The 72,089-nt window shown below is 34.4% G+C and overlaps 1 pseudogene; it reads right to left on the bottom strand.

Annotated features, from left to right (window-relative positions):
- Nucleotides 1-39,989: 39,989 nt before the first annotated feature.
- LOC131041441 (probable protein phosphatase 2C 43) lies at nucleotides 39,990-59,756 on the bottom strand (annotated as a pseudogene).
- Between the last annotated feature and the right edge of the window lie 12,333 nt (nucleotides 59,757-72,089).

The raw sequence follows: 72,089 nt of genomic DNA on the forward strand, positions 1-72,089 counted from the left end.
TTGTCTAAGTTCATTATTGATATTGATAAGTAGATAGGTATTTTCCAGAGAAAGCTTTTTGGCATCTCTTTATCCTTGATCTTAATGCAACACTAACTAGAAGTATTGAAGGACAAATTATAGCCTTAAATGATCAGATCTCAAGCCTTCAAGTGGATAAGGAGAAAATTTTGTGGAAAGTAGGTGAACTTTGGAACCTGATTGCCATTTGATTAGACACTATGTTAAGTAATAAGTTGGATTGTATGAAGGAGATGTCCTAGCCTATATCATAAGATTTAAGAGAGCTAGAAATTCATGCTCCTATATTTAATGCATTTATCATAATTTTGGACAACTTGAAGAGTGGGTGGGATACTCACCTAGGATTTTTGAAGACTGTTTATGCTGACCTTTCCAAGTATTTGTAAAGTGCTTGTCATCTATATATAAATTTTGGACAACACCCCATCTTTGGCATTGTTGTCAAAGGGGGAGAGGAATGGTGAAAAATGTATTGTTTTGGAGAGTGGAATTCTTTCTCTAAGGGGGATCCTTAGATATTCTTATAATTCTTTTGAACTAGTGTTTAGTGATTGTTGGCAATTGACACTTATTCAGTGATTTATGTGATCCAAAGGGAGAGATTGTTGGCAATTGACACTCATTCAGTGATTTTTGGTTGTTTCCAGTGACTGATTTTTGGTTTAGGGTTGTCAATGATGGTAACTCTTCATAAAGATTCATTCGGGTGGTCATGATTATTCCTATCTGGATGTAGGTGTTAACCACTAGCATGCTAACCGATATTCCCGGAAGAATAGGGTATTTTTGGCTCTAGATGCATTTCGGTGATGGCGGTACATTGAATCGTGTTCCCGTCAATTGGGCCAACTTAGATACATTAGGTTGGTGATTTGCATTTATCTTTTTGGATTTGGTAAAGCCAACATGTAACTACACATTACACCTTCAAGCCGACATGATGTATAATCTATTTTTTGTGTGTCGGTATATAAGATTGATGTGGGTAATTTTTTTGTGTAATATTGCAAATTAATGCGAGCAAAAGGTGACCGAGAATAATTTTTGGCACAGTTTCATGTGCACATTCTTGATCTGGTAGCTGATTGAGACAATGTACAAGGCAGAATAGAGAAGAATATACAAGGTGATCTAGTCTATGTTTTTGCACTTAACCAAAACTTATCGAAGCATAGTAGAGGCTATTTCAAAGTTCATACATTGTAATTCATCACTATAATAGTTTTGTAAGTCAATGAGAGTTCTTAGAGGATTGTAGCCTTCTGGGTTATGATAATTCAGCAGTGAGCTCTAGGCAGTGTTCTTGAATGCTTGTGCATTACCCATTTGTAATATTGTTTTGATACTAGCCATAGTAGAATAATATTGTGGGTTCAAATCCCATCGTGGTTTTTCCCATTTGGGTTTCCACGTAAAACTACTAATGTTATGATCTTGTGGTTGTTTGTTATTTATTTGTGCATTTCCGGTTTAAATGTATTGTTCTAGTAGTTAAAAGTTAAGTTTGAAAATCTAAAAACTGGTAGATCATTGATTCACCCCCGTCCCTCCTCTCAATGATCCCTGATTTTAACATTGGGTTTTTTTTTTGAAGTATAAATTTGAATCTTTTGCATGATTCAAGAATTTTAAATAAATGGTTGAAAAGAAATGTTTGTATCCTACAAAGATACTTAGAATAGATGGAGGGGGAGTGTTTACATCTAATGAGAAAGTTGATTTTTGTCTTAAGAATATCATATAGAGATAGCGTACTACTACATATACACATCAACAAAATGGTAATGTTGAAAGAAAGAACCATACCATTATTAAAATAACACAAAGCATAGTGTAGACAAAAAAAATTCCAAATCATTTTTGGGGAGAAGCAGTTGCAACTATAGTATATATACTCAACCAAAGTCCCACAAAATCAATTCAAAACCTCACTCCAAAGGAAGCCTGGAGTGGTCACAAGCCTTTAATGGCTCATCTTCAAGTCTTTGGATACTTGGGATATGTTCATATTCTAGTTTAAAAGTGGAAGAAGTTGGATGCCAAATCCCAACTTTGTATCTTTGTGGGCTACTATACTGCAACTAAAGGCAACAAATTCTATAATCCTCAAACAAAGAAATGGATGGTTATCCAGGATTTGATTTATAATGAAAGGGGAGTATGGTAGTGGAAAGATGATGTTAAAAAAAATCCATCAATAATCATAAACATGGAAGATAATAGTGTTCCTCCTCCTCTAGCACACAAGCTCAAGTAGAAGTTCAAGCTCCAGTTCCAATCCTCGAATCTCACCTAATTCTTCAAGTGGCACAAAATCAGGTGAAGATTCATCTCCACTATCACCTCCAACATCCTTTGCAAGAAAGGTACAAAGTTTAATTGATATTTATCAAAGGAGTGCCAATATAAATCTAGTTGTTAATTTTGTTTTGTTTAGTACTGTAGACGTATAAATTTGACCACTTTCCTAAACAAATATGAAATATTTATTTTAACCCCATTCCTCTTATTAACTAAATTTTATTTAATTAATTTCTTCATTTTCATTAAATGAATTACTCAATTTATTTAATTAAATTCACCTAAATCTTTTCTAGCCTTTAATTAAATAAATCACTTTATTTAACTAAATCCCCTTTCTCTCTTTTTAATTAAATTTATATTTAATTAAATTAATCCTTGCAAATAAATAAATCTAATTTATTTATTAAATCCCCCACTTGTATTTATGCAAGTTTCATCTATTTTGTTAAAATAAAGTAATTTTATTTTAATTTAAATCCTCCTCCATCCACTTGCATTTTCCTACATCTCCCACTTGTTTCCCAAACCCCTTCTAGATTCTTCTAATCACTTACAATTTGGCCTATTTGATCTCCTAATTATTGTCGCATTCCTAAGCAAAGAGAATTCAACTATAAAAGCCTCCAAAGTCTTTGAAATGCATTAAAGGCTTTATGTCTTCAACAAGTTAACCCTCAAAATCTTCCTAACCATTAATGGCTAACTCAACTTTCTTGCATGATTAAAGAATTTCTCTCTAACTTAACCCTCATCTAACTGAAGGGTCTCATCAAGCATTCATGGCTTTCACCTTAGTTATCCTGTTAACCCTTGCACAAGATTTTACCCCTTGGGTAAAAGCTTTATCCATTGGCTAACCCTAACCTAACCTTAACCCTTACCTCCTAGGGTAACCTTCATGTTTTCTCAAGCATTTAATGCTTCTTACATCTCCTCTCAAGAAACCTCTTGTTGACAATTGTAACCATTTCATTGGTTAGAATTGTAAACATGGATTGATTAACTTTCAATCCTGGCCCTTGTTAAGATTATCCAATCTTGACCATCCATTTCCCTATTTTCCCTATAAATAGAGTTCTTATTCCTCATTTTCATAATCTCCAAGTTTTTATGCATCTAAATTATAGCCTAAATTATTAAACATTTACCCTCATTTTTAAATCATCATAATAGCATTTAGAAGCATTTTAAATATATCATAGAATATTTATGTTAGGATAGTATATCATTTTCTTGGATAATTTGCTAATATTTTATCATATCATCATCTTTATGCTAGCTTAATCATCATGGTATCACTATCATACATCTTAGAATGCATTCATGCATATAAATCAAACATCACTCATTCTTGGAGTTGTCATTCCTAAGTCACTTTCCTTAGTGACCTTAGAGAAAAACATTGAATTTAGGGATCCTATGAGATAGAGAACAATGGGACACCCCTTGGGAAGTTGAATTGATTGAATCAGTTCATATGATTGCACCAAAAGTCTCATTGGTGTGTGGTTATTCTAGATTTGAGTTATTCGTTTTCATCACCACATTTCCCTGCATACATTTCTGGCACCCACTGTGGGGCTCATCCCCTTAAATAAAATCATTTTTTGTGTAGCACAAGGATTAGAAACATGCTGGAATATCCTTTTAGGGCATCCGAACTATAATTTAGGGCAAATGTGGAAAATTGTAGCACCTTCATCACATTGTTTAGCACATAGGAGCCTCCCTGTAGCACTTTTGAGCTTATTAGCGCATAACACTTTTCATTTATGTCTTGCACATCAAGGTATCAACAAATCACATTAGGAAATCACTGGAGTGCGTAGGAGTCATACTTTAGCATTTTTGTACCTTTCTATAGTGCATCTGTGTAGAAGTTCAGTGTGTGGCTCTGGCTGAAAGAAGGGATTATTTGTAATAGAGTTAGAAAATTAGGGTTGTATAAGCTCACCTAAGGTCTTAATTTTTTACTAACTTTCTTTTATTGCAGCTTACTACTCATTTCTTGCAAATTGGAGGAGTTATATTTAGGCATTTAATTGTTTTTATTCCTAGCTTTTTCAAGTTGGTTTAAGAGGATTCATTTCCCGTTGGTTAAAAAGAACCTCATCATTTCTATAGTGCTTAAAACAATACCTCATTTTTATTTTTGCAAAAGGTTAAAAATAACTACAAACAAACTTTTATTTTGGAAAGTTAAAAAGGATCTCAATTTCTTTTGGTGCAAAGTTAAAAGGAATCTCATCATTTCTTTAGTGCTTAAAACAAGACCTTACTTTCTATTTTGCAAAAGATTAAAAATAAAAAAATAAAAACTTTTATTTTTGCAAAGTTAAAAGGGATGTCCCTTTAATTTTGGTACAAAATAAAAAGAATGTCAATGATGATTGGTTGCACGATTTTCAATTTGTTGACCAAATACATGATATTATTTTGTTGACCAGATTTATTTTCCAAAATTTTTGAAACGCTTATTTTTTATATGAAAGGCTAAAAAGAACACCATACTTGTTGGGGCAACATCTACAAATAAATCTTAGCAAATCATTGCCTTGAAGGTAAAAAAAATTATGTTTGCCTTGTCTCGAAAGTGGAAGGTATATGCTCTCCCCTTAATTGGATGACCAAAAATCCAAACCACTCTTATGCTTTCTTTTACTTCAAGCAATTAAATCCTTTAGAAGGCCTATCCTCTCAAGTTTCCCTTAGGGAACCATTAATGGTCGGTGAGAGGGGAATGACTTAAGTGGGAAACGAATTTATCACCAAGTATTTCAACCCACTATAATCAAATGTGGAGGCTGACGAAAGTCCCCTTCAATGGTTTTGATCGGTGATTAATCTTCCTCCAGTATCTTTAAGATACGTAAAGCCTTTGTTCTAAACATTAGAGAGCCTCTTAGGGGAGTTTATCACTGAAGACCAAATGAAAGCCTAATTAAAAACCTTAGCATTAGAAACTTTGAATCGAGTCAGTCACCAAACATTGGCAATATCACACTGCAAGGGTGGGGAGAACTCCGCCCCCAAGATCACTCACCATATATCTCCCAAGATAACTACTCAGTTGGGAAGCAATTCACTTTGAGTTAATTTCTGGCAAAAGGAAAAAAAATGGGCGCTCCCTAGGGGGCGATAGGGCTGCTTGAGATGACGGAGTATTGAGACTAGTAGGCTAAGATATTGTTGATGACCTTTTAATAAAGAGTTTTCTTGATCTATCTTTTTGTAATCCAAACCAGTAAAAACATCAAGGATTTGAAAACATCCTCAAAAGAACATATACTACTTGTTTAGCATAAACAAAATTATTATATCTTCTATGTGTCATGTTTTCAAGTTATTTTTAGAAATTTATCCATCAAATCATAAGTATTATTTTTTAACATCACAGAAAAAGCATCAAAAAAAAAAATCAAGACAATTAGCACATAGGAGCAACATCCTAGCACATCACAAACATTCAATAGCACATTTGCACCAAAAATTAGTGCTTTCATCACTCAAACTAGCCCATAATTAGTATCATACTGGTAAAATTTCAAGCAAGATTTATCAACATCATTATAGTGCATTCAAGCACCAACCTAATGCATTCAAGACATATTATAGCACTTTTATATAAAATATTAGCACGTAACCAGGACATATTAGTGCATAACCCATCTAGCCAATTCATTATCAAATAGTCTGAAATAGCATGTAGGGAAGATAGCATAGTGCATAGTGAAAATTTTGTAGCACTTTGAGGACTATCTTTAGCACATCGGGTCTTTGTCTTTGCACATGATGAATATTAGGAAAAAACAAAGAGCAAATTAGTCCCTTTGGGAAATTTTTATCAACAGTTTCAAATACCCTTTTGGGTCCTCTAGCTAATCTAGCAACAAAAATTCAAATCCAATCATCGGTGAGAAAATTTCCAAATTAAACAATGCACTCTTAGAATGATTTTTTGAAAATATTAACTAGCTCAAGATCATACTTCATCCAAAAAAATTAAGGAGTACCAGAACAGTGATCAAAGTTTCACCGTCTAGTTGATCCTATAGAAAAAAATACCTAGTTTGGTCCTTGAGTTGTCAAATCAAGTTTCCATACTGGGAGACTTTATCCATATGATTTGACACACTTTGTCATGGAGGCAAATCAAATTAAACCTCTACTTGATAAAGTAAAATTGAGTTTTCAAATGAAGTATCCAACATGAAAAATCAACATCAACGTCAACCTCTAATCATTCGTGTATGACCACTCCTCATATTTTGAGAAGAAAAAGTCTTCATCAAAAGACTAAGTTGAAGAAGAGACAACCTAGTTCAAAGACACTTGTTACAAGGAATAAATTTCTCTATATCAATCCTCAAGTATTTGCATCACATCGCACATTCTTGCGTCATATGCGATTGTATATCGAAGGAAAAACAAACAAGTTTGACAAAGAGCCTTTGAGAAGAAGAGCTTACATTCAGAAAGTGGCATTCAACCAACACCTAAATCATGGAGGAAGGATTAACCTCGCTTTGTTCCCAAAGTTCCTTATCACTTATAATGAAGCTCGACCTCAGCCACCGATTGCACTAAGAACCCCAATAGAAGAAGAAGAATCTATCATGGTAGAAATATATTAATGGCCATTGTCACTCAATCTTAGAGAAATGAAAAAAAGGAATCACAACCCAAATCTAGTGTGGACCGAAGAACTTCTCCAAGAATGTCAAGAAAATGTAGCTTTCCAAAAACTCATGTAAAGACTTATAGAAGTAGACAAGGAAAAATATCTACTCATGCTAACTAGAAAATAAATCAACATTCCTAAAGATTTTGATACAGAAAATTTAAGGGATATAGATGAGATAATTTCAAGAACAAGGTCAAGAAATTATGCTTATCAAGAACAATGAAGAGAAGAAGAGACACATGATCCAGAAACCATATGCAACCAATATCGCACCATTGAACAACGAAACACCCATGAACAAGACCATGCCCGCAATCAAGACAATCTTAATGAACGAGGAGAAGCTCTCCCTTGGAGGACAAATGCGGCCATGGCTGCTTTAGCAAAATAAATCTAAACACTGCAAAGACAAATGTAGGACATGCAACAAGGAACTACAGTATGATATTCCTTGGATGAAATCTGTCCTTATCTTTTTGATAGGAGATTGAACATGGTACCTTTTCCCCCAAATTTATGTATACTAAAGTATGAGAAATACGATGATAAAAGTAATCTTCATGATCACGTTCAGGAATTTTCTCATGATGATACTTACTTAATGATATTATTCCCAAGAAGTTTACGAGGGAGAACAATGCAATGGTTGTCTAAACTTATACCTCCCATTAGATCATTTGATGAGTTGGTAAACAAATTCATAATAAAATACTCCTATAACATTCAACACATGATCACCATGTTGGATGTATGTAACATAAAACAAAAGAACAATGAAAAATTCATGGTGTTTTTACAATGATGGAGACACATGCTTTCAAGATATCCTCGAGATGTTCCTGAAATGGAAAAGATATAAATCTTCATGGATAATCTAAATAGTGAGATGAGTTATCAACTCAAACTCCAATGTATACCAACTTTTGCCAAATTAATAGAAAACAAAATCCAAGTGAAGCTTGTATCAAGAAAAGAACATTGAATTTCTGTAAGGAAGGTGTTAATTCGTCAAATATTAACACCTTTAACAATCAAAACAATAAGAATACTTTGGATAAATTCAGATTTTGCACAAGGAACAAAAAAAGTTTTAATGATGGGGTAGTTGATGCCAACAATGTGAAGTCTAAACAACCAGTGTTAACTTTATCAGGCAACCCACCATCCCGTAATGACCAAAAAAGTGCTAATCAAGGCACGAACACTTACTCACAAAATCCCAATCCAAGAGCTTCAACATCAAACACCAAAAAAAATCTTTAAGGCAACACCACTAACCAAGGCAACAACATTAACGAAGGGAGCAACACAAACTAGAGAGGCAACACCAATACTTTCCCATATCGACGCATCTACACACCATTAGGACAAACCTTAGAATCAGCGTTTTAAACTCTTGGCAAATAAGATCATCACGTTGCTAGGCACAAACAAATTTGAACCCCTGGTCAAACCACCTTGGTGGAATGACTTACATTATTATGATTTTTATCAAACAAAGGACATAACACAAATGATTGCATGAGGCTAAATAACATCATTTAGGACATGATAGACAGGGGTGATTTAATAGTAGATGGTCACAAAATGAATGGTGACCATGAAGCCTTCAAAAATCCTCTTCCAAACTATGACAAGGGAGGAGCTTCAACATCAGAAAATACCAAAGGAGCTCATATAAATCAGCTATAGGAGAACACCATCAATCACATATCGACATGTTACAATCAAGTAAATGTCATAAAAATAAAGGACAAACAAGAAGATACGTTGATAAATGTGACAACCAGAGCGAAAAAATACATCTTGAAAGAGAATACATATAATTTAGTTGATCAACTATGAAGAACTCCCTCTTAGATATCCATAATTGAGTTACTAAGATTTTGCCAAAACACAAGGATATATTAGAACAAGCACTTATCGAAACAAACGTTCCAAAGGATTTGGACATTGATCGATTCCAAGCCATGGTGGCTCATATGACAAGACCAAATAACATATCCTTTTCTGAACATGATGATGTCTCCTTGAATCATCCACATAACACCCCACTCCATATCGAAGTCTTATTCTATAAAAAATGAGTAAAGAGAGTTTTTAATAGATGGAGGAGTTGGTCTCAATATTTGTACTTTAAAGCTTATCCGTGCATTGGGCTTCTCTGAGCAGTCTATTGATCTGAAAAAGAAGATCACCATTAAATCCTATGATGATGAAGAGAGGTCATCCAAAGGAACACTAATACTACCTATTTAGGTAGGTCTTATACAAAAAGACACCATGTGCCAAGTCTTGGACATGGACTTGACATACAATATACTATTGGGTCGTTCATGGATCCATGAAATGCAAGTAGTGCATTCCACATACCATCAATGTATCAAGTTCCCTTACAATGGATAGGAAATTTCCATATCTGCAGATAATAACGCTTTTCAGCATTGCAATGCTATAGGGGCATCTCAAGATAGTCTAGTTTTGCACAACTTGGAGGCCCAAGCTTCCTTGGCATCCAATCCTGATCAAGAAGAACTCAAGTCTCTATCCATAGACTAAGAAAAAAATGAAAATCAAGGACCATGGCATGGGGAAACACTCTTTTGAACCCCTATGTCTATCAAAATTGCCAACACCACCAAAATCTTATGGACAACCTTCTACATCAAGACATCATGCAACACATCCCATCACCAAGTTTGATGGTAAATTTGTCCAGCTGGGCACACTGGCCCATGAATTAGAGGAGAAAGACATACTTAGTTGAGTATACAAGGATATAGAAGAAGTCAGAGTTGCTACCATAGGAGTAGTCATACCAACAAAACAGTATGGAAACGGGTTTCAGATTATGCAACGGATGGGATGCAATGGAAAAGGACCTATTGGCAAGCACCAAGAAGGAATTATAGAAACCTTACAACCTCCTTCACAATTTGCAGGAGACAAAATAGGACTTGGGTATGGGCAACATGTACTGCCTATGTAGAAACAAAATAACCATCAAAAACCTCAGTGGAGAGCAAAGAAAAAATACAATGAATAGTCATGGAGAGAAGAACTACATCAAGCTGTTGAAACAACAAGCAAAGAGAAAAACCATCAAGAAAATGAGAAACAACAACAAGAACTCCGTTATTCAAAGGGAGGAAGTTTCTTATAAGAAAGTTCATCATGTGCAAGAACTTGGTCAAACCATGGTGAATTCGACACCTGAAGAAATTACTACTCACTAGAAGGAAACCATGTATGAACAAATGAAAAGAGTACAAGCAAGCTCTGGTTCCGAATCAGAAAAAGAGACAAAGCTAGTGTCAATTGTCAGAGATCTTTTCTCACCATACAACATACTTGTTAGAAGCAGCGAGATAATCAAGGACAGTAATTCTGAAACCGATTCTAATGAATATGAGTGGGGTAGTTGTTTGGATGTTACTAAGGACATTGAGGTAGATACCATCCACTCATACACATCCCTTTCTTAGGAGGGACAAGGCTCAGAATCTTGACCACTTGAATTTGGACCATGACATATCTACAAGGCTAGTGAGAATGAGCAACGACAATACGAACAAGGAAACATTGAAGATAATACCATCGAAGACCTTGACAATATCATAGATCTTACTAGTATCTGAAACAACTATAACAATGACTCTATCATGACACTTACCACAACTAATCTCAACCCACCAAATGACTCCTTACCGCTCATATATCTTGATCTCATAGAGTAGGAAGAACTTGAAAATCATGATATACCAATATTCCAAGATGATGAGTCCATTGTCCAATACCTATGTTCAGTCAACCTACAAACGTGCTCTACCACTGAACAAAATAACAATATCTGCAATCAAGGGAGTGTCAAGTCTCTCAATTGCAATAATGAAGTAAACAAAGGATCTAATGGTGAAAACCAGTCAATGGTAGTATTAGATCATAAAAAATTAAAAATAAAGGATGCATCTGCAGGTGAAAACCTTTTTGAGGCACCTAAAGATGGGAGACTTGACACTCTTCCTGAATATTATCAAGAAAGGTCACCAATATTGATTGATCCAACTCAATCAATAAACATCGGTACTGAAGTAGCAGTCAAAACCATGCATCTAGCATAATCACTCAGAGAAGAGGAACAACAAAATTTTATCAAATTCTTCAATGAAAAGAAAATCAATTTTGCTTGGTCTTATGCTGACATGCCCAAAATCGATCCAAATCTAATCATGCATCACTTATTCATCATTCTAGGAGCTAAGTCAGTCAAGCAGAAATTAAGAAAGATGAATGCGCATGTGAAATTATTGGTCAAAGCATAACTAAAGAAGTTATTAGACGTCGGATTTATCTGACTCATAGACTATGCTGAATGGATCTCAAGCATTGTATCGGTTTCAAAACTTGACAGAAGCATCAAAATATGCATAGATTTTAGAGATGTCGATAGGAATGTCTGAAGGATGACATTCCTTTGCCTAGAATTGACATAATTATGGATCTAACAGTAGGCCATGCAATGTTTTCATGAATGGACGACTTCTCTAGCTTTAATCAAATCAGGATAGCCCCAAAGGATCAAGATAAAATTGCATTCACTTGTCAATGGGGAACATATTATTGGAATGTCATTCCTTCTGGCATGAAAGATGCTAGGGTAACTTATCAAATAGCCATGACAACAATCTTCCATGATATGATGCATACCTTCATGGAGGACTATGTGGATGATTTTCTAGCTAAATCATTCACCCAAGCAGAACATCTGGGCATACTAGATAAAATATTTCAAAGATTGGAGCAATTCAAGGTCAGACTAAACCCTAAGAAGTGTGTCTTTAGGGTCACATCAGGCAAACTGTTAGGATACATTATGTCAAAAAAAGGTATTGAAGTAGATCCAGCAAAGGTACAGGCTATCATGGAAATGCCACCTCCCAAGAATATTAGCCAACTCAGATCTCTACAAGGATGAATGCAATCCATCAGGTGATTTATAGCTCAGCTAGCAAATAAATGTCTCACATTCAAACATATCCTTTATAAAAATATACCTTTCAGATGGGAAGACAAGTGTGCGGAATCATTTCACCAACTCAAACAATATATGATGAATATGCCATTTTTGGTACCACTGATAGTAGACAAGTTGCTCATTCTCTATATATCAACAATAGAAGTATCATTGGGGGCACTGCTAGCACAAGAAGATCCAGAAGGAAAAGAATGGGCTATTTATTACATTATTAGAACTTTGAACTGATATGAGGTAAATTATACATTCATTGAGAAGGCTTTCTTAGCAGTGGTGTTTGCTTCTCAAAAGTTCCACCACTATATGCTAGCCCATACAATCAAGCTAGTAGCAAAAATCGATCCTCTCAAGTATTTACTTAGCAAGGTAGATCTTAGAGGACAATTAGCTAAGTGGGTCATGATTGTGAGTGATTTTTATATCCAGTACACAAAATACCAAGCTATAAAAGGACAGGTAATTGCAAATCAACTGGAAAAAGCACCACTACCAGACCAACAACCACTATAGGTGGAATTTCTAGACATCGATGTACTCACTATCACACCCAAACAATGGACCCTATACTTTTATGGATCCTATACACAACATGGATCGAGTGTCGGCATCATTTTTGTCATTCCTGGAGGACACACAATTCTAAGATCTTATCAACTGATGTTTCATGCACCAACATCGTTGAATATGAAGCCCTAGTAACAAGAATCAAAATGGTTGTGGAATGGAGAGCCTATGGGGATTCTCAATCAGTTATCAATCAGATCAATGATGAATATTAGACAAAGGATGATAAGTTAATGCCTTACAAGAGAATGGTGGATGATCTCAAATAGTACTTTGTACACATCACCTTTGAGAAAATCCCAAGATTGGATAATAGAGTTGCTGATGCAATGGCCACGATTGCTTCACTGCCGCAAATTCAAGATAAATAGAGTCATTACAAGTTTCTAGTAGAGCAATTGTTTTCCCCAGCCTATGACAATTCCACATCTCAATTCATCTATGCCATAACTGGTTCAGACTCACCTCTATATAGGACAATCTATGATTATCTCAAAAACAATACTCTCCCACTCAACCTATCTCACAACCAAAATTCAACTTCATCCACCAAGCCACCCACTATACCTTAACAACTAACACACTTTACTGCCAAGATCTAGATGGTACTCTTCTTTGATGTCTTGATCGTAACAAATCTGACTCTGCCTTACACGAGCTTCATGGGGGTATTTGTGGTATGCACTCAAGTGGTCCTACTCTCACCAAGAAAATTTTGAGAATGGGATATTACTAGCCAATAATAGAGAGAAAGTCCTATCAATTTGCTAAGAAATGTCCTAAATGTCAAATTCATGGTAATCTTATCCATGCACCAGCACTAGATTTGTAGCCGTTCACTATGTCTTGGCCTTTCTGTCAATGGGGACATGATTTGGTAGGGAAAATTCATCCTTTCTCTTTGAATGGGCATAAGTTCATTATCACTGCAATAAAGTATTTGACCAAGTGGATTGAAGCAGTTTCAATGACCACTGTAACTAGAAAACAATTCTCAACATTCATTCTTAATAATCTCATTTGCAAATATGCCATTCCCAGTTCCATCATCACAGACAATGGGTGTCCTTTCAAGAATCAATATGTGCGAGAGCTATGTGAACGATTCAAAATCCAACATTGCTTCTACACACCATACTACCCATAGGGAGATGGTCAAGCAAAGGCATCAAACAAAACAATCCTGAAAAATCCTCAAGAAAATAGTAAATGATAGAGACAAGGATTGGAATGTATAGCTCAATCCCACACTTTGGGCATACAGGACTAGTATCTGGACACCTATAGGGGCTACACCATATTCATTGGTGTATAGTACAGAATATATGCTACCTCTTGAGGTATAAATCCCATCTCTCTAAGTATCTTTGAAGGGCCTCATACCAAATGAGGAATATCCAGTAAATAGGTTGCATCAACTAGAGATTCTTGATGAAAGACGACAGCATGCCTATGACCATCTCAAGGCATATCAGCAATGAATGTGAAAAAGCTATAATCATAGAGTAATCCCAAGGGATTTCAAAGTCGGAGATCTTGTACTAAAGGAAAATCTAAGAAATCAACAAGATCAAGAAAAGAAAGGGAAGTTTGAGCCTAACTGGTTGGGTCCCATTATCATCATATCAGCCTACAGATCAAGAGCATATCAGTTGTCAACTTTAGAAGGGGAGGTGCTCAACAAACCAACCAATAGTATCTATTTGAAGAAGTTTTGCACTTAATTCGTGCAATGCACGGATCAAGCAAAAAAGAAAAACAATAAAAAACAAACCAAAAAGTGCAATAAGACCAAATGATGAAAACCTAGAAATAGACACTTTTTTTAAGAGAACGTCTCCTATATCTATTAGTACTTATTTCTTTGATCCATATAGTCTCAACTAATAACCATCTCTAGAACACTTGTACATGCAGCATTATCCCTGACAGACTTAGTGTAGTCACTATCCTTGATTATCAAAAAATAGTTATCCATATCATATCCCACCATGGCTTGGTGATCAATGTGTATATCCACATCGATAAATATCTATGACTAGGGGAAACATTCCTCTCACTTTAACTTTCCAACAACAACAAATAAGGAACGCAGCATACTAGAGAACCAATGTCAAAAACTGCTCATTAGGCTAGAAAACAAGACCATTATCCAACTGCAACTTTAAACACACACATGATGGATGATTTTCTCAATTATGATTTTTTAAAATTTAGCATGAAGTTTTGACTATTTTTATCTTGATTTTTGAATCATTAGATCTCCTGAGCTACTCAAGGATGCACTAAGCTATAGAAGTGACGAAGGAATCTGATATTTTTCTTTGGTTTTCTGTCTATGAGACAATCATTCAAATGGTGCAAATTTGTCTCGAGACATGATTGGAAACATATCACTGAAGACATTTTCCACTTTACACAAACAAATGGTTAACTCTTGTCTATTTTACGCAAGCAACACTCTGTTCGTCTTGGTTCAATTATACCTCAACACTTGTGTTGTCTTGCAATATCAAAATCCATGTAAGTTATACTTAGGTCATTATGGTTCAATTGTACCATGTTGTTTACATTAACTTTCAACATATCAAAAGCTCAATGATGATAAAAAAGAGAACAAACAAGTGACTGAATGGGAATGATAATGACAAAATTAGAGTGATCATTTAGTTGCATACAATTGCATTAAGTTGCATGTCATCTTAAGCTTACAACAAGTTGCATATCATTTTAATCTTGCATTAATCTCATATAATTATCATTATCACTTGCATCTCATTTTCAAGATATATCTCATCATCATCATCATCTAGTCACATTCATCATTGCATCCCTCACATGCATATCTATTGCATCATCATAGAATCTTTCTTCACTTTCATATCTTCATCATTCATACAAATCTCATTTATCATGTCTTATAGAAGATGTATCTTTCCTGAAACCAGACATTTTGATCAAGTCTTATACAGGATATATCGTTCCTGAAACCAGACGCTTTGATAAACTTTATCTTATATAGGAGGTGTCATTCCTGAAACTAGACTTGATCTCAATCTTATCTATTCTATCAAATCCATTGCATTTGATCCATTCTATCATGTCTTATACAGGATGTTTTTTTCCTGAAACCAAACGTTTTGATCATGTTTTATATAGGATATATCTTTCCTGAAACTAGATGTTTTGATCATCTTTGTCTTATATAGGAGGTGTCATTCCTAAAACCAGACTTAAATCTCAATCTTATCAATCTTATAAAACCCATGCATGTCATCAACTATCCAGTCTTCTATCTTTCAAATAACTTTCTTCTTCTTTCGAGAGATCATTCATGCCTTTAGTGCACAAACGATCTCTTGAGGGGGTATCATCAATATCATTCATCAAATCTACATCTGGGGCATCATATCAACATTTTGACACACAATATCATATCGATCAAACTTTGACAACATATCCAGCAAATTTTCTTTGAATCAACATGTGCACACACTTCACTTTAAAGAGGGGCAAAATGTAGACGTATAAACCTGACCACTTTCCTAAATAAATATTTAATATTTATTTTAATCTCGTTCCTCTTATTAATTATTTAATTAATTTATTTATTTTTCATTTATTTGATTAAATGAAGTACTAAATTTATTTAATTAAATTCACATAAACCTTTTCTAGCCTTTAATTAAATAAATCACTTTATTTAATTAAATCCCCTTTCTCTCTTTTTCATTAAATTTAAATTTAATTAAATGAATCCTTACAAATAAATAAACCTAATTTATTTATTGAATGCCCCACTTGTCTTTATGAAAGTTGCATCTATTTTGTTAAAATAAAGAAAAAATATTTTAATTAAAATCCTCCTCCATCCACTTGCATTTTCTTACATCTCCCACTTGTCTCCTAAACCCCTTCTAGACTCTTCTAATTACTTCCAATTTAGCCTAATTCATCCCCTAATTATTGTCACATTCCTAAGCAAAGAGAAGTCACTTCTCAAAGCCTCCAAAGTCTTTGAAATGCATTAAAGGCTTTATGTCTTCAACAAGTTAACCCTCTAAGGCTTCCTAGCCATTAATGGTTAACTCAAACTACTTGCATGGTTAGAGACTTTCTCTCTAACTTAACCCTCATCTAACCCAAGGTTCTCATCAAGCATTCATGGCTTTAACCTTGTTTATCCTATTTACCCTTGCACAAGAGTTTACCCCTTGGGTAAAAGCTTTAAACATTGGATATCCCTAACATAACCATAAGCCTTACCTCCTACGGTAACCTTCATGTCTTCTCAAGAATTTAATGATTCTTACATCTCCTCTCAAGCAACCTCGTGTTGACAATTGTCACCATTTCATTGGTGAGAATTGCAAACATGAATTTATTAACTTTAAATCCTCGCCCTTGTTAAGATTATCCAATCTTGACCATCCATTGCCCTATTTTCTCTATAAATAGAGCTCTCATTCCTCATTTTCATAATCTCCAAGTTTTCATGCATCTACATTATAGCCTAAATTACTAAACATTTAGCCTCTCTTTGTTAAATCGTAATAATAACATTTAGAAGCATTTTAAATATATCATAGAATATTCATGTTAGGAGAGTATATCATTCACTAGGATAATTTGCTAATCTTTTATTATATCATCATCTTTATGCTAGCTTAATCATCATAGTCTCAATATCATACATCTTAGAATCCTTTGATGCATATAAATTACACATCACTCATTCTTGGAGTTCTCATTCCCAAGTCACTTTTCTCAGTGATATGAGAGCAAAATATTGACTTTAGCGATCCTGTGAGATAGAGAACAATGGGACACCCCTTGGGAGGTTGAATTGATTGAATTAGCTCATATACTTTCACCAAGAGTCTCATTGGTGTGCGGGTATTTCAGATTTGAGTTATTCGCTTTCGTCCCCACATTTCCCCGCATACAAGTACAATTAAAGTTGAACCCTCTGTGTATGAAGAAGTGGTGAAAGAACCCGTATGAATTAATGCTATGAACGATGAGATGAATTACATTCATAAGAATAATACTTGGGAATTAGTTGCATTTCCCAAAGATAAGCTGATTCATTGGATGATAGGAAATCTACATCTAGTGATGTTTTTTCATTTGGCTCTGAAGCTGTATATTTTAGTGCTAAGAAACAAGCAACAATGGCTCTTTCTTCTACAGAAGTGAAATACATGATAACTTCATTAGCAAGTTCTCAAGAAGTATGGATAAAAAGGATATTGATAGATCTACATTTGATTCTGAAGCATCCCACCACTATTTATTGTGATAACAATAGTACTATTGTCATTACAAATAATCTTGTGTTTCATGACAAAATGAAACACATAGAGATCCAACATCATTACATTCACAACCTGATTCAAGATGGACAAATGGAGTTGCAATTCTATCCTTCATATGAACAAGTTGTTGATATGTTCACCAAAGCTCTTCTAGCAATAACTTTTGTTAGTTTTAGAAATCACTTAGGTCTCATGACTTCCATTCATCATTCAGGAGACATGATCGCTGGAGCTGAGAAGCAGCTTTCGGCTTTTTGTTTTTTCTCATTTTTTTGCTTTAAGAGAATTAGCAGTTTGTAAAACTGTTATGGTAGCTTTCAGTTTTAAAACAGTCTGTACTATTTTTTCAGTTTTTTTTTAAGCTTTGTTTTATTCTGATCAGTGTTAATGATCAACCTCTATAAATCAAGACTATTTAATTATAATTATTTTTTAAAGTCTTCAATATCAATATTAGTTCCATGAAATAACAACAGTCTTCTTTTTAGTTCCATTTTTTTGTGTGTTAAATTCATAATATTTCATTTTTTATCCTCTTCATCAAGTTTCAATCCACATTTCTTCTTCATTAGTAATTTGTAGAGGTAAGCATCGCCACGCAGAGTTGCAAAATGCAGAGCAGTTCTTCCATATCTGTCAGCAGCTTTTACCAACTCTTTCCCACATAAACAAGTATCTAGAACCAATTCTACAATGAACTCTGAATGTGCACTACCAGGTTGATCCACTGAGTAATTTAATATCATTCTACGATGACTAAAATTCTTCTGCTCGATTTTCATCACAATATCTAACTCTGCTTGACACGTGACTAGTGTCCCAAAACTTTCAACAACATTGTTTAAAACGAAGCATATGACATTTGTAAGTTTATCCTCAAAAGAGAACAATAGAGTGGCTATTCTTCCTTGGTCGTTAAATACCACTCTAGAGACATTCTTCTGCGAATGGGCCACCTATAGAACGCAAATTTTGACAATGAGTCTTCTTCAATTCTATAAGCCAAAATCTAATAGACATGTCATTGCATGTATAGAGTAAACAACTTACCTGGGTGTCTCTCCATCGGTGTTTAACTAGTAGCATATTCTCTATTCCACCCCTGGACTCAATCCTAGTGTTATATCGATAGATGGGGCCATCCATCCATCCATCAAAAAGGTGTGCAATATCCCAAGATTGGAGAATTCCCTCTTTTCTAATCTGTTCCATATTATTTCTCACTGATAGAATGAAAGAGAGATAAAATAAAATGCTATGGCACTGAAAACTAAATTTTATTGATTGATAATGAAAAAAATTACATTGCATTCCTTTTCTAGAGGACTTAATGTCATGAAGGCTAAAATAAAACAAATACAAAACTAACAATTTGAAAAACAGGTTTGTCCACCTCTTTATTAGTAGATACTTAACTACATACAAAACCTTAGGGATTGTGAAATATTAACAATAGTTTAAATTTCTAACAATAATTTGCCTATCACTGACTGTGCATATGGTAGAGCTGAATGTGAATAAATTGCTTCTTCCAACACTCCCCTTTAATTTCTACCATTAACACTTCACACTATGTCACATTACTTCTTCGAACACTCCCCTTTAACTTCTATCATTAACACTTCACACTAAGTTACACAACTAGTGCATTCAAGATCTTGGCTTTAGTGGGCTATGCTACCCTGTTTCCAAACCATGATCAAATTTTATGCAAACTTTTCCTTGACTACCACAAACCATAATCCTTCACCTTCAGGTTCATAATCTTCCTACTATGTCTTTGGCTATCATCTTTCATCTCTTTATGGTGATTACAATTTTCCAACTACTTTTGTTTTGATGGGATGATACATCTATCCTTTCTTCATGTTTGTTCTTCTTACAAATATTTACTCTCTCTTAACTTTCAACTGCTATGCAAGTTTTCTTTAAACACTTTTAACTAGTGGTCTTAAAAAATTGACTATGATTTGTAGGGCAACACCATTACTATGCTTCCCTTGATTTCTTGAATCATTTGCTAACAATATCTCCTTATTCAAACTATTGCATCTATAGCTTTGACTACCTAATACAGTACCTTCAATGACAAAACTTTGGACCTCTATGATCTACTTCTTCAATGACTTCTCTAATGTAAATCTCCTTGTATAGTGACCCCTTTCTTATGAGACATCCAACACTCGAACTTAGAAGCTCAATGGCTTCTCCTTACACTTTTTGTTTTGACAAAATTGGTAACTTTTGGCTTCTATAAAAAATTTACCCTTGACAACCCCTTCAGCAATGGCTTAAATCAAATTTCCTATGCAATAGATTTCCAACACAAATTAGCGACCTTCTTTTGAGGCCTCTTATAGTCTATACCTTTAAACACAAACCCACATATCTTTGGGGGCCAAGCATTTCCTTCTAGTGGCTCTGATTGCCTCCATTTTTTTATTTTTTATTTTAAATGGGGAGCTTCTCCTTCAACAACAACTAAAAATTCTCTTTCTAGTAGCTATTACTTCAACAATTTCCTCACATTACCCACAACCTGATTCGGGTCTTCTACTTCAGCATCAAATTTCTCTTAATGTCTAAGCTCTTCAACCTCTTTCTCAATCTTTAATTTACTCTTTGGTCTCTTATGACCTCATGCAATGACTAACAATACAAACTCTCCCTCCTTAATCTATATCTTCACCATGACCAATCACTAAACAAAGGGAATAAAAGATAAAACACAATTTAGGGGGAATTTTAAGGTTGTCAAGGCCATAGCCTCGATCCCATTGAGTGCACCAAACTTAAAACACTCTTTAAAAACTAGCTTTGATATCAATATGAAAGAATAAAATAAAGTTAAAATAAATCTTCACCATGACCAATCACTAAACAAAGAGAATAAAATATAAAACACAATTTAGGGGGAATTTTAAGGTTGTCAAGGCCATAGCCTCGATCCCATTGAGTGCACCAAACTTAAAACACTCTTTAAAAACTAGCTTTGATATCAATATGAAAGAATAAAATAAAGTTAAAATAAAATGCTACAACACTAAAAACTATTTTTTATTGATTGATAATGAAACAAATTACATTGCATTCCTTTTATAGAGGATTTAACACTACAAAGGTTAAAATAAAGCAAATTAAAAACTAATAGTTTGATATATGTTGACAACAAATCTATCCATCGCTTTATAAGTAGATACTTAACTAGCTGCAAAACTTTAGGAAACATGAGATAAAGGTTCCTCCCATAATGGAGTGAAATTGAAAAGAAGAAATAAAAACTCAATGCACTGCTTTGTATTATGGTGCAGGGGAATGAATGTAAAGTATACAATTAAGAAATAGTAGTATATCATCAAATAGTGGTAGAACCTACACAGGGAAACAATATGTTGCACAATACGTACAAAGAACTATGTTAACATTATCCCCTTACTATATTGTTCCTACAAATGTAAACTTGAAACAACTTAAATTTCACATTGTCATGTGGCTTGGTGAGTAAATCTACAATCTAAGAAGTGGTGAGACAATAGTGGATCTGAATATGGTGGTGCATGACCTTCTCTTCAATTTGATGACATTCAATTATAATTTTCTTCATTCTCGTGGAAAAATAGATTATTTACAAGCTTCAAGACCCATTGATTTTCACAATAGAGAATTGGTGGTTGTTGTTCATAAATCTCCATATTAGATAGAATGTGAGGTAAAACAATAAACTCATACATAGCTCTTTGAACAACATGATATTCAACCTCAGTGGATGAGGAAGCAACAATAGTTTTCTTCTTAGTTAGAAATGAAATAGGACTAGATCCAAGATGAAAATATAGCCAAAAGTTGATTTCCTATCATAAATAGATCTAGCATAATCTGAGTCAATATATCCCTACAAGAAGAACTCATTGTTTCTATTCTAAACAATACTCGACTGTAGCTTGGAGATATTGTAAAACATGCTTATGTACAATCCAATGACTCTTCTTCAACTTTTGAATGAACCTAAGTAGATAGGTAATAGCAAAGTATCAATTTGGTTTGGTATACATGATTTATATGAGACTCCAAACAAGTTACCTATAAAGAGTAGAATCAACTTGAAGCGAATCCTAAAAGAAAGAGAGTAGTAAATATTTCTCCATTGGAGTGGACAAAAGTTTACAATTATACATGCCAAATTTTTCTTGGAGTATATTGGCATATAAAAAAAACGATGCTCCTTCTACCATATCTCCAAGCCAAGATGATAATAAAGTAGTTGTAAATCTATCATGTCAAAGGATTTATTCAAAACATTCTTGTAAGTATAGTGAAATTGTCTAAACTCCATGTTATCACAAGATTATCCACATACTAGATAAAAATGACAATGTTTGCCTCTACCTTCTTAATATGCATATTAGGATCATAGGCTCTATGATTGAAACTGTGATGCAAGGGGTGACCATGGACTTTTATGTACCATAACCAAGGGGATTCTTTAAGCCCACAAAGTGACTTAGTCAAATGATATACCTTGTGATGATTATCTTCAAGTAGACTTCTTCAAGATCACCATTTAATAATGCACTCTTGATATCCATCTAGTGAATTACCCATCCTTTTTGCATGTCTAATTCACAAAAACCTCTTATGGTTTTGAGATTCGTAGTGGGTGGAAAGCTCTCCACATAATCAATTTCCTCCTTCTGAACATATTTTTTTGCAACAAGTTTTACTTCATATTTGTCAATGGATCCATCAGCATTGTATTTTTTTTTAAAACCTATTTGTAGCCTATGCATTTCTTTCCTATGGGTAGATTAAAATCTCCCATGTTTGATTTTTTATCAAAAAGTCATACTAAACATTTCTGGCTTTCTCCTAGTGTAGTTAACTAAATGATTCTCAATTTGTATTAGGTTCAATACTATTCACAAATAAACTCATCAATACATAATATTTACCTCATTTCTTTTCTGGCTTTTTTTCTTTACTCTTGAGGAGAGATTTAGAAGAAAACTTAGGTCTAAGTAGTTCATGGTGGGTTGAGCCCATTTTGAATTCAAATGTTGCTATTTCTCTAAATAATGATTCTCCAAATTTCCAATATCAACAAATAATTCTCCTTGTAGCTCATCTTCTTTTTGACAATAATCCCCTATCACATCATTTGACTATGAGATCAATCTATGCGAATTGGATGGATCTTCCTTATGCACTAAAGAGTCAAAAGATGACTCATCATGATCCATACCTTGAATCCCGTAAGTAGTAGGTGTCTCAGGGTCCATGAGATGATAAGCTTTTGAGGTAATGTGTACACTAAAAGGATACACTAGAGTGTCCTGCAATAAAGCTTCTTCCTTCTATTAGCTAGGACATGTATATATGAAATACAACCAAACACTCTGAGATGACAAATTTATGGTTTATAATCCTCCATACTTTTTTTTGTTATCTTATCTTCTAAAGTATTAGTGGCAGATCTATTGAGTAGTTATAAAACTATGTGGATTGCTTCAACCCAAAACTGATCCTCCAACTTGGTTGTGGCTATCTTACAAAAAGCCATTCCATGATAGTTCAATTGTGATGCTCTACAATACCATTTTCTTGAGGTGTATAAGGGGAAGTTAAATATTATTCGATACCATCACACGTCAAGAACTCTATAAACTCCTTAGAGCTGAATTTATCCCCTTGATCTGAGTGGAGAAGAAGAAGAGGCTTGCCTATGTTGCATACAACTTGATGGTAGAAGTCTTAAAAGTAGAAAAATGCTTCACTCTTCCATATTATAAAATATACCCATATCTTGCAAGAGAAGTCGTTGATGAACAACTTGAAGTACCTGTGTCCTTGAAAGGAAGTAGGAAGTGGTCTACAAAAATTAGTATGCACAAGATCAAGATGCTCCTTAGTATGCAAGGTTCTAGACTTGAATGGATCCTGATGTTGCTTGTTTGTAATAAAATCATAACATATAGGAAAGGAATGTGAAACATGAGGAAGGCCTTCTTTCCCCATCTCTTTTAATCTTTAACCCTTTAATATTAGTTTAATTTTAAGTTTGAATGTTTGATTTAGTTATGTAGGTCGTATAAGCACTAATTTTTCTACATAGAAACAACAAAATTTTGTAAATTTTAAATCATTTAATTTTTGTTTTTAACAAACTAAAATTTAATAGAAAACAAATTTGGAAAATAATTATAAGATTTTACACAAATTTTAATATGTTTGTTTGTTGTCTTAAAAATTTAATAATTCAATGATTATTGTAAAATTGATAAATTTGATGCATAAAGAATTCAAAATATTGCACTTAAATTATAAATTTATAGTAATTCATTACTCTTACAAACCCACCACCCGATTTTTGGTAGCTCAAGGGTATCCCAGTGACTGACCCCAATGCCTAACCTACCTTGCCTTGGTCTTACTTATTGCCAAGTTGGGGCTAGGAAGGGGTGAGATAAGGTGAGAAACAACCCCCTTTTATGATAAATTAATCAATTTTAGGATTAGCATATCATTAACATGAAGAAATATTGATGATACATTTGTTTTTTTATATATATGTGAATCATTATTTTAGTTATGATTAGATGAATTCATTCAAACATATATAGTTGCTTTAAACTTTCAAGTTTTGATTAATAAAAGATGGATAGGTCCATACCATTACATAACTGCAGAGCAACACCTAGGGTACATGAGGGATGCGCAGCCAAAAAAAAAATTCCCCACTAGCATAGTAGAAAAACCTAGCAAGACAACTTGAGAACCAACAAAACAATGAGAAATTTTTTTTTTTAAAAAAAACTAGAAAACACTAAAAAACTAGAACAACCGCCCATTAAAAGCACAAAAATAAGGCCAACTACATTGGGGAATTTTTATCTTGCCAATCCTAGAATAAGATTAATACTTTATCAAAGAACAACAATTTTTCACAAGAACCAATCCTAGAGCTAGAGGACACGAAGCCAGAATCAGGGGTGGCTTTAACTAGGGACTTTATGGGGCCTGAATTTATGATCAGTTCCTCTTTTAATTTCCATTTCTTCTCCATTTTCCTATTCAATTTAACTTGCATGGTCTAGATAGCTTGCAAGGAGGTATTATGGATGTTTTCCACATTCCTACATGCTAGATTAGCCTCCTCAATTTTCATTTTGAGGGCCTCGTGGGATCGCTTTATTTATTCCACCTGTCCTAGTCATCTTAAGCATAGCGTCCAAATATTTAATCCTCTCATTCACCTTATCTCACTTCTCTATGAGGCCAAGAAATTCATTAGTAGATCTCCAAACTCCGTCATCATCAATGTCCTCTAGCCAGGTATTAGCCCTATCTTTTACCTCAACTCCTATCTCCAACTTGTTAATTTTCTTTATCACCACATTCATCTACTCAAAAATACATTTCAACAAATTGTCATGCCTTTACAAATCATCACGTAGGTCCTTCACAATTTTTGTGAGCATAGTAATTGAGCTCGGGAGCTTGGTATTTGTAGATAGGGGAGGATTTATGGAAGGTTAGGGTTAACATAATCATTAATATTAGTGGCAAGTGACCAATCTAAGCCCATAGTTTTGGAGGAATTTGATTCATTAGAGGAAATAAAATCACAACCTAAGACCTCAATGATCTCCACTCCTTGTGCACCTCAATTTGGGGTTCCACATCAAGGTATTTTTTAGAGGCAATAATGGCTTTAAATTTGCCCATTCAGGGAGGGTTATTTCTTGTGGGTATTTTACAACTTCAATGAGACACTTCACCGGAGTTGGATGGGGTGACAATGGGATCAACATATAAGTTGGGATCATAAGTGGACCAGATTTCAATAGTGGGGATCCCACCCAAGTGGGGTTAGGTCCAAATAGAAATTATAAAGCCTATGTATAAGAGACTAATTAAGGGGAGGTTTACCCTTAAAACAAGCCTTAGAAATAGATTGAGACAGAGCTACCAAAACCCAGTAAGTAAATTTTATTCTTACCCTGTGGCATAGGTGGTTCAACATAGAGAACAACTAAAGGTGGAATCTCCTCTTTTTTCCATCTAAAAAGAGAAATATTTCATGAGAAGGAGGATAGCCTCCTTCTAGATACCAAGAAGCTCTTCTCTATTGTGGCCACTTTGGCGTTTGGAAACCCCTTCCCCAATTTCAAAGAAATGGTCAAAATATTTCATGTAACTCCCCTTGAGCTTGTTGGGGAAGTTGATGCCATCTAGGGACAAACTAGTCACTTTCACAATGGTCTCCTCAGAAACCATAAAGGTAACACTCCCAATCTCAACAATGCCATTATCCTAGGCTTGAACAACAGCTGTAGAAATTTTGGGATTATGGTCAATCATCCCCTCCACATAGGAATCCAAATTTCTCTAAATCACCTTGCTCTAGTGCTCACCATTTGTTTTGAATTCAAAACATTCATCAAGTTCAACCTAGTTCAAATCACCCCCCATCTCCGAAAACCTATAATCCAAAATAAGAAAGTGACAAGTTTTATAGTCACAGTGATGGGTACAAACAAAATTAAATTATTCTCATCTTATCTAGCAAGGAAAGGAGAAGGCAAGAATAGAAAGTACGATAAAGGAAATCTAGGGATTATACATTATTAATGGGTAATTCATTAAAAATCATGGTACAAGCCATAATTATGACTTCGTACATGTGGGACCACAGTTTCAAATTTAACAATCACACCAAGCCCAACCAACTTGTTTGCCAGGTTGTTTCCCTCACGTTGCGCATGGAAAAATCTAACATTGTCGAGGATACGAAGGAGGGCACGACACTCACAAATGAGAGAAGTAATATTCCAATCAATCTTGGCCACCCCGTTAAGTATCATATTTGTGATGTGAGAGTTTCCTTAAAAAATATTTTTCTAATGCCCTTCTCCCTAGTTGCAACAAGCTCGTGAAACACAATAGCCACTTTGGCCACATTAGATATTTCTACACCAAGGTTTTCTATGTAAGCAATAATTAGACCACAATGTCAATCTTCAATCACACCACCTCCTCTCTCCCAACCTAGGCTACCATAGGAAGACCCATCAAAATTTAGTTTTAGCTAGTAGTTGTTGGGGGGTCCATTTAATAGAATCACATAAACTAATAGGAGAGGAACAAAAGATAGAAAGACTTGATTTCAAACCCCAGGACCTATTGATTTCCCAATCCAGGGCAAGTGGAGGGTGAGAATGTAATCACTTCAGAAAATAGATCATAATCTCCCCAATATTAGATATGATTGTATTTTATGTTTCCTCCCATCCACGCTTTCTTCCCCTAAATATTTTATTTTTCCTCTTGTTGGCATTATGAATGAATTGATTTTGTGTTGCATTGATGTTTTGTCATTGATGTTAGCGCTAGCTAATATGGTTGGTTATCAATACCGGCAGACAGGTTTTGGTTACCAGTAAGAGATCTAGTGTTACTGGTAGATGAGACTATCTGTTGGACACTTCCGACATGTTCTGATATGTGGGATATGTTTGAATTCATGTGGCACATGCTCATGCAACATGTCTTGGTCAATTTGTATGGACTTGGTAATCGGATGTTGTCACACACTCTGGTAAACCCTTACTGGCATTGGTTCAAAGCTTTACCGACATAGCTTTCATTGAGGAATCTTGATAGTATACATAAGTGGTGTTGGTGTGGCTTTCAGATGGATTTCTGGATGCTGAAGATGTTCTTTGATCGTGCTTCAACTACTTGAAGACATTTCTTTGGCTTGGTGGACTTAGAATAGGTCTGGTACCTATATAGGTTATGGATTGGTATCATGCTAATGTGTACTCTACACGTTACCAGGATGTTTTGGGATGTTCTATGGATTTGTTATTATTGTTTTGGTATTAAGCCGACATGGCATGTCATTGTAAAATGGATTCATATTGTGATATCTTTTAGGTGGCTGACCTAATTGGTTTTGGCCTTAGGGTTTGTATAAATATCATGGTTGTGGAAAAAGTCATGGTCAAGGATTGTAATGTGTAAATATTGTAATATCATTCACACATAGGAGTGTTTTGATCATTGGTGATTGAATTGGATTCATAAGAGGATTTAGTCCTTTAGCATTGAGCTTAACTGGGACTGTAATTAGGCATGGTAGATGTTATCTCTTGCAGTTCACTTTATTGGATTGTTGTCCATTCTTCTTGAGGTTTTTTTAACCTCTATAGTCGGTGAGACTCTTTTGTAATGAACAATACGCTCTAGTTAGTGTGCCTTCCTGCAAATGCAGGCACCTCATTGTAACACATACTTTCTGCAGAAGTATCATTTGACTGTAGGTAGGCTTCCCATCGTGGTTTTTCCCTTTCTGGGTTTTCCACATACAAATCATGGTGTTATGTGGTATGGTTTCTTTGCATTAATTATCTGGTTAAGTGTTAAGTTGTATTGTTTACCATTATCTACTCCTATCAGCATATGTATGTGCTTTACTGGTACTTGTTTTGTTTTAGGTTATATTGTGGATTAAATGTTATAATCTATTAACAACTGATTCACCTCCCCCTCTCATTTGTTCACCGGTTATCCTAACAATTGGTATCAAAGCTTTGGTCCTCTTTTGCAGAAGCTTAACTGTTTGAGGTAGATCCTATGGCTGCTAACACTTCTAATCCACGGACAACTATTTTCAGAAGAGAAATTCCTAAGCTTGATGAAACAAACTATGGAATATGGAAGATCAGGATGGAGACTCATCTTAGATGTCTTGGCAAGGATATTTGGGAGATCACTGAGAAAGGATATACACCTTATGATCTAGCATCTAGAAATATTGCTCCTACAAACTTGGATAAGAACATTAACAATGATTGCAGAGCTAGAGAAGCCCTCTTGTGTGCACTTACTGATCAAAAAATTACGGGATTGACTGAAAATGATTAGCAAACCTTATGTGGGATAAATTGTAGACTTTGAATGAAGGTGATCCTACTATGAAAATTGCTAAACTTGATGGTTACCAGGTAAGGTATGAAAACTTCAAGATGGAAGATAATGAAATAACTTCTATGTTTATGGAAAGAGTAAATGAGATTGTTATGGGAATTCAATGTTGTGGAGGATCTTTGAGTGAAGATGAAATAGTTTCCAAAGTCTTGAGAGCCCTTCCACTGGCTTACAAGATGAAGGCGAATGCAATTAATGAGTTGAGAACAATGGAAAACTCTTCAGTTAACAGAGACATTCTGATTGGGAAATTATATGCTTTTGAACTTGAAGAATTTGGATCTTCTAGAACTGTAAAGTCTAAACCTGCTTTCCATGCATCATCATCATCATCTACTAGCAAAAGTGATTGGAAAGTCCTATATGCAAAAGAACCAGAAGAAATGAGGAAAGAAGATGAATAACTTGAGCAACTTGAAGCCTTATTTGCTAGAACAGTACCTAAAGGTCCAACAGGAAGTAAGTATGAAGGAAAAGCACCTTTTAAATGTTTTTCATGTAATAAGATTGGTCATTTTGCTTCTAGATGTCTTGAAAAGAATGCAAGATTTGAGGAAAGAGTTAAGAAATCATTAAAGCCTAACCAGAACAGATATAGATTCAAGAAGTATAAACAGTGCTACATAGCGGATGAGGAAGGAGTGAGTGATGAATTTGGAGATGAACTGGCAGAAGATTCTACTAGTGCATCTGACAATGGAAAGGAATGGGTGTTCTATGCTTTAAAGGAAGATGAACCGACACCAGCTATAAAAAAATAAGGAGAAATCCTTGGTAGAAAAAGTTTAAGATAAGGATGAATGGTAATTGACAGTGGATGCTCACACCATATGACTGGAGATAAAAGTAAATTTTTGTCCTTACAAGAATACAATGGAGGTCAAGTTAGATTTGGAGATGACAAGGCATGTATGATCAGAGGTAGACGTATTATTTCTTTGGATGACAACCATAATACTGATAATGTCTATTATGTAGAATGTTTAAAACATAATCTTTTGAGTGTTGGTCAATTGGTTGATAAGGGTTTCCAACTTCAATTTAAAGATAGAAAATGCAAAATCATTAACAAGGATGGTTTTGAGATTGCAACTGGTATTCAGACTGAAGGTAATATATTTTATTTGAACACTAGTAACAAAACATGTTTGATTGCTCATATTGATGAGAGTTGGTTATGGCATAAGAGGTTGTTTCATGTTAATTTTGATTATATTGTTAAGATCAGTTCAACTAAGGTTTTTAGAGATACACCTAGGATTATGAAGCCTCATAATCCAGTATGTAAGGAATGTCTATTGGGAAAGCAAGTTAGAAGTTTTTTTAAGAGCATACATGATAAATCTAATGATGTACTTGATTTGATTTACATTGACTTATGTGGTCCAACAAGGACTGGAATTTTTCAAGGTGATACGTATTTCATGTTGATTATTGATGACTATTTTAGAAGGATGTGGGTGACTTTTCTTAGGGAGAAGTCTGAAGCCTTTAAGAAATTCAAGATCTTTAAGGCGAAGGTTGAAACAGAAACTGGATTAAAAATCAAAGGTCTGAGATCATATCATGGCGGTGAATTTACTTCTCATGAGTTTAACAGTTATTGTGAGACAAATGGCATAAGGAGATAGTTATCTTCACCTAGGACTCCTCGGTAGAATGGAGTAGTGGAAAGAAAGAAGAAAACTATTTTGGGTGCAGCTAGATCTACGATGATGGAAGCTAAATTGTGTGATATCTACTAGAGATAAGCAATGAGTACATACATCTACATGTTCAACATAGTTCATATCAAAGGTGAAACCGATAAGAGCTCTTATGAATTATGGTTTGGACATACACCTACTGTAAAATATTTCAGAATGTTTGGAAGTAAATGCTATATCAAAACAGATGATTCTATTGGAAAGTTTGATCCTAGATGTGATGAAGGGATATTTCTTGGTTATTCAATTCAAATCAAAGCATATAGATGTTACATTAAAAAATTGTAGAAAATTGTGGAGAGTGCTAATGTGAAAGGGGATGAGTAGTATAGAAATCAATCAATATCATATGACAGGGAATCGACAGTGGAAATGATTATAAAAGAACTGACAATGACTCAATGGGTACAGGAATTTGAGACAGTTACACTGGCAATATCAGAAAATTCAACTTTGACTGATGGTTAGAGAAGTGAACCTGAAATTCAAAAGACGCCAAGGTATGTAAGATTAAATCAATCTAAAGATCAAATTATTGGAGATAGGAAAAAGGGAGTAATGACACAAAGGAGAGTGGCAAATGATGAGGTATGTCTTATTTCTCAAATTGATTCGGCAACTGTTATTAAAGCTTGTAAGGATAAACACTGGTTAAAGGCTAGGAAGATGAATTAGATCAGATAGAGAAAAATGAAACTTGGACTTTAGTTCCCCGGCCTAAAAATAAGAATGTTATTGGAACTAAATGGGTTTTTAGAAATAAACTGAATGAGGATGGTAAAGTTGTAAGAAACAAGGCTAGATTGGTTTGTAAAGGATATTCTCAAATGGAAGGAATTGATTATGGTGAAACTTTTGCACCTTTAGCTAGAATTGAAGCTGTTAGACTATTTCTTGCCTATGCAGCTTATAAGAACTATAAGGTTTATCAAATGGATGTCAAATGTGCATTTTTGAATGGTGAGCTTGAGGAAGAATTTTACATTGAGCAACCTAATGAATTTTCACTGACAGATGATAAAGATATGGTTTGCAGATTGAAGAAAGCTTTATATGGATTGAAATAGGCTCCTAGAGCTTAGTATGCAAGGTTGGATAAATATATTTTGAAGCTTGGTTTTACTAAGGGTAGTGCTGATAGTAATTTATATTATAAGATTGTTCACAATGATATTTCGATTATTGAAGTATTTGTTGATGATATCATTTTTGGAGGAGAAGATAAATTGTGCATGGAATGTTCTAACAATATGAAGAATGAATTTGAAATATCCATGATTGGTGAAATGGGATTTTTCTTAGGTTTGCAGATTACTCAAACTGATAAAGGCATTTTTATCTGTCAAACTAAGTATCTAAGGGAATTGTTAAAGAAGTTTGGTATGGATAATTCCAAACTGGTAAGTACTCCTATGGTGACAAGTGCGAAATTATCTATCAAGGATACTTCTTCATCGATAAATCCGACAAGGTATAAATCTATGATTGGTGGTCTGTTATATTTGACATAGACTAGGCTGGATATTATGAATGCAATAAGTATTGATTCAAGATATAAAAGTAATCCTAAAGAAAATCATGAATGTGTAGTAAAGAGGATATTTCGGTATTTGCAAGGTACAACAAAATATGGTTTATGGTATTCTAGGAATGATGACTTCACTTTATGTGCATGTATTGACTCTAATTGGGCAAGAGATACTGATGACAGGAAGATCACTTCTAGTGGAGCTTTCTTTCTTGGAAAGAAATTGGTTTCATGGATCAGAAAAAAATAGTCATGCATTTCTTTATCTATTGCAGAAGTTGAGTATGTTGAGTCAACAACTAATTGCTCTCAAGTCTTGTGCAAATGTTGAACGATATCAGGGTAAATTATAGTGAACCAGTAGTTATCTACTATGATAACTCTGCAACTATTGACATGTCTAAGAATATAGTATTTCACTCTAAGACTAAGCATATATCAATAAAGTATAACTTCTTGAAGAACAAGGTTGAAGAAAAGGAAGTCAAATTGGTTTATGTGAACACTAAAGAACAGATTGCAGACATATTCACTAAACTGTTGTCTAAAGAATCATTTGAGTATTTGAGAGACAGGTTAGGGGTTTCTGCCCCTCCGAAAAAGACTTGATTGATGTGGTTTGTCATTAATCCGACATGGGTTATCAGATACATTGTTCATTTTGGTACTGATGAGTGGTGCTATTACTCAGGGGGAATAGTCAGCTTTGAGATTTAGAGGTTTATATCATTCCTTTTATATTTTTGTCATATTTCTGGCATTGATGTAAAAGGGGGGGTGATAGTAAAGTGAAAAATCATTCTGAACCTTACAAAGATATCATTCACAAGAGGAGGGCTATTGATTGTTGGTTGTCTTCCACAGGGGGAGACTTGTTGGCATTATGGATGAATTTATTATGTGTTGCATTGATTTTTTGTCATTGATGTCAACACTAGCTAATATGGCTGGTTACCAGCACTAGCAGACAGGTTTTGGTTACCGGTAAGAGATCTAGTGTTGCCGACAGATGAGACTATCTGTTGGACACTTTTGGCATGTTTTGATCTATGGGATATGTTTGATTTCATGTGGTACATGCTCCTGGAGCATGTCTTGGTCAGTTGGTATGGACCTGCTAATCGGATGTTGTCACACACTCTCGTAAACCCTTACCGGCATTGGTTCAAGGGTTTACCGAAAGAGATTTCATTGAGGAATCTTGATAGTATACATAAGTGGTTTTGGTGCGTCTTTTAGATGGCTTTCAGAATGTTGAAGATGTTCTTTGATCGTGCTTCAACTTCTTGAAGATATTTCTTTGGCATGGTGGACTCAGAATAGGTCTGGTACCTATCTAGGTTATGGACCGGTATCATGCTAACGTGCACTCTACACGTTATCGGGATGTTTTGGGATATTCTATGGATGAGTTATTATTGTTTTGGTTTTAAGCCGACATGTCATATCATTGTAAAATGGATTCATATTTTAATATCTTTTAGGTGGCCGACCTAATTGGTTTTGGCCTTAGGGTTTGTATAAATAAAAGGTAGAAACTCTTTGTAGAGTATCATGGTTGTGGAAAAGGTCATGGTCAAGATTGTAATATGTGAATATTGTAATATCATTTAGGCAGAGGACTTGGTCGATCATTGGTGATCGAATTGGATTCAGAAGAGGATTTAGTCCTCTGACATTGAGCTTAATCGAGACTGTAATCATCCATGGTAGATGCTATCTCTTGCAGTTCACTTTATTTTATTGTTGTCCATTCTTCTTGAGGTGGTTTTTACCTTTGTAGTCCATGAGACTATTTTGTAATGAGCAGTATGCTCTAGGTAGTGTGTCTTGCTGCAAGTGCAGACCCCTCATTGTAACACATACTTTCTGTAGAATTATCATCTGACTGTGGGTAGGCTTCCCACCATGGTTTTTCCCTTTCTAGGTTTTCCACATACAAATCATGGTGCTATGTGGTATGGTTTCTTTGCATTGATTATCTAGTTAAGTGTTAAGTTGTATTGTTTACCGATATCTGTTCCTACCGACATCTGTATGTGCTTTGCTGGTACTTGATTTTTTTTAGTGTATATTGTGGATTAAATATTATAATCTTTTAACAACTAATTTGCCCCCCCCCTCCCCCCCTCTTAGTTGTTCAGCGGTTATCCTAACACCTCTCCACAAGCTCCAACTAGTCTGAAGGAAAGATTGCCTCCAAAGATTAAGATATAAGGAGTGCCTAGGGGGAAAACCACCCAAGAGTTTATCCTTAGAAACGACATTCCAAGCCTAGTCCATTGAAAACATGCCAATAATATTCAATGTAACATTCTTAGAAAAATGACAATGAAACAAAAGATGTTCAATATTTTCATCCTATTTTTCACAGAGCACACATCTATTGGCTAGTTGTAATCCATGCATCTTGTTGTTATCTAGAGTTAATATTCTACCATGAAAAATAGTCCACTAGAAGAAATAGACTTTGGGCATAGTGTTTGTCTTCCAAATAAATTCTCACTTGAAGGTGGGCACTAAAGAGGGAGAGGTGAACTTGAAGCTATATTTAACCATGAAGTTTCTGTCATTTGAGGGATCCCAAACCAAAACATCATCTTCATCTCAGAACTATAAAATCTAACATTTTTGAGGATTTTGAGAAGCTCTTCCATATTACACTTCAATGGTTGATGAAATTCCTTAGAATTCATTGGTATGGGAAAGTCAGGGGATTTTAATTTCCACTCCATAGGATACGAAAGGGGAGCCTAGTAATCACAGAGGTGGGTCCTAAGCGTAGTAGACAAATCAACTTCAATCATCACACAAATAGGATGGAACTCGAGAGGGGCGGAGGAGATCCAAGGGTCTTTCTAAAAATGATTTTTGTGTCCATTACTAGGTTGCCAAATGGAGCCTTTAGAGAGAAAGTCACAGGTCTTGAGAGGATTGTTCCAAATATGAGACCCTCTAGTCACAACATTGGAATCCAAGAAAATCAGGACTCTCCCATTCAAATACTTATTATCCATAACTAAAGTCCACTTGGCAAATTTAGATAAGATTCTCTAGCCAACCTTAAGCAACAATTCTTCATTGATGGGCTTGGAGCCTCTAATACTTAGACCCCCAGCATGTTTCTTATAGAAAACATTTTCCCAATCAATAAGGGACGTTCGGTTATGTTGGTCCATACCAACCAAGAGAAATACTATTTGAATATTATCTAATTACTTAGCCCAGGAGGTTGGGATGCAAAAATGAGGCAGGAGGTAAATCGAACTACTCTGTAGTGAAGCTTTTAGAAGTTGAATCTTTCTAGCACTACTAAGGATCCCACCTTTCCATCTAGTCAACTTCCTTTGAATTTTTGCTAGCAAGCCCATCCAGACTGAATTGTCCACCTTGCTAGCCATAAGAGGGAGACCCAAACAAGTAGATAGGAGGAGAGCAATCTTACAATTAAGGATATTCCCAATTCTATTTTTGAGAGATTGATTAGTATTCATAAAGTAGAGAGTGATTTTGTCCAGATCTATTTTTTATTCGAAGTAGTGGCATAGTCCGAGAGGATGGCACACTCATTTTGTCCTTTTCTTTTGCTAGGTGTTGTAGGATAGTAGAGCTTTCACACCTAGCTAAAATGGGTTTTGTGGTCTTCTCTATTACTATTATATCATCTATGACTCCTGAGTGGTTGGGGCCTACTTTTGATGGGTTTTGGTGTTTTCCTTCTATTTTTACTCAGGCTTTTTCTCTACAGGTGGTACTTTGTCTATGTAAATATTCTCAATAAACCCTTACTTCATGCTTAGGGGCTAATTTGAATATCTTTTTGAGGGAGAAATTTTCTCTTGTAGGTATTGAGCTGGTTCTATTTTTAATTATTATTGCTTATCCAATGTGGGACTATATTGGTTTTATTTTGGTCTCCAATCATGCTTCTCTTATAAAGGTGGAGAGGTCTCCTTTGGAGGTGGAGATCTTTCATGTGGGCAATAGTAAGGGTTTTTATCTAACCGGTCCCCTCTCTTGCCTTTCCTATTGATTTGGTGTCATTTCCTATTGAGGTGGAGCTTTGTTGTATGCTAAAGGTGTGACTTTATTACAAGGGGTATATTGTTGCCCTTACTTTTGTGCTTGGGTACAAGGGAGCTATTTGTTCCCTTATTCTAGACTTCTTTCATTTATTTCCTATTGAGGAGGAAATTAAGGATTTAAGTAAAGGTAGCTTATTGATGTATCATCTAAAGATTTTGGGAGCCATTTCAAAACCTATTATTATGATTTATATGTGTCGATTTATTTTGTATTTTCAATCTTCTTCTTTTTGCAAATAATTTGTTGATGTTTTGATCCTTTGGGTCTGATGCTGTTGGGTTGTTGTTTGGATGTATTTATCTATTGGTATTGTTTTTTAGATTAAAAAAAAAAACTATTTGTAAAGGTTTTTGAGTCCCTTCAAAACCTATTTCACGCCTAATAAAAATGTTAGGTTGAAAAACTCCCCCTTAATTTTAAGGAGTATCAAATGTCAATTTTCATAAAAGTAAAAGTGAAGTACCCTATTAATATAGGTATTTTTTCACAGTGATAAAAAAGGACACAAATATATACCAACATGAAGATCATGCATCCAAGGATACATGAAAGTCATCTTGTCATAATTTGTAATCCCATTTTTATAAATGATATTATGAGGTCCTACAAAAAATTATATTGGAGTTGTAGTCTCCTCAAATTAGCATTTGCCCAAGTTCATAGTTCCCATAAGACTTAACACAATATGTCTGTAGGACTTAATACAAGGTGCCCATATGAATTAATACAATGTACTCATAGGACTTAATACAAGGCACTCATATGACTTAATACAATGTTCTTGTAGAATTTAATACAATGTTCTCGTAGGATTTAATACAATTCTTTTGAAAGTGGAATATTTAGAGAGAATATTTTACTAGATGTTCTTAGCACTTAAGATGCTATTTCAAAGTATGGAAATTCTCATAGGTTTTATTTTATCTCTTAGGTCTTACATTTAGAGGTGCTATTAATATGGACACCGCCCCTCAATGGAAACTCCTTATGTCTAATCATTAAACTGAATTTAGAATGTATAATACCTAAAGGTCTTATACTATGCATTTTAGGTATTACATCTAGGTTTTAGCCACTAATTGGTCCCATGTACAATTCCCTTGAATGGCATCACCTAAAATCCAGTCACTTCATAGTGTTTTTAATAAGTGATTCCTAAGATTCTAATATATTGCATGTGCCCGTGATCTTCAATGTTCTTTTATGATGGAACTAGAGAGAACTTTTATGATGAATACTTTTACTTTAGTCAAATGCCTAGGATCTTCAACATGCTTTTCTCTCTTTAGAAATGATATTCTTTAGAAATAGTAAAATAACTTCGATTATCATATAGTAAAGTGCTACTTTTACACATATCCAATGAGAACTCTTCCATAAATCTTCAAAATTATATTAATTTTTAAGAGTTAATTTTTTATGTCATCCTTTTGATTCAAAGAAACAATAGGAGATATCCTTTTTATTAAAATATTTCACCATACATGTAATAGCACCTATACCATATGTTTTGAAGGCATAATCTAAAATTGAATCACCAATATAATCAATGACATAGTAATCAATTAAACTTGATTGTTTGTGGAAAGAAAAAATATAATATTATGCATTTGACGATTGTCAGAGGTCATACAATATTCCTTATAAATTTAAACAATGCATGAGGTATTCTTTTTAGGTTTCCTCCCCAAATAGTTTATTAGGATAATAGCCACCCATTATAACAAGGTGAATTTTCATGCTTTTAAATATAAAACAATCACTTTACTAACTACTAAATATATAAATTCAAAGAGTCATAAAAAAAATCTTACTAATTTAATAATATATGAAGGATAATATGGCAATGACGATTCATATACTTAAATAATGTAGGTGGCTTTAAAAACGTCTTTTCACTTTGATCCCCAAATATGACACTAATAGACTTAAGGTGATTGAAGAAAATTTACCATGTCATAATTAATTGGTGCCATGTTCATATCATAATGTGGGCCATTGACCATACATTTTGAATACATATTCTTCATCTAGATCAAAAGTGAGAAACGAGAGGAAAGGAATCACATTAAAACTATCAAGTTTTTTAAGACAAAAACCCACATGAGTATTATTCCCCATTGGATGGGAAGGATTCTAACCTCAATGGTTCTCTTTATCATAATAATTCATTTTTTATTTTTTCATTGATAATAAATACCGCTTACATAGAGTCTGTTAGCCCCAAATCAATTTTGGTGTATTCCACAAATATTTGTAACTCTACAGATCCATTAGAGTGGAATTTCAATTATAACATCACAAAACTCCTTCATAAAGAGCCTAGAGCAGTGTGACATCCCTTTACAACACTTCCCATGGAAAAATGCAGGTTCAAACAAGAAAACTTATGAGGAAAAATTTACACCATTGGAACTTCGCTTTGTTGGACAGAATGATGCACCACACCATCAAAGATCAGTGGTAGGCTGCATGCATCTGTCACTTCAAAGGTGCCTTTCAAGTGACTTACCAGAAGGTGCTCAAGGAGAGAATTGAAATACAAACAAAATGTAGAAATAACTTAAACAAAATGTAAGAACTTGAAGTTTAATGAAATACCATTACTCATGATATTGTTGCATTAATCACCAATATAGAAACTTAGTATCGATCACAAGAGGATGAATAATTCGTGTGAAAGGTTTGAATTGCATATCACTGGTCGATTCTTCTCACATAGTCTACAGTTTACCTGACAGAAGCTGCGATTCGTCTTAAACAGTTTGATTATATTTAACCACAATAATGGGCATCTCATTGTTTGGATGCATAGAGTTACAAAAATGAAGTGTATTATGTAGATAACAGTCAGAGGGTTATCGAAAGCAACAAGTGTACTATTTCAATAGCATATAACTTGTGAACATATAAGAAAATAAATCTGCATTAATCATCTATGCAGGAGAATATCCATGTCAATTATAGAGCAATCCTGGCATACCCAGCTATCAATAACAGTTATATTAAGAATGTGAAGAAAACATTAATATCGGTATCTACAATGAAAATAGTTTGATAGTCTCTTTTTCATGTTAATTGCGCGATTCCTTCATGTTTATTTCTTTTAAAAGACAGTTGTAAATCATAGAACTCCACCAAAATACTTAGGAACAGTATATTTATCGATTGATTTGAGCCATTCCGCTTTGGTGAATATATATTGGCATGAGCAATGCAAACGAAAGTAATAATTAACATAACAGGAAAGGCATCGATAAGGTGCGAAAAGACAATTGCATACCTGTCCATAAAGCTTATAAAACGCATTTTTCACAGGCACACTAAGCTCCAAAACAGAAAACAGACCACACTAGTGCTTCCATTGCTATATTCTTACTCATACACACTTTGCTTACATTTTATTTGTAGTTAATCAATTTTTCATATACTGATTACGTTTCGATGATTTGTCACAGTAGAATACTATATTTATTAATGGGGACTAATAAGTAGAACAGTTGAGAATACGAGCTCTATTGCAGTTAGAGTCCCTACCTCGTGAGAAAAAAAATAGAAGAGATTGAGGAAATTTGATTGAATTGCTGCAGTAAAGTAGCTTGACTTGTATGCCTTTTAAGACTTGAGTTCGTTTCTTGCTTTCATTCGAAATTTTTTTTTTTTAACAATATCAATCAACTTTTACATTATATAGAAGGGTTGAAAGCAAGCATACGAATCTTAAAGCAATCAAAAGATTACCTAATTCTTACACTAAATTAGCCTAACTTGTATGTATGCCTTTAAAGACTTGAACCTGCTTCATGCATTCATTCAAAATTTAAATTTTTTAAGCAATATCAATAACAGTTGCAAAATGTGGAAGGGTTGAAAGCAGGCATAAGAATCTCAAAATAATCAAATGATCACCGGACTGCCTGTGAAGACCGATAGTTATCTGAGCTTGGTTCTGTGGCATTGTTTCATGCTGTAGACGCCAAACATTGTTGAAACCCTCATTGAATTTCACAGTACTATACTGTGAAGGATATGTTGCTGCTGGTAGAAGACGAAGAGAAGTACATTTAAACTATCAAGTTTTAAAAAAGAATAGCTCCCACATGAGTATTATTAGGATTCTACTCTCAATGCTTATCTTTATCATAGTAATTTATTTTTGCATTGATATAAAGTACCACTTACACAGAGTCTATAAGGCCCATATTATTTTCGCGTATTCCACAGATATTAGCAACTCTACAGACCCATTAGAGTGCAATTTCAATTAAAACATCACAAAACTCCTTCATAAAGAATCTAGAGCAACGTCACATTTCTTCACAACACTTCCCATGGGAAAATGTACTTGGCATGTCTACCCATTGTCAACTCCTAAGAGTATAAGCAAGTTCAAACGAGAAAACTTAGTTTCAACAAGAGGCTTATGAGGAAAATTTACACCATTGGAACTTCCCTTTGCTGGACAGAATGATGCACCACACCATCAAAGAACAGTGGTAAGTTGCATTCATCTGTTAGTTCAAAGGTGCCTTTCAAGTTAGTTACCAGAAGGTGCTCAAGGAGAGAATTGAAACACAATGAAAATGTGTAAAATAGCTTAAACAAACTGTAAGAACTTGAAATTTAATGAAATACCATTGCTCATCATTTAACATTTAATGATATTGTTGCATTAATCGCCAATATAGAAACTTAGTAGTGATCACAAGAGGCTGAATACTCCATTTGAAAGGTTTGAATTGCATATCACTGGTCGATTCTTCTTACATAGTCTACAGTTTACCTGACAGAAGTTGCGATTCGTGTCAAACAAGTTGATTTATCCACAATAATGGGAATCTGATTGTTCGCGTGTATAGCATTACAAAAATGAAATGTATTATGTAGATAACAACCAGAGGGTTATCGAAAGCAACAAGTGTACTATATCAATAGCATAAATTCACTGGATCCACTATATAGATCACTTCTTCCTTCATCCTATTCTAATTAATGTTGATTTCTTGTGCAATGCAGTCACTAATGATCTAAGTTACTGGGTTCTTCTGTTTTAGCCTGGGTCCTGGTACGGGTTTGGCCTTGCGTGCGGTTTGGATTCTTCCTGGGTGCCTGAGTTCTCTGTAGGACCCACAAAGAAACCAGGCACCCAGGAAATACCAAGGGCCATATCCAAGCATAGTTTGATAAATTAAAACCTCAGTTTCATTCTCATAACTTTGTGACAGCATTTTTTATCAGAATATGCCAGCAAGCAAGCACTTAAATATCATTTCAGTTACATTTGTGAGCCCTACCTATGAACACGGGATTAGTAAAACTAAACTTTATAGCAGCATTACTAAGATTGATTTCAGTTGATTTACATTACGCATGTGTAGCAGCTGTTTGCTTATGTTTTGTGAAATCACTTTCCTTGTGTTGTTAATGATTTGGCATTTTGTCAAATGTTTGCAAAATGAAATTAAACCAGCTTCTGCACTTGACACAGCTAGTGGTAGTGGCAATTCAATTGATTGTGGTTCAAATGAAATTGAACCAAATGTTGATATTGATCTTGATGCTTCTGATGAAGAAAAACATGAATATTAAAATCGATTATAATTTGAATTTTCATTGTGTAATGACATCTCGAGACTTGAGTATTTTGAGGTGTCAAAATATTCTATTTTTTTATATTTATTGGCAATTATGTATTCACGAGTATCAATCTTCTTATAGTTATACACTGATATAGTTTATATTTTATAATTTTGATGTTTGAACATATATAATATATGTATACTTTTATATATATATATATATACTCGTACCCCACGAATCCATACCTGATTTCATATCCGTACCCAAACTGGTAACTTAGCTGATGGTAGCACAATACAAGAAGTAGGTTTTCATTCCCTACACCCATGCTCTAAGTTGTATCGGTACTCCCATAGCAAGTGATGATAATGTTGTTGCCTCCTTCAACACATGGTAAACTATAAGCACCTAATGATTTCTGCTTCCCCAACTCTGACGAGTTGTCCCCTTGCACATATTTTCACAGTTGTACTTGTTTCAATGTTATCATTTTAGAGTTTGTCTTATTAGTTCCTGCTCCGCATGGAACTATTGGCGAGGGTTCCAGTTAAAAAGTTAATAATCATATGCTTGAATAGCCAATAGCGTGGCTGAATTTGTGCTATGTGAAGGCTATGCTAAGTTTTATTTCATATTTGGCTATTCAATAGCGTGGCTGAATTTGTGCTATGTGAAGGCTATGCTAAGTTTTATTTCATATTTGGCGGCCATATGTGATCGGGTTTTAACTATTGCCTGCAGGGCTACAACGTTGGCATGCTGTAGATGGCGGAGGCAGAGGCATTGCACACCCCAATGCAAGAGAATGCATGGATACAGAGGAATGCGACAAAAACAATAGATCTCAGTTAGCATTTGGAAGAGCCAGACAAACAAGATGACAGAATGCACCGTTCACGAAGACGGGGCCACCAAAACAGGGCTTGCAAAGTTCAAATTTGGGGATTGGCAAAGTGTACAGGTTAAAATAAACAGTTGGCTAAAATCACCGTATTTGCTTGCATGCCTTGTACAGCTGGAGAGCCAGGGAAGACTGCAGGGCATGGATTTGAGTGATAGCGGTAATAAAAAAGAGGAGGGATAAAAAAAATTACATTTGCAGGATTTGCGGGCACATCAGCGGGACGTTTTGTCTTGTGAGTCCGTTTCCCCCCATCTCAATTCTGTACGTGGGCTAGGGTTTACACCAGCTTATTGTTTTTTTTTGTTTGTTATAGTTTTCTTAGCGAATCACATAGATGTAATAGGAAGCTTTCTGGTGTCTGGTTCAGAGGACAGCCGTTGTTTCAGAGGCAAATCTCATGTGCTTCTAAATACAGCTAGGGTTTGTTGTACTCTCGAGGCATCATGATGAATATTAATTAGATTGAAATTCACTTCTAAGTCTTCCTTAGTGAACATTTATTTCAACCATACTTTTCTAGTTCTTCCCCTCTCCTTATAATTGTTGTTTTGTCTTGAAAGGAATCACTGTATTCTGTCACATTCCGTTAATTATGCAGCACCCAACATGGGGAAAGAACAAATGCTTCTCAGCAAAAACACAAACCTTGTAATGTGACGAATGCAACACATAAAACCAATGAAAAATTTACCGTACCCATCAGTTCAAATCAACCATTCCTGGTTCTTCCCTTCTATATACTATATGAGGTGCTACCCCTCTGGTTACTATCCATGCTCTTTGGCTACTATTGTTGGTGCTTTTTGCTCAAATGCTGGTACCAAATCAATTGGCTTTGTCTTGCTCAAATGCTGGTACCAAATCAATTGGCATTGTCTGTACCCCCTGGTCAAAAAGTTGGAAAAACTGAATCCTTGGATCAGTACCATAACCCTGAGCCTGTAAGAGCTCTTGTTAAATATTGTAATTCTGTGAAATTATTTCTCTTCTAATGCCATAGATATATTAGAATCTAAAAACAGAGTATTTCCATTACAAAGAGACTATAGTAGGGTTTTGTGTATCATAATCAAATATGCATCTTCTAAAATAAGTTATTTTACAAATAAAGACACAAGAACTACCTCATAACATTTCCAGATAATTCATGTTCAGAGCCAACTCTAATTGTCTATGTTACTGGATATTTCATTTTTTCCTCCAAGTACATTAGAGATCACAACATGAGCAACTATAACTAGAGATCACAACATGAGCAACTATAATTGTCTATGTTACTGGATATTTCATTTTTTCCTCCAAGTAGATTAGAGATCACACTTTGCAGATGGAAAGGAAGGAATCATGGGAAAATAATACAGAGAGATCCAGAAGGCATTGATATCTTTTTTGATTCCATAATATTCCGAGAGTAGTCAAACAGTCTGCCATTTTAATTTACTATAGAGAGAATCCAAAAGGAAAATTAAGGATAGAGCAAAACTAAAAAATCAAATGCATAATAAGGATCAAATATCGGCAATATATAAATCCTTTTTGATGGAAAGAGGAAAACTTCAAATTAGAACAGAATACAGCATAAACAGAAACAATCAAGTCACTCTGATCTATGAAAACTGTGCAAAATGGAACAGAACTTAATTGTGTTTGCAACCATGCTTTCATGAAAATTGGCACTACTTATGGTCATAAGAAATTTCAGATGTTTTTACTTTCAATGATGAAAATTGTTTGTATCATAGAAATGCAATATGTTAGAGATCTAACATCTAAACCGGCCAGAAAACATTTCTGCCCTTAATGGTATGATATATATGTGCAAATGTGACATTTTTGACATTTTTATTGTCTCGCGAAGCATACCAACACTAGGATTAGCAGAACACAAAAGACACCTTATAATTTTTTGTGAAATAATGTCGGACAATTCCAGCTTCTCGAATGGTTCTTATTGGTTATTTCAAAAACTGTCACTGGATAACATAACACACAAAATATCTTGTTTGTTAATAAAGCACATACTATTTTAATTATGATATGTTCGTCCATTTTTGAATTGAGGGTTCAAATTTAAAATACCAACTAATAATCATTCAAGGGTTACAGATTATTGCTTATAAAAGGTATTTATGCAGTTAATTGTACACCAACATGTAGTAACTACAATGAAGTTTTCTTCAAGTCACAGAAAAAGAAGTATATCATATCTTTTTATGTCAGAGGAATAAAGGTCCTTTTATAGAAGGATAAAGTTCCTCATTCAGGATAACATTTTATGGCATAGTGCTAAAGTTTTGTGTTTTCAACATTTATCCTATGATTGATAGGCAGATAAGTAGTTGATGAAGTATCCATAAAATGAAGCTGTCAATTTCCATTTTTAATTCCTCTTCCATACATACATATATATATATATATATATATATATATCCCTTTCTTCTATTTCTTTGTATGAGAATTTCAAATGTCTATCTGAGTTATCTTCTCAGTTTCATTGCTTTGTTTATGTCTCCACCTCATGCTCTTTTACTTATGCCTGAAATTTGATATGGTGCACTTTTAATTATTACAATTATATGCTAATTTATCTTTTTTATATTTGGAGTTGTAACATCAACTTGCCAGGCAGTTGGAGTGAGAATCTAGTGTAACTGTTCCCCTGGCATGTGCTTTATGATCAATCTTCCTATGATGATACAGTTTTGTGCCAATGGGACAGTTGTTATAATAAGATATATGGTAAAATTTTAGAGTGGTACTCTTGAAGGATCAATAGATTTTTCGACTTGGTTTCTTGGTCTCCATCTTACACTTTAATGTTTAACGGTTGTCCTAAGATGCTGATAATGAAATTACTAGATTTTGTAGTAATGTTAGCAGTTGTTTGATAGTCATTATAGAGTCTAGGATATTGTAAGGACTAGATGGGAGCATGCGTCGATGCTGGTGTTTACCATCTAATAGAATTTGCCTTGTAAATAAGAGCTCAAAGCTAGATAATACATATATATTTTTTCAAACCATTTGCACATGATTTAAAACAACAAATAAAAGAAATGACGATTTTGTGGGCATGGGCTGTGAGGTTGCTTCTGATTCTTTCATGACACATCTATTGGCACATATGATGAGAATGGAAAGTTATGCAAACCTCGCAATTGTTCAAAATTTCCAACACAACCAGCCGAATAATTTCACATTGTTTCCATTGTAAGGTACATGCACATCATTTTTTATTTTAACCCATATGTAGATGACTTGATCATCTCTCACGAATAGCATGGGTGACTGGTATAATGAATTTTATTCATCACTGTGGAAAAAGGTGCTTTCTCCTCTGAAAGCAGAATTCATAGGTTGCAGCATAAATTTCATATTGGGATTGATAGAATTCCATTCTGGCTTTGAGATCTGGGAATTTCTATGATGAGTGGTTTGTACTTTAGTAGATTACTTCACAGTATGTCAGAGTTTGAAAGAATTTTTGGGTTCAGCTGCTTCAAATTAATATGTAATAGATATATGGCAAAGGATTCAACACATTTATTTGGGACTTTTGCTTAATTTATTTTGATTGTGCTCACGTACACAATGTTATGAATGTATTGTTTATTTTGGAATTTGTATGTTCAAGTTGAATCAATAGTTGATCTTGCTCCAGCAACGTTTCCTTTTAAATTTGGCCCTAAACCTAATACTTATTGTGTCTTGCAGTTAAATATATTTTTATCTGAATAATTATTTTATTTGCTTGTGACTTTATGATCTCTACGCCCTTCCTCTCTAGTTTAGCTCTACTTTTCATAGCAGGGATGGTAGGGTATGCCACAACCAACTTTGCAGCACTGGGCAGGAACTACGCTGCCCTGCAGCCCGTGTTGTCTATTACTTTGTTTTCTTGTTCTTTTTGCTGTGTTTATTTTGTTTGCTTTGACTGTAGGGTCCTCTTTATCTCTAGTAAATTCCTATTATACGGGTTGTAAATTCCATTCCCTTTGAAATATTCTGGGTCACTTGTCGACATTAATATGATTTCTTTCTTTCTTTCATTCATTCTTTATTTCTTCTCCTCTTTCTTTATTTCCATTTCTTTCTCTCCAAGATCCTGTACACAACCCGAACCCACACTCTCAGATGGTATACTGAAAGTAGGATGAAAGCTACTATTCCCAGCACCCAATGTAAAATTTATTATCAAAGCCACATTACTAGAGTTTTTCCTTTTAGCAAGGGGATCTTTGCCCTCAGAGCATGGGAAAGTTTCTGTTTTAGTCCCTTTGTAAACTAATTTGATGCCACATAGGATTATTCCAAAAAAACTTATAACATTTCCAATCATGATTAGGTGGAATAAACTGAAGACAGATAGCTTAATGGATGGATGTATGGATGATGGATGGGCAAAGGGATCGATAACTGGATGGATTGATAGATATATAGACTAGTAGATGGAGGAATAAAAAGGAAGAAAAAACATAAATGGACAGAGAGAGAGATCCAACTAATATAACTAAACAAACATTGACACAAAAATAGATACATATACAAACAAATAAACAGACAGATGAATAGATAGACAGACCTATAGATGTACAAATAAGCTGACAAATAACTATATAGATGGACAAATAGACAGACAGATACAGACAAACATGCAGACAAGTTAAAATACAGATATATCGATAAATAGAAAGACAAACAGATAAATAAGCAAACAAAAAGATAATTGAACAGATAGATAGATCAATGAATAATTAGATAGAGTGGCATACAAGACAAACAAGATACAAGATACATAGACATACAAGATGATCATGATATAGATAGACATACAAGACAGAGAGACAAGCAAATTGAGAGATAGGCAAGCATACAAATAGATAGATAGGTAAACAGGCAAACAAGATAGCTAGATAGGTAGATAAATAGAAAGACAAACAAATAGACACATAATCAAGAAACATGATAGATAGATACACAATACAAACACAATTTATAAATAGACAAATAGAGAGATGGAGAGCAGACAAAGACAAAATCAGTTTATAACTTTATATATATATATAGAGAGAGAGAGAGAGCAACGAATCTTACATCCTGTAAGGTGCATATGTACCAGTGATCCACAAAGTTTCGAGACAATGGGATGGGGGACCCGGGAATGGGTTTCAAGAACGGTGGGACAAAGGGCCTAAGTTTGGGGATGGTGGGAGGATGGCGGTAGGGGGATGACGCAAATACATATAGTACTTGAAAAATTAGTTATAAAAAGATGTGTAAGGAATAAATATAAGAACTATAAATGAAACAAGCAGATATTTTCAACCAAGGGATATGTAATACGTAAATTTTTATGATCATGATTCATCATTGGCCTATTACTTGCTTAGATTTATAGTTTCATGGGGGTTTGGGGGCAACACCAAAATGAGGTTGAGGGTAGCACCCCTTGTCAGAGTCAAGGGCTGAGAGAGAGAGATGTAGAGAGATATGTCTAGATCTAGGGGGAGAGAGAAGAGAGTGATATAGAGAGAGGTAGAGAGAGGGGATAGAGGAAGAGTATTAGGGAGAGAGATAGGAGATAAAGAGAGTAAGATAGAGAGTGAGAGAATGCTAATAGGAGCTTGCTGATTACTGAAATTTGACTGTCTAAAAATTTATAAATCTTCTAAAACCTAAAATATGCATTATAACTCCTAGAGATCTAAAACCACTCTCAAATATACTGCCAATATATACATGAAATATAACTTAAAATATTTTCTTTCTTATACTTAAATGTTACATTTCATGTATATATTTTGATGAAGAGAATGAGACTGACTTGAAGACAAGGATTCCATTTTTACCATTTTTTTTTTAAATTGCTTTTTGTCACATCCCAGGACAGGAGACTTCCAGCCGTCCCCAGGAGGCTTAAGGGACGCCTAGGCATCCCTGATGTCTCCGGATGTCCTGGTACGAGTGGAGGGATGGCGGGAAGATGCCCCATCCCCATCCCTGCATCCCTATGGCTCACAAATATGTACCAATTTCAACTAGCGGCAGGGCATATGGCAAACAATAATCCACATCATCAAAAAAGTCCAATATACTATATACTTATTATGCTTAATAATTAATAATTATTATTGCTGGGTAATCAAGATTTAAGATGTGTAGTCATAAGCTTTTGTGTTTTAACAAGCCAACAAATAGTTCTATTCTAATTGTTGAAATCAGTAGTCAGAAATTAACAGATAAAATTATATCTTTAAAGCTTAAACATTTTCCAGTTGTAATTAAATTTGACAACTTAATTCCAAACCTTTGAACTTTATTATTCTCCAAGAAAAGGAGGCAGTGGTGTTCATTTTGTCTGTATTCTTCTTTTGATTTTTTTTTGCTGTTAATAGTGTATTATATGTTTCTACAGTTTTTAAAGAATATCAGTTTATTTGCTTTTAAAATGGGATACTCAAAAGCAAATCTGCAGGTACCAAGGAGGTGTCAAGAAAAGTCACTAAGGCATCAGAAAGCATCTCTTAATATCCTTGTAACCATCTCCAATACTAAATATATGAGCATACCATCCCAACTCATAAAAGGTTTCTCTTGACAAGAAAGCTCCTAATATCAAAGAGGTCTCAAGATTCTTCCTTCTTCCTTTGCACATGTTCCTTAAAAGCTTTTCATTCCACAATGTTTTTTCACTTATCTATAATATTAATCATGTGGAATATCCATAATTTTAGGATTCCTTCAATCAGAACCATTTATGAAATTTTATTTTGGGTAGGAGTATCTTCAGGCACATGTTTATTGCTAAATTGTGTTACACTGATATTTCGGTCATTCATAGACATCACTCTAATTTTTTGTCCATTTTATTCTTTCTCATTACTACAACTGACCTTTGTTTATGCATGCTCACATCTCTACCCTGAATCCTATTGATGTATTTTAGCCATACCTGGACATTAATATAACTTCAAGTCTTCAACTTCAGCTAATCTTTTGTTCAAAAGACTGTTAATGTTGTTTAACGGTAACCTAACACCTATGGGGTTTCATAGAAGAATCTAGATCTTTCAAGAAAAAAAAATTTCACATTCAATTTTCTCTAGTCTCCTCTTCCTTCCTTAGCAAAAAACCAATCAAAGGGATAGCTTTTCCCTCCATAAAACACTTACGACTTTTTTCTGCTACTCTTTAAAGATATTGTGTAACGCATTATATTTTCCCGGGTATGCTGTATGAAGTATGATACGAATGAAATTAACAAACAATATTATTTGGTCGATGAACTTTCATTCAGTGTCCATTTCTTTTCCTTTCCCTCCTTTTTAAAGACGACTATTCTAGTGCCCAGAAACCCAGAATGAAAATTTCCAACGCCCCATCCTTCTTCATCGGATCAGATGCTACATGACTTGGGGTAAGGTTAGGATTGCCTCATAGTTCACAAGTGTACATTGGAAAACAATTTGGAGGATATCCCGATTCTCATTCCCACCGTAATCACTCTTATAAGTTGAATAACTCCATAAGCCGAAAAGTTCTATTAGACAATAGGGTCAAAATCAGTGTACCATGTGGATCCAACCCTCTCCCATTTGGGGCCATCTTAAATATTACAGGTGTTTCAAGTATGCAGGGACATCTCCTATGTGTTACCCTTTTTTTGAAATTGTCCTCGCTTCCAAAGGACGTTTCAATATTTTCTTGGCATTTCTGGGAGATTTGAAGATTTAGGAGGTAGACGGCATCTCAGAGACATTTAAAACAAATAAGTTATTTTGTAAAAATAGAAAATGAAACAAAAAATAAAGACATATTCAAACATTTATTTCATGATCACTGATATGACAATCAGATATTCATTTCTACAATTTCACATTCATTTTTCACTTCTACACAAAAAAAATTATTCCAATTTTTTCCAAAGGTCGATGTTAAATGTTCAATGTTCGATGTTCAATGTCATTGATGCTATTGTTATTTGAATTTCAGCTAATTATAACATTTAATGATTTTTTAAAAAAACTATTATTAAATTTAAACAATAAATGTATAAATTTTCCTTCCATTTTTTTGGCTTTAGAAAAAAGCAGTGTATATAGTATATACTAAAGAGAAAAGGTGAGTAAATTACATAAACTCCCTGACAGCAAAGAACCAAATCAGTTAGGAATTTCACGAGAATACAACCAAAAGAACAAGATAACACAGCCCACATTCTAAGTTTGGAAAAAAAATTATACATTCTGAACACATGTATCCATGTCTTGGGCTAAAAAATAAAAACAACATTCTACGAAGAAAATTGATAACTATACAAGCATCAGAAAAAAAAAATACTAAAAAAATAACTAAAAGTGGAGTTCAAAGGGAATAACTGAATAAGCAAAGGGTATTACCGCTCGTGGATAATTATAAACTATCTCAAAAGCTTGCTGATTAGTAAGATGCTCCCAAAGACCATCTGATGCAAAGATCAAAAATTTGTCTTGAGAATTTAGTGTTAAGTGTAAATAGAAGGATCTGCTGTTAAGACAGGCCTATGAAGTGGTTCTGAAAGCTGAAATCTTGTGTAAACAGGGCCCAGGTTGAACTCTGGCTTCTTCAGATACACATCCCCTATAGACCTTGAAACCTGCAAAGCATGTATTAGGCTACTTGCTCAAGTACATGAAACTATCAAAAGAAGAAAGAAATTCCAAACAAAATCTATTTGTAGAGATGTTTTCTTGAACAGTCATACAGCTGTAATTAAAACTTTTTCAAAGATACGATAGGTTAATCTCAACTGATATACCTTTGACAGGGAATTAGGAAAGGATCAATAAATATGCCACCAATTGAGTAAGTTCAAATCCATTCACCAAACTAGAATAAAGAGAAACGCCTCACAAGTGGGTCATCCTTCTCCCCACTATCCACAACAATATAACATCATAACAAAGTGCTTGGGTAAAGAACAGCTAACCACCAATAAGTTGCTGTTTATTTTTATTGTCCTCATTCTAGTCTCCATATGCTCTCAACTTGCCCACATGAGAGACTTGGCGATCAGAAAGAGATAGAAGTTGAATTGATTATCAAATTTGATGGATTTGAGCTAAATATCCTACCACGGACATTACATAAGTTTCTCCTAATCTTCAAGTGTATTCTAATACACCTAAAAGTACATGGATACTCGTATCTATCTATAGATGTTTTCTAAGGCTTAGGTATTAGTGAGTCCTTTCCCACCTCACTTCACATGCCAAAACATGTAGTCAATCACGACATTTCTATAGAATTTTAAAAACACCAACATTGTGTGTCTAACCTAGACCACTACTGCAAGAAAAAAATATTGCCAAAAAACTTAGTGCCTCACTACTTTCACCACTTTGTAATGACTAGTTGCAGTCAACGATGTTGACATTTCAAAGTGCTCAAATTCAATTACATTGAATGATACTATGTTTCTATTCATTATTGTTCAACATGTCTGACATACTGCAAATTTATAGGACTTGCATCTCTTATATTATAAGAAAGCTCCTATAACCACTCCTTTACATAGACATTCACATGATATATAGTTCCTACCAAAACCATAACTGGGTACTAACAAACTAAACAAAATAATAAATGACTTTATTATGTATTCTAAAGACACACTAACAAACCTAAAGACACAAGACTGATGTAACATTCCTAACACCCTCCCTTATTGCATTATTCTCCAAATAGGAATAGGTGGACTAACATCACTTAATGAACACATTCAATAATTCCTTAAAAACACAAGGTATCACAAGAAATGAATAGGGTCATACACATCTACTGATGGTAAACAATAGTGGCCTTGCTCTACTTCTTCAATAGGATTAACCTTACTAGACTTTATTCAAAGATAGGGACAAACACATCTACCCATTGAACCAAGGATAAGGATAAACACTTCCATCCAAGGTCATACAACAAATTGGGATAGGGACAACCACATCCATCCATCATTAGTTATGAACAGGGACATACAGTTTTGTTCATATCGCTTAATGATTGGAGAAAAACACATCCAATCACAACATAAAAAAATTAAGAACTATGTCCTCATTGTGGCATGTGCAAACATCATTATTGTTCACTACCAATCTAATCACATACAATATAAGATAGTTACCACTTCCACCTTGAAACCAATCTTAGCTTTATTCATTTTGGTCCAAATAGTTTTGCCACTAATAAAATTTCGCAGCCTCATCACTAGTCACTGACAAGAAGATGCTATTTGTCCTCCAATATCTTGTGCCTCTACCCTCCAATTGTTTGCTATTTAGCAAATTTGGCTGATTCTAAATTTTAGAATCCCATCCCAACAAGATAGATGTCATGTACAAGCAATAGTGTCTAGTTATAATTGAGGCAGTCTTTATTTTTATATTTTTCAACACTTTTGAATTTTACCAGTCATACCTTTGATGATACAACTTGACTTTGACTTCCTTTGACAACATACAATATTTTTATTAGATGTTTACACTGTGACACAAAATATCTCTATAAGAAATAATACGACATTTTTAGACACTAAACTGACAATAATTAGATAATAAATTATAATAACTTATCACTACACTATCAAACCATTAAAACTTAACTTCAATCTAAAAACTATCATTAGAAACTCTTCAATATTGTCAACAACCAATGTAACCAATCATGGCAAAACTTCCTTGTCAAGATTGGCATCTAAGAACATCTTGTGTAAGATGCATGCAATGTCATCATGATTCATAACATTTGTAAATCATTACAAAGCTCCAAACGTTTACATCTATTCCTCTATTCCTCCAATGGGCATGAATTATTCATAATGTGTACAATCTTTCTCTTCAAACTCTTCTAACATTTGGATGGGATGGAACTCACTGGAACGATTACCTACCTTCCAAAATAACCTTCTTTGTTCCCCCACCAGTAGTACTTGGGTTGTAAATCACAACACTGCAATCTCTATGAAAAGGTGTCAAGATTCACTTTCCATGAACTTAAACAAAATCTTCTTCTATAAGGTAAGCCAACTCCTAATTTGATAATCCCCATTCAGAACTGCATAATGAGGATTGAAGAGTACGAATGCCATACATGTTAAGATGGTCATATACCTTCCGCTGATAATGGCAAAGATGTTGAGTTGCTAGTTCATTCACAAGAAAGGGCTTTCGAAGAGTAGTATAAGCTTCAGCTTTTTCAAGAGGATAGCCAATGGAATAGACAGCAATCAAGAAATCTCAAACTGGTCACTTCTCCACTCAAGATCCTGGAGAATAGCCTTCTCTCCAAATATAATAATCTCAAATTCACCAAATGCCCACAGCCAATCCAAGAATTGATTCAAAAGCGCAAATAGAACCTATAAAGCAAGAAATAGAACAAGAATGTGAAAATTCACCTTCTTTTCCCATATGAACAATCCGATTGTGATTTTGAAGCCAAGATTGTCAATGTCCTTCCCCATCTTGTCAATTCTACTGACTCATCTAGCAACGAAATTAGAGAAGGAACAATCACAGCCAAAAACAAGACAAAAGTGCAAAAGAGAAACAAATTCCTTCATCTGCATGCCATTGATAGCCACTATACTCAAGTTGGTTATCACCAGATATTCTGCCAACTCTAATACCATGTTGGTTTTTCAGAGTGCTTAGATTCAATTATGCTAAATAATACTATGTTTCTACTCATTATTGTTCAACAAACCATAATGCAAATTTATAGGACTTACATCTCCTATATTATAGGATACCTCCTATGACCAGTCCTTTACATTGACATTCACAAGATAAATAATTCATAACAAACCTAAAGACATGGGAATGATATAATATTCCTAACAGTTAAGAAAAGCAGCCCTGGAAAGAGTTCTTATACCACTTGTTATGATCTTACTTACAAAGAATGATCCAACAAAAACATGTGAAAAGGATAGGATGCTCAATGAACACAAAGAATAGCTGCAAATATGCTTATATACATGAATCAAAAACAAAGAACTGTAGGCCTATTCAAAGGGACCTCTCATATAAGGAGTGTACTCTATTGACAATCCAGCCATATATAGATGACAAATAACATAAGATGGATTTCCTAGTTCTCATCTATAGAGGTAAGAAAATATCGTCAGTTTCTAAGTTGCATGTAAGTTTTTGTCTTTTTAGCTTATGGATCCTAGAGCCAAACTCATTACAAACTCAATAAGTTAATCATTGAATTGGACTCAACAAAAAGGTCAGCACATATCCAATAGTTCTAGTAAAGCATAATATATAAATATTTTACAAAAAAAATGATAAATTGAAATACTTGGCCAAGAATTGTGAAAGTCAGACAAATTTGGCCAAAGTTGCCAAGTCTAGCAATACAAGCCAAGAGGCCTCTATTACAATCTTACCTATAAAATATAGGATTTTCAATGAGCACAGTAGATAGTTGCAAATATGCTTACATTCATGAATCAATTACAAAGTATATGTACCACTTCAAGAGGCCTCTCTCCATTAAAACACCATTATATATGCTTCAAAAAAATGGCTTACAATGTACAACCCATGTTGGATTAAAATCCACACTTCATAAAAACTTGTTACACTATTACAGCTTGATATGATTCATGTTGGATAAATAACAGAATGCAATATTATCTAGATAACTAAACTATGATTACTATAATGCTGATAATAATAAGAAGGTTAGGACATATAAGTCCTAAAAGCCTCATTTTGACCCGCTTGAACTCAAAACCACAAGATAAACAGATCAAAACACTAGAGCAATAAAAAGACAAAGGAAGGTCTCTATAATCCCAGAGCCATACTTCTGGAAAAAGAAATGTCCATAAGTACATAAAAGCAGCTCTAAACTGGAATGGAATAACAGAGATTCTCGGTTAGGAAAGCGCATGAGAACATCCTACCTTGTTAACTAAAGCCTTTCTTTGAAAAACTACGATTATTAGAATGCTTGTAATAATAAGAAGATTAGGACAGGGGTCCTAACAGCCTTATTTTGGCCCACTTTAACTCAAAACCCTTGTTAACTAAAGCCTTTCTTTGAAAAACTATGATTATTAGAATGCTTGTAATAATAGGAAGATTAGGACAAGGGTCCTAAGAACCTTATTTTGGCCCACTTGAACTCAAAACCAGGAAACAACGGGATCAAAACACCAAAGCAAGAAAAAGACAAAGGAAGGTCTCCATATGTCCAGAGCCATTCTTCTGAAAAATAAGCTCCAAACTGGAATGGAAAAACAAAAAAGTCTGTTAGGAAAGCACGTAGGAATATCTTACCTTGTTGAATGAAGCCTTTGTTTGAAGATTACCTAGATTGACACTTCATACCCACTCCTCCTATCTCAAAGTTCCTCACACCTTGTGTTTCTTCACATGCTGTTGGCAAATGAGCCAATAAGTCTACAAGGGATGGCTATTAGCAAATCCTCTCTCATAATGAAGCAATGCTATCAACATCCCATCATTAAATTATATAAAAGAGTGGAAATAATAAGTCTTGATGAATTTTAATCTTAGATTCTTAAGCCAAGCAACCCCTCTCAAGGATAAACTATGTTGTCGACTACCTTTCCTTTACACTTTTCCCACTTAAATTTTCCATAAGATATAGCTAGGTAGATGATCAAGAGTATCCTGTTGACCTGTGACTACTAGCACTGGAACTCATCTTTTGGGTATGAAAGCAGTTTCTCCTCTGTGTTATTGTCTGAAGTTTTCAGCCAATCGAATATCCTATTCTCTTCTCCTTTTACACAGGATAATGTGACTTTAGGGATAAAGCCTGCAGTCAAGAGGAATCTCTATACTATCGTGGCAAGCTTTCCATGCCCTTTATTTCTCACTGCATTGGTAAGGGTCATTGAATCTCAAACAAATACTTTAGAAATTTCCAAACCCTTAAGCAATGCTAGAGCCTCCAATTGATTATTGTTGCCTTTACCTATATGAATGTATAAAAATTAGTTGCCCTTGGGAACCTCTAAAAATTCCTGCTGCTTCACCCGGTTTGCCCTTTGCAGCAACCTCAAAACTCAACGTAATACAGCCTATGGAGGATCTTATCCATACAATCTTAGCCTTGTGTTGCCAATTGCAATTGATAGCTTCATCAAGGGAAAAATTTACGGCCCTTAGCCTTCAATTGATTATTAATGCCTTTACCTCTATGAATGTATAAAAATTAGTTGCCCTTGGTAACCTCTAAAAATTCCTACTGCTTCACCTGGTTTGCCCTTGGCAGCAACCTCAAAACTCAACGTAATACAGCCTAAGGAGGATCTTATCCATTCAATCTTAGTCTAGTGTTGCCAATTCCCATTAATAGCTTCATCAAGGGAAAACTTTAGGTCCCTTAATGACATATAGGATGGGGTTTAGGACATTACATTGTGATAAGTTCAACCCCTACATCAAGGCAGCTCCGTGACCAGTACAAGGCATTTGTGTTGTGAAACTTACCATTTCTGACAATAACTTTAGTTTTTGGCACATTACAACCCACTAGGCAAGGAAACCCCTTAACTGACACAACCATGACCTCTAAATAGGATTTTTCATGGCTCTTCCCCACCGATCAAAAATATAATTGAAAAAGCCAATTTATTCAACATTGCTACACTCATCATCAAAAGTCAAATCAAAGTAGGCTAATTCCAGTAATCATGCAAATTTAAATGTTATTGTTTATGATTTGTAGTTATTTATCATTTTGATCACAAAAAGTTTATTTATTCTATAAACATCAATTACAAACCCTTTTCTCTTTACTGCTGTTGTTTCAAAGTTGGCATTATCACTGGCAACAATTTGCAGACAATCAGACCTTAAGCATTTAAAACAGCTAAAAACTAAAAGTTAAGTAGATAATTTAAATATTGAAAGAAAAAAGATAATGTTAGGCAAATCAATTCTGTGAAATATAACAATGTAAAATGAATAGAAAAGCATTAAGATTTTAGGACAAAATAAAGAGATACAGAGGAGCATAGTATAGTCTAACTGCAGTCGATAGAATTCCAAAAATAAGACAAGAAAATGACAGAAGTGAACACCATTCAATGAAATTGGAATATACATTCAATATCAAAGGAATATTACGCAAGCACCAACTTGCACCCTTTAACAGAGGATAAAATAAGCCCTCAGCTTCTTGATGAAGCCTCAGGAACCCCTGTCGCTCATGATGCAACCTGTCAGTTCTTGTGAACCTCTCAATTTGCTGTTTAATTTAGTATATCATGTTTAAGATAGCTGTTATCTACAAGTTTTAGGTGTGTTAAAAAAGTGCTTTATACAAAATAAGCCACAGAAGCTGTGTGCTTATAACTTTATGCGTAAAGTTGACCTTCTCCACAATATTTTGTAGTAGTATAATTCAGATTTCATTAAAAAAGGACTGACTACATTCTATTAGTACAAACGCAAAACTGTTGAAAGCCTGATTGATTAACAATATTACCTAGTTGCATGAATAACTTTTCTTCATAGTTCCTATAATTCAGAAGTCACAATAAAACTTAGTTGTGAACTGCATAGATAACTGTTTACCATTGATACATTGATTTCCTCAATACAAAAAGTGTCATACGAAGATCCTCTGTTTTTACATTTATATTCCTAGTAATTTTCCCTCAAGATTATAGTATCTTGTACATTAACTGAACAGTATTTCTGAAAAAAAAATTAATGCCTAAAGGAAAAAAATAATCTTAGTTGTATACTACATAGATAACTGTTTAAACTTTACCATTGATTTATTGATTCCCTAACACAAAAACTATCATATTAAGATCTCCAAGTTTTAAAATTTATATTCCTAGAATCCTAGTGATCTGCCCTCAAGAATATAGTGCTTGTACATGAAATGAACAGTATTTCCCAATATAAATTCAGTACTTAAAGAAAACAAAATAATAATTTAAAAAATAAAGGTAAGTGTAATGAGCAAACTAAGACTTATTCAATCTAGAGAAATGGCAACATGAAAGTCCATCATTCAGAAAATTCTATATTATGCTGCCCAAAATGTATAAAGCAAGATGCAACAACATGTAAGTCCAACAAGTTCAGATATTGATAAAGACCTGAATAATGCCTTTGACACGCCACACACCATGCTTATTAACAACAATTCGGGAATCATCAGGGTGAAGAGCTTTCAACTCCTCTCTGACCTCCTCAACACTGGCATTATGGTCCCTGGTAAGCTGCTCAGCTGTTTTCTTCTTATTAGACCTTCCCAAACTTCCCATAACAGCCCGAGAATCCCCAACATTGGCAACAAACAGCTTTTCACCCCATATAACTCCAACCAAGCAGCATGATCCAACTGCGGCAATCAATGGTTTTGTTTTCCATGATCTAGTCACATGTGCAAGAAATCCTTCTTCAGTTGCATTAAACGACCTCCTAAGAACCTCATCTGACATGCGCCCGTCCTCCCGTGCAAACCCTATAAGATCAATGAAAAGAAATTAGTAACACAACTACACTAAGACTTGAAATCACAATGTAAACTTGAAATTTTGAGTTCAATTTTTAAAATGATAGAACACAACAGATGTAAATGTAAATAAGAATGTTAAAATGCTTTGAATTGAAAATAGAATGCACGAGTAATAGTAAGTCATTAAAAACCTTATAGCAATTACTTATTCCTTTAGTTAATAATATTTATGTCCGTCCAGAGTATAAGTGCAACATTAGCTATAAATGAGCTCTAATTAATAAAATAGCATGCTTTTGTGGGTGGAAGTGGCTTTATGCACAGATTTATGGAGACCAGAGCTTGGACAAGCGCAGCAGCTGTGATATGCTTTGAGAGTTTCTTGGCCTAATTTTGCATCCATAATTCCTTAGGAAAGATCTCTTGTCATCTCTGGTATAAAACTGCAGCTCTGATTCTTATTCTTACTTCCCCTTCTGTTTGCAATTAGATATTTCATATCAATTCTAATTGAAAAGCATTTCCTTTAGAAAACTACTGAATAATTAAATTTGCAATTGTTTTTTTAATATTCCACTTTATAGTTGAGTGAGTGATGTTGTTATTTTGGTATTAAATCTGTTTACTGCTTCCATCTATGCTTGTGTAAATTCAGCTTGTGGAAGTGTACGCTACTCTTATCTCTCATTGAAGCAAAAGTAATTATTGGTTCATATTTACATGCTTTTCATATTTTAACCAAAATAGTGTTTCATTATTAAGTGCTTTATTTCATTTTGCTTTTTATTTTAATAGGGCTTAATTTTATATGGTTTTTCATGTTGGTGAGGTGTCATTACCTGTAATTGACTTGTAGAAGTAAATGTTATAACGAGTTTCGATATGAACTTTTTACTCTTCGTTTTTCAGCATAAATATATCTTAACAATTCTATTTTCTTTATTGTAAATAAATACATTTCATTATGTGCATTTATGTATAAATATATATGTAGTCTTTTGTGATGGTCATTATTTGCAATTAATCAACCATCCAACAAAGTTCAGTTTACTTTGATATGTATTGTTCAATATTTTAGTTGGTTTAAGCTGCTTCCACATATATATTTTTGGATTTAATTTTATATAGTTGAACGTATTTTATTTGATTAATGTCTTTTAAATTATTTTTTCCTATTTTTTTAGTGTTTATTTTTTTTTATGTGTATATGTATATGCATTTATGTGTATGTATGTCTATATGCGCGTGTATATGTGTGTACAATATATTGTTTATTAGTGAAAATAGGGGGTTTTTAATTTGGGCTATAAAAAATGAGCAATATTTGGTGAAGATATGGGGGTTTTTAATTCAACCTATGTATTGGGAGGGGGTGACAAAAAAGGTGTTTAGGGCAATTTTTTTTAAAATAGGAGGATTCATTAATATGTCATGAACGCACGTGCTATATCCTAGGTTCACTAAGTGAAACCCCCGTTATATGTATATGTATATGTATATGGTATGTGCAAGATCATGCTTGGCCAAAACAAGCCCTTAAGTGGCAATGAAATTTGTGAAAATTAGAGTTATGCAACTAGACATGAAAATTTGAATAAGTTATAAACATTATTTTAAAAATATGTAAGAAGAGAATTTATAGAAAATTGAATGTATTTTCTAAGATACTAGTTGTTTTTTGAAAAAAAAAAATCTATTTGATGAAAAATTGAAATTTCAATGCAGTGGTACTAAAATTTTAGGAAAAAGATGAGAAATAGGTTTATGTTTGAACACCCTAACCATAACTAAATCATAATATTATTTTACAAGATTTTTAATATAAGTAGTAGACTCATGTCTAGATGTCACATATTTTTTCGTAATTTTTTTGAAGTAAATAATTAATTATGAATATTTTTACTACAACTTTTCAGAAATTCAAAAACTCATACGTCTGACCAACTTAACTTGGTCTAAACTGTATGAAATTTAATTTTTATTTTATCTTATAGTAGACAAAACATAGAATGTAACGCATGTTTCAGATTCAAAAAATGTTGTACCGTTTGAAAGTTATAGGTGTTTTTCAATCAGCCTATCAATCAAGACTTTAGTCAAAATTTAATTTGAAAATAAATAATAATTATTTATTAAAGTCAAAATAAGGCAAACCCTATATTGTTGGAAAGTTGAGAATATCCTTAAAAATCCCTTTTCATTTTATCAATTTTGGATAAAAAAAGTCGTCAACCACCAAGGCGAAGTCTGGGAAAACAAGGAATACTCAAAAACACATTTTTTCTAGTTGACTTTCCAAGCTTGGCATTTTTTAGCCAAATCCTAAAGCAAATTTGAGCCAAATTTTGTTAGAGAAATCGAATATCTGATAAATTCAGATATCAAATAAAATCGAATATCTGATACAATCAGATATCAGATACAATTGGATATCCAATTTAATAGGATATGAGATTTAAATAATTTTTTATTATGAATAAAATCAATAATATTTTGTATGTTATTATATATTAACATACAATATATTAATATAATAATATTCAATATATTAATATATAATAAATAGGTTATATATTAATATTATAATATATAAACCTATATATTAATAATATTTTTGTTAGGGGTCATATGGTGTTCTGAGGGGTCATATGGTGTCGTAAGGAGTCATATGATGTTCTAAGGGGTCACATGGTGTTGTTAGGTGTCTTAGAGGGTCGTAAGGGGCAACACTTGCATTAGAACAACATATGACCCTTAGGACACCATATGGATATCACATGGTCCTAAAAGGTCATGTGGCATCCCGAGGGGCCATATAGTGTCCTAAGGGGTCATATGGTGTCATTAGGGGTCATATGTTGTCCTAACAACCCAACCATGTGTTATAATAATATATGACCCCTTAGAACACCATATGACAGGGGTCATGCCATGTACTAGAATGTTAAAAGGGGCCATATGGTATCCTAATGGGTCATATGGTGTCATTGGGGGTCATATGGTGTCCTAACAACTCACGGATGTGTTATAACACCATGTAACCCCTTAGGAAACCATATGACCCATTAGCACATCATATTGACCTAAGGGATCATATACTATCATAATGGGTCATGTCATGTACTAGGATGCTAAAGGCATCATATGGTCTCCTAAGGGGTTATACAGTGTCGTTAAGGGTCATATAGGGTCCTAAGGGTCCACACGTGTTTCAACACCATATGACCCCTTAGAACATCATATTGTACTAAGGGGTCAAATGGTGTGATCAAGGGTGATGTTTTATACTAGGATGTTAAAAGCGGTCATATTCTATCCTAAGGGGTCATAGAACACCATATAAACCTTTAGGATGCCATATGAACCCTTAGGATACCATATGACTCCTCATGACACCATATGGCATCCTAAGAGCTCATAGATCACCATATGACCCCTTAGGACACCATATGACCCCATACAACACCATATGACCCCTAACTAAACCATATGGTATGCTAAGGGGTAACATGGTTCCATAAGGGGTCATGTTGTGTACTAGGATGTTAAAATGGGTCTCATAGAACATCATATGACCTCTTAGGACACCATATGACCCCTAATGACATCATATGGTGTCCTAAGGGGTCATATGGTGTCACAAAGGGTCATGTCTTGTACTAGGATGTTAAACAATATCATCTATTGTCTTAAGGGGTAATGGGACACCATATGACCCCTAACAACACCATATGGTGTCCTAAGAGGTTATATGGTGTCGCAACATATCATGTCATACAATATGATGTTTAAGGGGGTCATATGGTGTCTTAAGGGGTCATAAGACACCATCTGACCTCTTAGGATACCGTATGACCCTAAACGACACCAAATGTAGTCTGTAGGGATCATATGGTGTCACAAGGTCTCATATCGTACACTAGGATATTAAAGAGGTCATATGGTGTCCTAAGGGGTCGTAGAACACCATATGACCCATGATGACACTATATCATATCTTAAGGGGTCATATGTGATGGGGTTCACCTAGCTTGCTCACACTTCACCTAGTTGGTGTTGCTCAATTCCACCAACCACTCTAGGTCTAGCTTTGCTCCAAGACCTCCAAGTCCTTCTCAATCTCTTCTAGGGATTTCTCTTTTTTGATCTCAAGGTTTTTGCAACAAGTGTTTAATTAGGAACCCAATCATTTTTAAGTGACTTATATATGCTCAATTGTGCTATCTTGACAACAACTTGTCAAATTCACCCCCATACTGTTGTGAGTCATTGCAAATGTAGAATTTAACATGGAATTAATTCCATTTTGGGTCCATTTGTGGTTTGCATTCATTATATTTCCTACTGATTTCACCATTTTGCCTAGAAATAGGGCTACAAGGAATGAGCCCTTATGAGGCCTCCAAAATCATGTTTTTGAGGGTTTTGAGGAAAACAATCCAAAAGACCTTGCAAAGAGTTTTATTTTTCTTCAAAAATTAACTTATCCCTAAGATATTTTGGTGGTTTTGGTTTCCCAACTCACCGTACAATGCCATAACCTAAAAATGAGGATTTTGAAGGGTTTCTAGGCCTTTTAACTGCCAGTGTCTGTTGAAGTTTGAGGAATGGGTGTCTAAAGGTCTTGTCAAGGCTTCTCCCTATTGTGGAAAGTTTGTATGGACCTCATTAACCTCTCCACATTATTTTTCTAAGGTCTTGTGTTCAGCTCTGCACTAAGCACTCAAATTTAACCTTGTCTTCTCTAGCCGGGTTGCTCCTGGACTCACCTAGAACAAGGTGATAACCATGTCAATCTTCACTTACAAAAATCCTCCTTGCATATATACACTATAAAATAGGTTTCCTTCCATGTCCCAATAGGCCATGCACAGAGGGATTTTATGGGGCAGCCATTTTTACATGAAAATTGCTATTTACAAGCCAAAACTGGCTGATTGGAAACAAAACAATGAAAACACTAACACACCCTATCTACTAATAATGAAATGAATAAATGACATTGAAATACACCAAAGAAACTTAATCCATAACTGGACCAATGGATTCAATTCATTTTCATTCACATTTTATGCAAAATAAGACCAAAATAGTGATAACAGTCCGAAAATGAATAGTTTCATAATGTTAACCATACAAAATCAAACTTCCAACCTTGGTAGCCATGCAAGAGGAGGTTTAAATAGTCTTCCCCATGTGTGGAGGCATTCTAGGGAATTGTGTTATCCCTAACTCCACTGTTAAGCTCCCTTAGGACACAAGTTGTCAGGACAACTTTCAAAAGTTGTCATGACAACTTTTACAAATTTCCACTTTTTGCTTTGCCAACCTAAACAACCTATCACAAGTCATTACAAAAGAATTTTTAATAATTACTAAGACAATTCTAAAACTCTTTAATACTCATACCAATTTATGCCACTTTTGACCATCAAGAAGGCCATTTCACCTACTCAAGCTACTACCTGTCGTGCCTATGAAGTGTGTACCTGTTATACCTGCAGCTGCAACACAAAACACTGAATAAATAATTACAAGAAATTGTTATAAAATTAATCAATGAAAGATAAAACCATAGCTAATCGATCTATTGCCTCCTAGTAAATGCAAGTATGAATTTTGCTCTTAGATCTAGTTATGCAAATTCCAGTGACTTGACTACTCTTAAATGGAGGATTTAAATGATGAAGATGCATAAGCTAGCAATGATAGCATGATTAAGCTACATGATTTCATGATTATTCTATAAAATAAGCTAGAATGAAGATGCAATTATGCTAAAATTGAAAATGATAACAATGCTAAGAATGATTTTCTAAGAGCTATATGCCTATAGTAACAATGCTTGAATGCAAATGAGATGGGATGATTATTGCTCCAAAATGGGGTCTATTTATAGGATTTCCAAGGCTAGGGGTGAGGTGGTAGGAATCAATGGTCAAGATTAAGTCTGAAGATATCAATGGTGAAACTAGAGGAGGTTGGCAAAGAGGTTGGATTAAAGGGAACATATGTCATCTCTATGGTGACAAGTGTCAAGAGGCTTCTAGAAGAGGTTGGATGAAAGGGAACACTTAGTGACAAGTGTCACAAAGCTTCTAGAAGAGGTTAGATGAAAGGGAACATTTAGTGTCAAGTGTCACAAACCTTTTAGAAGAGGTTGGATGAAAGGGAACAATTAGTGACAAGTGTCACAAAGATTTTAGAAGAGGTTATATGAAAGGGAACACTTAGTGACAAGTGTCACAAAGCTTTTCTCATGAGAGGGTAAAGTGTTCAAGGAAAAGGGACATGTGGGTAGATGGAATGGGTTAGGTTTAGGAATGGTTAGGTTAGGTGGTTAAAAGTTAGGAGAATTGAATTTAAAAATTCAAATAATAGGAAAAGGCTAATTAATTTCAACAACTCATAATTGATTTCTTTTAATTAATTAGAAGAAATGATTTTGATGGGGAAGAATTAATTATTTTGAATTAATTAATCAAAGGGGATTATTGAAATGAACCTATTAAATAAATCCTTAGATTTATTAAAAAGTAGATGAAAAAGGAAGGATTTCATCAAATTATTGATGAATTCAATTAATTTGGGGAGGAAGATTAATTAAATAATTGCTTATTAAATTAATTATCTTCAGACCATTTTTAGGTGTATACATTTTGCCCCTCTTTGAAGCAAGGTGTGATGACGCGTTGATTTAAAGAATAAACTCATTTTGATGATGATATTGGTTTGATAGGATGCCCCAACTCTTGATTGATAAATTTCGGTATGATGATGCCCCCTCAGAAGATCAATTGAGACAATTGATCTTCAGGGAAAACTTTAAGAAACCCCCCCTGGACAAGGTGTAAAAACTTGGTGAAAGCTGTATAATTCCCGAGGAAAATTTAAATTTTACTAGCAAATTTTTGCGGCTTAGGGAGAAAAATAATAATCTCCATTGGTGAATTAGCCGTGATCACTCAAAGTTTGTGAAAAATCTTGGCGAATTGTAATATTTTTAAAACCCAATTTTTTTTTGCATGTGTGAATTGTAATATTTTTAAAACCAGAAAAATATTTGCATTGGCGATTTCAACCTATTTTCAAACCATTAAAAAAAAATATTGTCTATTTCATATTTTCAAACCACAAAAAAAATATATTGGTGATTTCAAGATATTAACTTTAAGTCATTAAAACACGTGGCACATAGTGGTCAACTCTCTGCCTGGAAGACTGCCCATTAGAAAATCTCATGACCTAGCGAAAAGCCCTTATGACTCTATCTCCAACTCGCAAGATGAAAATGCTAAGCCTTCATAACCTCGAGATCTAGCGACTGAGGGAAACTGAACTACCACTCACCAATTCTTGACCACAAAATGTTAAGTCCTCGTCACCGTAGCGACTTGGAGATAGTGGTAACTTTAACCCTCGTCGCGTACTCGGGTGAACTCACAAAGATGGTTCCCACTTTTGCCAACGAAGGAAATTGGCGAAAGTGAAAAAAAAAATTTACGAGGGGTTCGAGCGAAGTGGGGGTGTTCGAACGGAATACCCTTTGGGGTTCGAGCGAAGACCCCACTTCGCTCGAACCCCATCTTTCGAGCGAAGCACCTTTAATGCCCTTTTATGTCATTTTTCAATTATAGCGCGGGGGTTCGATCGAACCCCCCTTCATTCGAACCCCCCTAAAAATAGGGGGTTCGCTCGAACCCCCCTTCGTTCGAACCCCTTTTTTAACACTTCTCTGAAAATTTCTACATTTTTTTGCAGATTTTTGGCCTTGAAACCTCTAGTTGAAGGCTCAAATGGAATGATCTTGACAACCCAAAATGCAGTATTATAGTCCTCGAAGCAAGCTTTCCAATGAATATAATTTTATTACATATTGAGTTTATTATGAACTTGTTTTTTTAATTTTACCAAATATAGGTTTTTCATCGAACATGAACTTCTCTATTCAACGCATTGGGAAAAATAGGAAACTAATTTTAAAAAAATCTGAAAAATATCTAAGCCCTGGGTATTAATGTCTTCTTTCTAACAAAAAAAATAAAATTGAATTTTGATATATATAGAATAAGTTATGTGTTCAAACGTAAACCTATGTCTGAATTATGACTAGTCGGACTTCAAAACTTAATAAAATGAAAAATATTGAACATATCACTATCAAACCAACTACAAGCCCTGGATATTGATGTTACAAACCAAAATTCGAAAGAATTGAGTTTTTATCATTTATAGAAAAAAAGTTATGAGTTTCGGGAGACACATCACTCTTAAAAAATGTAGTTTGTTGTAAAAAACTACTTTTCGAGGGAGATGGAAAAATTAAAAAAAAATCCTTCAAAAAAATTTGAAAAAAATATATACAGAATCTACAGACAAAATTCTACAAATCACTAATTTACATCATCTTCAAATTCTTAATATTTTAAAAGTTATAGTTGTCGGAAGTTGAAGATTATTTTAAAATTGTTCATCTCAGTGTCAAAAGTGGCAAAAAAGTGGGAACCATTATTGTGAGTTCACCCACTCGCCAAGATAAACCTATTTATCTCCTAACCACTAGCACTTCACTCACAAGCTCACGGCTTGATCAGGTCTTCAGACATTTAACTTCGTGAGCTGGTGATAACCATTAAACTTAACCACAAACTATCTAATCGGTAGCTCATGACCTAAAAATGCTAACATTAAGAAAACATGAGAGCTAGCGACAACTGTATGAAATGAGTTACTCGCTAACTCTTGTGACTATAATGTATGACATCAGACCAGCTTGAGACCTTGTGACCAAAGCAATTTCACTAACAATCTCCAACTCGATAACATAAAATGCTAACACCCAATAAGATAGAGACCTCGCGATGTAAACCCAAACCAACTTATCGCCAGCTCGCGGCTTGATCACGTCTTCAGACATTTTACCTCAAGAGCTAGCAATAACCATAAAACTTAACCACAAACTATCTAGTTGCTAGCTTGCAACCTAAATTTTTTAAGGCTTGGATGCTGACTCATTCCTGAGGGACTAGTTTGAAGGTTTCTCCTGAGTCGAGGTTGATTAGACAAGCGAGAACGACGGTTTCAAAGGTATAAAAGGATTGGATAGCTTCTGAGTTAGAGATGGGAGGTCACGGATTTCTCTAAGAAATAAGAGCTCAGGTTGCTTGTTGTCAGGGATTCTGAAGCAAAATTTGTCCAATCAAGGAGGAATAAAATAAGAACAAAATCGTTCACAATAGATGAGCCTTAGCAGGATGTGGTGGATTTGATAGGCATGACATCTAAAGTCTATAGTCATGTTGAAAAACACCAAAATAATGTTTTTTCACATGAATGAGCATCACCAAATGAAGTGTGAAAATGTTATAAATACAATGGAGTGGTGACTTAATTGGTAGAAGAGAAAAGAAACCTTTTTCATTTTCTAGAGAGTGGGTTTTTCCTCAGAAAGGAAGATGATGTTTGAGCAGGATCGTGCATGGAGTTGTTGTGTTCTCTGTGATACTGGATGGGTGTTTTTTTGTTTTCTTCTATGTGAGTTTGTTTATTATCAGAGGGGTTGTGAAAGTTAGAAGGATTGCTAGAAGGGGTATGAAAGCCTTTTCTTGTCAAGAAAGACCAAGCATGGCACATCCTCTACTTCTACTCTGCAATAGGATGGCAAGGTGTTTGAAGAAGAAGCTCGTAGAGGAATGAAAGAAGGATTTTTTTGGGTCGGGAGTGGCAGCCTGTCATCCTTGTGATGACATGGAAGCTGCAAACCCTCCCCAACATATTACATTTACCCTAAAGCTCTTGTTTCCACTTTACCTGATTATGGGCATGAAGGCTCAAACTCCTCTTTCCATTTTGTCTGTTCCTAGGCATGAAGGCTTCCTCCTCTATTTGGAAACAATCTGTTGGATAGAACATAATATCTCACATTCCATCTGAAGGCATCAGGGTGATAATGGCATGGCTCAAGCAGTTTTGCAAGTTATATAGTCATTGAGGTTCCTTTTCTGGTTCCAGTAGTGATTCTAGACTCTAGGTGAAGGGAGAAAGTTGTATAGTCATTTACAAAGCAAATGAAAAGCATTAAGTGTCAAGCTTTGTGTAGGTTCTGGAAGGAGTTATATATAAATTTATTTTGTGTATAATTCTATCTCTTCAAATGATCAGAATCATGAGTTTTAACTTTTTTCATTTGTTGCATTGTTATGGTGTATGCAATTCTTCATTTAATGCTTCCTATTATGCCCAGGAATGCAAAATTTTTGTTAGTCTAGAATCATATTAAGGATTCACCTCATTGTAATTGGTGGGTGGATTATAGGTATGAGTAAATGCCAACTTTATGGAGGAGGGAAAACATGTATTGTGTACATGATAGTCATAGAACACCTCCATATATATTACATAAACATCCATAGCATATAAAATCATAGATTCATAAGAGTATTAAGAATGAAAGCATCAAACACTGCAATAGATAAGAATACAACATAATTACTAAAACATGCATGTAACTCAATTAAAGGGAATATCTTTTGAGGATCCAATTCCATGATAGATGTTATAGAAAAATAACAATTTCATAATCAAAGGCAAACAAGAAAACATATTCACCCATAATGAATCAAATATTATAATTGGAAGGTCACTTCACCAAGTCAACATCAAGACAACATACTAGTGCCTTATCCTAGGGACTTATCCTAGGGAATAGTTTCACTTACAATTCAAAGACAACCTGATAATAAACTTCAATAAGATTCATTTGTAGATAAATAGGAATGAAATTATGAATAATGCCATTACATACACAACCCAAATTCATATGTAAATTGAAAAACCCTTGACCATTCAATTCATAGTGAAAACATAAATTCAACACAAATACAATTATGTGAAGATCTCAAACTGCAAATGATATTGATATTATATTCATAATGATATCAGAAAGTAAATTCACAATGCGATTCAACTATGCACTTATCAAATTCTTGAACAATTGAGTTATTATAACTATAATAAGAGTTTTCAACATCAATAATAGTGGCCAACTGGCCATCCCTCTCTATCGATCAAAAAGAAAAAGTGGCCATCCCTCTCAAATTAATCTTGGAATCCTTTTATAAGATGAGGATTCAACAAGCTTAGAATTTCTGTGAGGAATCTTGGGTAGCAACCTGACATTTCTTCTTTTGCTTTAGCATGGCTTGTCACCTGTCCACCTCTTTGTTTGTTGGCCAGCTAAATGCCTTTACCTCTTCCAACTTTACAACTGAATCTATCCATCTAGCATCTGTAACTACCTTGGCCTCAACAATAAAATTTGCATGGTCAACCTCAACCTTGAACAGTGAATCAAGCATACCGTTAAGGAAATCAGCATTAACGTGTTCATCTATATGCTTGATTATTTCTTCTTGCTCCAAAATCAAATCTAATTTGTTGGTCCAATCAGAAACTGATTTCAAATCTCCATTACTACCATAAATTGAAGGCACCAATTTACTATAACCTTCCCCAAATGTCTACAATTTTTCATTTATAAGCACATCCTTCCCTATGAAAAATGCATAAGATGCATTCATTACCTCCACCACGTCTTTAGTGTCACTGATCTTGGAAGAGAAATCGTCACTATACATCATTGAAGTATCTAGCTTATCAATTAATCTGTTTCTTCCTGACCAAACATTGAACAAAGGTCCAAGAAAAGTGATAGCCTCAGAGGATGTTTTACTTGCCTCTTTCAAAGAAATGTGCAAATCATGCACTACCATCAATTTTTCTTTCAGTACATTAATCCTATGTTTCAAAATTCCTGAAACAATAGAGATAGCTTTGACATTTTGTTCCTTTTCAATCTTTTCAATTTTCCTTGTGTATTCATCCATTTTTGTTGTCACATCAACTGGTATTTCTTGTACTTGTTCTGTAATCTGTATTAAAGGGGGCTCATTTGCAATTTTTTCTTTCAACTCCACTAACTCTTCCTCTAGAGCACCCTTCTTCATCAATTTCTTTTCATATTTTTTAGATAATGCAATCAATTGGGTATATGTTTCTATGTACCTTCATAACAAATCCTCTGTTTTTCATAAATTCATGAAAGAAACTTGAGTAAAAAATGAGGCAATCTCCATGTCAGTTGTGTTCTGCAAGTTCCAGATCATTCAGTCAGCTTTGTTTTCTACTTGGATATTTAGGTGGGGATATTGAGTGGAAGGGCCAAAGACCAGGCAACAAGCATCTTTGACTTAGGATTAAATCTTGATCCTCTTATTACATCTCAAATTTTAAATTCAGTTTTAAACATTAGGTCCTCTTGCTTCCTAATCTGATCAAGAATAAAAATAGACTGGATATCCTAGTCAGGCATCATAATCATACCAGTACTCTTAACCAATTGTCTTGCCTATTCCACAGATATTTGCTCCCTGTCAGGATCATATTCGTGCAGTGCCTTGATGATCTCCTCTTCCTTTTCTACATTTGCTTCCTCTATGATTAGATTTTGTCTTAATTGATTTTGTTTCAACCTTGTCAAAAAACTTTTAAATTCATTTGACTTAATAGAGTCATCATCTTTCATGAACTCATTTGACAACATCACATGCTCATCAAAGCCTTGAGCAAGAGCTTCATTTGTTTGTCCCTTCTTCACTCTTCCCTACTTCTCTGAGATGTGTCCTTATTTGATGAAAGTAGTGTCCTTATTCTGTAACAATTGCTCTAGCAGGGTCTCTCCTCACAATTTAACTGACCTCTTTGGTTTTTTGTTTCTTTGGAGCTAGCACTCGGGTAGATTGAACTTTATTCTCACTCTCTACATCATCAACATACACACTAAGTGGCCTCTTGCCATGTGAAGAATGTCCA

The sequence above is a fragment of the Cryptomeria japonica genome, chromosome 4, assembly GCF_030272615.1.
Source record: "Cryptomeria japonica chromosome 4, Sugi_1.0, whole genome shotgun sequence".
NCBI lineage: Eukaryota > Viridiplantae > Streptophyta > Pinopsida > Cupressales > Cupressaceae > Cryptomeria > Cryptomeria japonica.